Source organism: Cupressus sempervirens, chromosome 7 (assembly GCF_028749045.1).
Source record: "Cupressus sempervirens isolate cs-2001-9-10 chromosome 7, ASM2874904v1, whole genome shotgun sequence".
Lineage (NCBI taxonomy): Eukaryota > Viridiplantae > Streptophyta > Pinopsida > Cupressales > Cupressaceae > Cupressus > Cupressus sempervirens.
In genome coordinates this window covers 357,654,146-357,726,234 of record NC_143124.1, presented here as the reverse complement: position 1 = coordinate 357,726,234, position 72,089 = coordinate 357,654,146, and the positions used below count along the sequence as shown (strand labels likewise).

General features: G+C 36.1%; 1 protein-coding gene across 1 annotated transcript; it reads right to left on the bottom strand.

The window, feature by feature from the left end:
- Positions 1-26,093: 26,093 nt before the first annotated feature.
- Positions 26,094-58,971, bottom strand: ARFC1 (ADP-ribosylation factor C1). The gene is made up of 2 exons (XM_089791444.1): positions 58,569-58,971; positions 26,094-26,723 (listed from the first exon to the last, which is right to left on the bottom strand). Exons 1-2 carry the CDS (start codon positions 58,758-58,760, stop codon positions 26,370-26,372), a joined length of 546 nt encoding a protein of 181 aa, XP_089647570.1. The 5' UTR covers positions 58,761-58,971; the 3' UTR covers positions 26,094-26,369.
- Positions 58,972-72,089: the final 13,118 nt, after the last annotated feature.

Below are 72,089 nucleotides of genomic sequence, written 5' to 3'. Positions count from 1 at the left end.
GAGCCCAAAAAAAGAGACTACAGACAAAAGAAGAAATAGGTCCCCAATCAACAAAGGGGGACTAGGGCGGCCCTACAAATAACATAGTTCTTTTCTACCACCAATTACAACTCAAAAACAATTAAAACCTCCTACCCCCAAAAGAGTGAGATCTAAGAAGACAGTCTGAGGAATGTTGGGAATGTTTGTATTTTTTTCCTTTAACCTTTATCCAACCTTCCTCCACCCAATAAGCCTCCTTCTCCCAAACCAAAGCCTCACCACCTAACCCAACTAGAGAAGCAGGTAAGATCTCATCTGAACCATTGAGCAATGGAACTCGAACCACAAAGGTCAAAGGGGAGCTTGTTGCTAGCATATCCTCCAAAGAATCAAGATCTGGACCAACCAAAGGAGGGCAACTGTCTCCCTCAACACCCACAAATTGGGGGACATCCTTAAGAGCAACATCTTTAAGGATTGAGTAATGTTGAACCAAAGCCCCAGACCACCAAGAGGGTCTTTTCTTTGATTTCCTAACTTTCATAGGGTAGCACACAACAACATGACAAGTCCCAGAGAAAACCCTACAATAGAAAGGAATTCCTTCATAGTCTAGAGTCTAAATCCATAAACCATTAGGGACCTCAAGTTCGATCTTCTCAGGTAGTCCCTATGATGTATCCAACACCACAAGGATGCGAGCATAAGTAGAATGCTAGATATCAGAATATTTGGAGTCCACCAATGGTATCTCCCACAACTTCAAGAGCCAAATCCAGCCACAGGTGAAGGGGGAGATTAGGGAGTCTAATCCAGAGAGGCATATGAGCAAATGATTCTATTACAGGATTGAAACCCTCGTGCCAGGGTTTGGCCAATAGAAGGTAACGATCCTCCCAACTGAAGCGGCTACATAAAATAGCCCTCCTATCATTAGAAACATTGAATTTAATGATGAAGAAACCCCTGGCCGTAGGGAAAATCTAGACAAAGTCTGAAATTAGAGGTTTCGAGTGCTTGGAAATCGAAGCATGAAGAGCTTGAAGTGAAGGCCAAAATCCCCAAAATCTAAAGATAGAAGCTCTCTAAGAGAAGTCCACAGTCGTGTGAGATTTCATCAACAATTTCATCATCCATAACTAAATGAATCACATAGCTAACTGTGACAGGATTCACCACCAAGGGTAAGATCGGACGAACTGTTGTAGGAACCCCCAAACTATGGATGGTAGCCTCGAATGCAGCCACATCAGTAAAGGATTTCCCCTAGTAGGAAAAACACTAGAATTCAGTCGAAGAGGAACCCCTAAGGAGCTATCGAGAGGGGCCATGGCATGAGTGCAGAGTGTTGGGTAGGACAACAACATCGAGCGAGAACATAGGAATTTCAAAAAATACAAAGCTTCATGCAAGTTTATTATATCGTTGTTGGTGACTTTTTTGTTATCACTAGTTCGGAGGGAAAATGAGGTGGGTTAACTAGACTTGACTTCTCTTCACACTTGCTCAAAGATAATATTGACTACTTGAACCTGATTAATGTGAAACTAATTTATGGTGTCTTCACATGGAATAATAGAAGAAGTGGCATTGAGGCTATTTTAGAGAGACTTGACAAATTTTTGATTTCTTGTTAAGTGAGTGGCAGGTGATCTATCAACTCAAAAAATCTTGACTAGATGGGATCTGATCGTTGGCCTATCACATTCTCAACTATTTCATATAAAATGTCAAAAAATCCTCCTTCCAAATTTCAATTGATATAGTCATAGTATCAAGATCTAATGAGTGTCCAATTGTATGAAGGGAAGTTTGCTCTAGCATGCGAAATATAGACTCAAGAGGTAGATAAGGAATGCCTTAGTAATTTGCACTCTTAGAGGATGGCTGCAGAGTATAAGTTGGATAATGTTAAATGAAAGATTCAAGATCAAGGGATGAATCTTGATCTTAGTAGGACAAACTTGTTGGTCCTTTAAGAGTTAGAAGAGTGGGAGTTGTGGGAAGCTATTTCATAGAAGCAAAATTCTTGAGTTGGCTAGCTTCAAGAAGGATGTAGAAATACAACTTTTTTTTGTATTTGTGTTAAGACCTAGAGGTTTGGCAACTCTATTAATTATCTCACTTCTTCAAAAGGGGTTGAACTCTCTTTAAGGGTGGTATTTCTAAGGAACTTGTCAAGTATTTCTTAACATTTTTGGATTCAATTGTGTGATTTTATTCGGCATCTATTTTAAACTACTTGTGTTCTCTATCATTCATCATAATGATGGATTATAGAGTGTGATCCAAAACATAGATGCAAAAACTAGTGACACATTTGTATTCAAAGATTTTCTATGAATTGTGAAAATTTACTTTCTCTCATTTCTCAAAGTTGTTCAAAAATGACGGTCCCATTGTTAGGAAGGAAGAGGGGAACATTTTAAATTGCATCCTTCCACTAGTATCTATCAAGATGAATTATGCCTTCATGCAACCCATTATTCTATCAAAATTGGAGGAAGTGTTATATATGAAAAAAGGGTAAGGCTCTTGGCCCAAAATAGTTTCCAATTGATTTTTCCTAGGAATTTTGGGAGATCATGAAATTAGACCTTCTAAATGTGGTTTATGAGTCTTATAGGAACAAACAAATTCTTAAGTATATGAAGTCTTAGCTCTTATTATTAAGAATGATGTGACTAATATTTTGGATCATTTGAGGCCTATTGCTTTTTGTAATGTGATCTACAAGATTATTACTAAATTAATTATTGAAAGGTTAAATCCTCTTCTCAGTGTTTTGATTTCAAAGGAGCAGAGTGGTTTTTTTGGAAGGAGACAAATTTCGGATGGTGTTGTAATTGTGATGGAAAAAAATCATTTTATGGAAAATTTTGAGGAAAAGGCTACATTTATTAAACTTAATATGGATAAACCTTATGATCAGGTGAGCTAAGAATTCTTAAAGAAAATCATCTTGGTCTTTGGTTTTGGAGGAGTGGGTTAACTAGGTTCCTAGCCACATGACTTCTACTTATTTTTCTATTCTTATTAATGGGGAACCTTTAGAGTTGTCCACTACCTCTCAAAGGCTTTGGTAGGGAGATTCTTTATCTCCCTATTTATTGATCATCATGGTGGAGACTTAGTAGATTTAGCAAATCTCAAGTGCAAAGGGGCCTTATTCGAGGTTGGAGTTGGAACAATGATTTACCTTCTAATTTTTATCTCCACTTCATAAATGACACTAATTTGATCGTTAGGGAAAGAATTAATGAGGTTGTGAATTTTAGGAGAGCCCTCAATATCTTCTTGAAGGCCTCAAATTAAAGGATTAATGAACACAAAACTTCTATTTATTTCTTTAATAATCCTTATCCTACTAAGATAAGGATTGCTAGGATCAAAAACTTCATATTGGTTATCTTCCTGTTATAAACCTTGGGATTCCTTTGGTCGTTGGATATCAACGTAGAATTTTTTTGCAAAGGGATTTTGGACAGGTTTTGAAGTATGGTTGGTTGTTGGACTCTTAGATGGCTTTATTTTGTAGGGAGGGTGATTCTCTTAAAGATTGTGGTTCGATATTTCCTTATATATAACATTTTTGAGCAAGTTCCTTCCTTGAGTTTTGATAGGGAGTTTGATGCTCTTTCACAAGAATTTTAATGGTATGGTAATATTCTTTCTTCAATGTGGAGCTTCATCCAATGAGAATCCCTTCGTAAACTAAAGCATGGTAGGACCTTGATCTTTGGTCAATTAGTTTGGTTGGCAAAGCCTTTACGACCAACTTATATTGGAGAAGGTATACCTACCAAGACCAAAATTGGGCCAAGATTATTACAAATATATTCTTGGTGTTGATAGTCATGATGTGCCATGACTTTCTTTGGCATGAAAAGTATCTTATATTTGAGACACTCTTAAAAAAGAGTGCACAAGTTATTAAGGAAGGCCTATTATGGATTTTTAATAAGTTATAATAATATTTCCTAACAAGAGTCTTTGGATGTAATGTTTCAAATTTTCAATGGAGTGGAGGCGAGGAAAAGGGTTTATCAGGAAGGTTTTTCATGACAAAGTAATGGCAGTCGAGGGCATGAGAAAAGGGGTGGTTGGCTCCTTGGTCTTCACCACAAAGGGCTTAGAAGCCTCTAAAAATGGATAGGAAACACAATAGTGGAAGTCAAACGGATAAGAATTTGGAGAGTTCTAAGGGTGTGCAGTGGGGAGAAACAAGGGCTTTGAATGGTCGAAGATAGAATATGGAAAGAGGTAGCAGTCAGAAATGAATTTCTAAATAGTAGGAGAATCCAAAAGAAATGGTTGAATATGTGCCAAAGACAATAGATAAAAGGGTAGTGGACCTACAAATACAATCAAACACAAGGAGAGAAAATGTCAAAAAACTAAGGGAAATGACTTTCTTTTTTAAATAGGGAGGAGGATGGTCGTATTACCCTCATATTCACAACTAGGTCAATGAAAACTAGGTTGAGTACTTTATTCTCAAATCTCTAACAAATGGGTTATTCTTAGTTAAGGTGAGGGGAAAATGAGAAAATGATTGGATTATGTTTAATGGTCCCTTTATGATGGGAGGGATAGGATTCTATATCAGAGATTGGGTCCCAAAATTCAACCCAAAATAAGCTTCTATGGAAGAAAATCCAATCTAGGTGAGACTATATAACCTTCCACATGAATATTGGCATGAGGAGATCCTTGAGAAAATTAGGAATCATTTGGGTAAGTTCATTTGTGAAGATGAAGTGATTGGTCAACAAGACTTTAGTCTTCATGTGTGAATATGCATAGCATGAAATCCACATCTACCCCTTCCCATTCTATAGAATTTTGAACTTTGAAATAGAGGTGGAAGAGAAAGAAAAAAATGTGAGATCTACAAGAAATGGGATGGCAAGAAGGAGTGTTCTTAAAGGTAAAGGGAATGAAGAGGATTTAGGAGAAACCCTTATGGCTAGAGTAACTAGGGATATGATTTTATGGGGTGAAAATGGTGGAGGAGATAATGGAGTTCTTAGGGGTGGATGTGGTGCTTGAAGACAAGGCCCTGGAGACTAAAAAGTAAGGACATGATGTGGATTTTGCATTTCAGAAGTATCCCCTTTAGTTTTGTTCAGAATGTAAGAGATAGGCCAAGAAAATTTCATCCCAACAAGTAGAAAAAAATTTGACATGGTGAATTTAACTAGAGATGGAATGGATGTGTAGGGGTTTCAATGTACTGAGGAATCAGTGGAGCCTGGGCCAATGGAGGGTTTAGGTATAATGAGTCCTAAAATTGTTCCTCAAATAGATGAGACAAAGGACAAGGGAATCTTGTTTTGGAAATTTTTTCAAGTTTGGCAGTGAATTCAATGGTCAACATAGAAGATTTAAAATGGCAATTGGTGATATCTAACTTGGAGGAGTTTTTGGGCTCTGTCCAAGAAGATAGTATTATTAGGGATGTGGTATGTAAAGATATCCAAATTTCTCCTTCTACATGAGAGGTGGGGGTTGGAATCAACAATGAAGGTTGTGTGCCATCTACCAGAAGGGAAGTGGAGGATTTAAATGAGGAATCATAGATTGATCTATGGGATGAAGAAGTTGTTTTTTCTCTAAGATCACTCAAGAAAGAATTGATCGATGGAGGTAAAAGTACAAATGGAGGGAAGGAGAAGAGAGGTGAAAAATCTATCTAGAAATTGTTGGAAGAAGCTAGAATTATGGAAAACTAGACAAAATTGATATCAAGGAGGGACCTTTTCCTCCTAGAGAGCAATGAGGCTCCTTACATGGAATGTCAGGGGTTGTAATGCCCCTGAAAAATGTAGCTCAGTTCAGCATTGTTTTGATCAAACAAAACTAGACATGGTGTGTTTCCAAGAAACTAATTTTTCAAAGGAGATGGTAGCTAGATATTTAAGTGTTATGATAAGATGGTTAGGTTGTTTTTTGGATGCAACTAGGGCTTCAGAGGTTTGTAAATTTTATGGAATCCTAAGTCAATGAAGGAAAATTTGGTGGACCAAGGAAAGAACTGGATTATGACCGAGGTTTTGTTCTTGATGCAAGATGTTAATCTTTTTATAATCAACAACTATGGTCCTACTAAGATTGAAGATAAGAAGACCCTATGGAATAATCTCACTAAAATTATTGAGTCTTTATCGAAAGAGAGAATAGTCTTAACTAGAGATTTTAATGCCACACTGGGATTAGTTGACAAGTGGGGTGGAGTAGGAAGGATTTAAAGGGTTCAAAAAGATTTTTTGGATTTTATGACGAATGATAGCCTTTGGGAGATTAGTTTGAAGTGTGGAAAATATACTTGGACAAATTTGTGTGTAGGGTTCTTAGGCATAGCTGAAAAAATAGACCATTTTTTTTGTTGGGGGAGATTGGAAACATTTTTAGGCTTGTTTGAATCAAAGATTCTCCCCTTTCGGGCTTCAAACAATTTTCCCATTTGTATCAGAATCATTGGGGATTCTACTCCTCCAAGAAATCTGTTTAAATTTGAGTAGATGTGGTTTATGAAGGAAGGTTTCTATGACATGGTCAGGGAGTGGTGGATTAATGCCCTATAAGGTTATGGTAATAAAAAATGTAAATTCTTTAATAAATTGTAGCTTATTAAAAAGTTTCTTTAAAAAATGGAATAAGAACCATTTCAAAAATATTTTCAAGGAGAGGGAGATTTTAGAAGGCTAATTAGCAGTTCTAAATAGAAAATTTATAGAGGAGGGTATGGATGAGATAAGACTTTTAAATTTAGAAAGACCTCAAGTGTAAGTACGAGGAGATCTTAGCTAGGGAATAAATCTTTTGGAAGCAGAGATCCAGGGAATTGTGGCTTCGACCAAAGGAAAAGAACACTTAGTTTTTTCAATGCTCCATCAAAACAATGAGGTTTTTAAATAGAATTTTTAGGTTGCGTCTTCCAAATGGTAAAAAGGTATCAGTGGCTGATGAGATTAACTCTTAAGTGGTCAATATTTTTAGTCAACTTTGGAGTGCAAGAGATGCAGATAGTTTCCTAAATGGAAATCAGATTTTGGATGTGAACTAGTCATCTCTAGTAGAAGGGGATAATCAAATTCTAATGGTGCCTATTAGTATGAAAGAGTTGGAGGTGGTTGTTTTTAGGTTAGAGGGAGATGAATCTTCAGGCCCTGACAATTTTCAAGCATTTTTCTACCATAAATTATTGAAGTTTATTTGTTTGGAATTATTATGGGTGGTGGAAGAATCTAGTGCATGTGAGCTTGTGTTGTAGGAAGTTGATAATAATATGGTGGCTTTAATACCAAAGAAAGTGAAGGAAGAAATATTGGAGTATTTCAAGCCAATATCCCTGTGCAACACAATATACAAGATAATATTTAAGATTGCAGCCAGCCATTTGAAATTGATCTAAGCTAAGCTAATCCATCCTAAAAAAAGTGTCTTTACACCTGGGAGACATATTGTTGATGGTATCATAGTTGCTCATGATATGATTCACTCAATTTCTACAAGCAAGAGACATGGAATGTTGTTGAAATTGTACATAAGGAAGGTGTATGATAGGGTGGATAGGAACTTCTTGTATGAAGTCTTGGAGAGGTATGGATTCAATAGTAGATAGATAGACTAGATTAAAAGTATGACAGTAGATTATAAGGCTTCAATGTTAGTTAATAGAAGTACATAGGAATTTTTCCCAACTTCAATGGGTTTACATCAAGAGAACCCGATTCTTCCTTTTCTATTCATCTTGTAGGTAAAAGTGTTAGGGGGGTTTATTGCCAAGAAAAGACATCAAGGCTAATGGAAAGGTATCAGTACTGCAAAAGGATTGGTTCCTCCCACACACTTTTATTTTGTTGATGATATATTCTTAGTTGGAGAAACCACAATGAGGGAAGCTAGAGTTGTGAATAATGATTTGGACACCTATATAGATTTTTTGGGCTACGACATCAATTGGGCGAAGTCAAGAATTTAATTCTTAAATGTGGTACAAAATCTTCAAAGGGTCATTGCGAGATTTTTTAGTGTTCGCAAGGGTAAGATACTGAGTAAGTTTTTGGGTGTTCCTAATATGTTGTGGTTGTAGAGCAAACCTATGGAACCAATTACCTGATAAATGTTACAAGGTAATGGAAGGATGGAAGTCATGATGTTTGACATTGGTAGGTAGGATTACACTACTTAAATCAATGGTTTCTTCTCTCCTAATTTACTCTATATCATGTAACATATTGCCTCAGAAGGTCTTAAAAAAAATTGAGTAAAGAATAAGGAATTTCCTATGGACTAGAATAAATTATCAAGACAAAGTTTGGTTGTTGGCTTGGAACAAAATCTGCAAGCTAAAATCAAATGGAGCAGTGCGACTCGGGAATTTGAGGAAGATCAATGTAAGTGATGGTAACAAAATTGTGTGGGAAATGTATAACAAACCTATTCAATGCTGGGTTAAAATTATCAACAAGAAGTATTTAGGGGGAGGATGTCGAGAAAGTATTATGTAGAAGATCCACCAAGGGGCTCTACACTTTGGAACTTCATAGTAAGTTGTAGACCTATTATCACTAATCGTGTTTAATGTCTTATTGGGGATGGATGCAAGGTAGACTTCTAGGGAGACTTGTGGGATGCAAAGGACCTGATGGAATTATTGTTGAAGGAAGAGGCAATTATTAATACAGCTAAAGAGAGGTGGGGATGTAAGGTGAGAGATTACATGGAATTGGATGATAGAGTGGATAGAGAGATGGTGAGATGAAAAGGTTCGTGTTTGTTGGGTCTCAATGATAATTTGTCCCTTTGATTCAAGGTATTAGGTCAGAGGGATATTTCTTAGATGTAGGTAAAAGACAAGATTATCTGATGCTGCTCCAAGAGTGGCCACGAGTACACTCTGTTATAAAATGAGGAGTTAAGGAAGAAGTAAGCTTTGAGGATCTAGTGGCATCAGGATTGTCATCGTAAGGTTAGGGCCTTTACTTGGTTAGCAAGTAAGGGTTGAATTTTGGCAAGTGAAAGGTTATAGAGGCTAGGTTTTACTAGATCTTTCAAATGTTTCTTGTGTCATGAGGTAGAGGAGAACATTGATCATCTGCTCCTCAACTACAAGTTCTCAAGGAAATGTTGGGAATTTGTTTTGAACAAGTTGGAGTGGGTGGGTCCACTTCCATACAATATCAAAGATTGGCTTGTTTCATGACCAAGTATTAGAGCTAAATCTCTTTTTTATCTTTTTGTATGGTAATTCCTTCAATGGTGGTCTAGAAAATCTAGAAGGAAAGGAATAGAAGAATATTTTAGGAAAAGGAGGAGGATTATGGGAGGTTCTTGTACATATTAGAGAGAGCCATTTTAGAATTGATGAGTAATGCAGCTTCCCAAGTCAATGTTTCAAAAATTCTTTTTTCCAATAAATGTTTGAGTATACATGCTAAGTGGCCTTGATCTGATTTAGGCTCATTAATGGGCTTCTAAGGGCTAAACCTCTAGTTGTGATTCAAGAAAATGTTGAGAAAGAGCTTAAGGTGGACAATGGATGGTTTAGATAACTTTGATGGTGCATTAAAAGGCACTTTGGGTCGTACTGGCATGGGGTGTGTCATCTTAGATGCAGCAAACAACATTTTGGTTTTAGGTGCGTAGGCACTACCAGAGGGGTCAAATAATGTAGCTAAATATTTGGTAGTGAATTTTACTCTTTGATTGGATAACAAATGTGGTGGCAAGAAAATTGATATTCTTGGTGTTTCTCAAATTGTAATTAATGACATTATCAAGGGAAAGATGGAAATGTGGTTTATGGACAAGTGTATTAAAAGGATTTGCATGCTATTAGATAAGATAAGATAAGATAATGATATTAATGTCCAACAAAGCACCAAAAAAGGGTCCAAGGGACTGGAAGATACAATAGGGAAGAGAAGCAACCTAGCAGGAGCACCAAATAGTGTCCAAAAAAGAACGAGCAACATAACAAAGAAAGAAAACAAGAATGAACAAATGAGAAAAGGACTAGATATCATTTCTCAATACAATGAAATCCATCACTGAAGAATAAAACCAAGGGAGACCAGAAGCCCGATTCCAAATTCAAGTAGCATTGGGAGTAGAATGTTGATGAATGTGTGACATGGTCTAACAGATATGGTGTGTCCTGATGCGGGTGTATTTAGCGGTTGCTTCCTGCTCCTAGAGGGTGACAAGGGGGTGGGGGGCACGAAAGAAGGCAATGATGAGTTAATTCAAGGCCTGACTCTAAGGAAACATGAGTTTTAAAGTGTGTTCATAGAGTTGTGAAGTCTCACAGAGGTAGAGGGCTAAACACTGTTGGTTGGGCTAGCTAAAGAAGGCCAACATAGATCTACAATCCCTAAATAGGTAGTGAAACCTACCTCTGATCTCATAGTAGATGGGACATCTAAAGATGAAATGGATCTTGATCTCTATCTTGGATAGAGTACAAAGGCAGAAGATCCAATCATCTTTGACCAAGTGGTGATCTATCTGGCAATGCAACCTATGTGAACCCACTCTGAAGGACCCCAGGTAGATATGAAGGGTGTGGCTCTAGCATTGGCTCAAGTAGAAAGAACACACAATAGTCCCTCCATGGATCTCAAGAAAATGCTCCAAGTAGAAGGTCATTCATGGGCACAAACCCTTGTGTGGGTTAACCCAAGTCATGGTGGTATATTGTCTTTAAATGTCGAGTCTAACCTGCCCATTCAACTCACCCTGTAAGGGGAGCAAATGAGCAGGAGCATTCAGTGAGAAATGGTAAGGAGGGAGATGATCAATATTGATCCCAATCGAGCTAAGGTAGTGGCATGGGCATACCAGACATGAGTTTTGGGTCTCAAATTAGAGCTAGTGATATCCATGAAGGAGCAGTAAGTGAGGTAGGAATGTCTATGGCAGTCGTCCGTGGAGTTAACAAAGCCCCTCAAGCAATGGAGAAACCAGATCAAGTCAAAGATACCACTAAGCCTAAAGGGATGGGCCTTGAACTTAGCCAAAATAATATTGTGTGGGGTGTAATAATGACATCTAATGATCTAATAGAGGATAAGGATCTTGACCTACTTAATTGATGCCTAGTCAGAGTCCAAAAGCAAAGGTCCCCAAACCACTGAACTATAAACAACTCTTTGCTTGACCAAAGTCTAAAAGAAATAACTTGGACTCGGTATCCTGAAAGTGATATTGGAAGCATTGTCTCTCCAATAGGGAAAGGGAGCCCATCCCTTGGCAACCCTGGGTAGTCAAGCTAGTTGAACAGGGGACTAGAGAACTTAACCCCAAGGTAAGTGTATGGTGAGACAATCTCAATCTCCTGATCCTGAAAGGTAAAGTGAAGATGAGAGGTCTTCAAGAAATTGAAGACCATGACCTGAGTTTTTTCGTTGTTCACAATGAGCTTGTGACGGACACATAAATAGGCTAATCCATCAATAAGTCTCTCAAGCCCCTCAGGAGAAGAGGCAAGGTGAACCACATCGTCAGCAAAGAGGAGAACGGAGACAAAAACTTGGTGTAAGTAGAAACCATCTTTGGGGAGTGAGCTCTCCTTGAGAAAGATCTCAAGCTTATCAATGTATATATCGAATAAAGTGGTGGAGAGAGGGCAGCCCTACTTCACCCCAATGGTACTTTGAATCAGATCGGAGAAACCCTTGAGAGTCTAAAACCTACCCACCACTATCTCATATAATCTCGTGATCATTGTCAAAAGAATGTTTGAAATACCAATGTCTCTGAGCCTTTGGAAAAGTGCTCCACAGGGAACCAAATTAAAAGCCTTACGGAAGTCTACGAAACAGTAGTAGACTTTCGCAACACGATGTCGAGCCTCCTCAATGATAGCCTATAACGTCAAGATGTTATCCATAGTCTGATAACTGATACAAAACCAAACCTATCCTCTAGCATGATACTGCTTCTTGTTGAGGTATCCAAACAAGATAGTATTCAAAATTGTGCCATAGAGCTTGGAAAAGGTATGCCCAATCATGACGGCCTTGTAGTTGTTGGGGTCCAAAACCAACCCAGACTTATAGATGGGATAAACCACATGTCTTAACCAGGAATCAAGAAACCCAATGCAAATCACTCAATTGAAGAGTGTCAGAAGAAAAGAACAAAGGATCAGAGTACCGAGCTTGAAGAGCTCTTCCTGGAAAACTTCCTCATCAGCAACCCCAATGCATCTCATAAGCCTAATGGCCTCACCAACAGTGGAGGAAGTGAAAAGATGGTAGTCTAGGGGGATGGGAGGGTGAGTGGGTGATTGGCTAGGGATATCATAGCAAGTGGAGGAACAGGATATCAATGAGTTTCATTCGAGGGCAAAAGGAAAGGGAGGGTAGTAGGGCAACAAGGTACGCCAGAAAGTTTTCGGGTCGTCAACGAGTGTCACAAAGAGATCTTCACTATGAGGCCACAAAAACTCACTTCTTAAAGCAAAGAAGGTGATCATAAGAAGAATATAACTAAGTGTAGGAGGGGGAGGGTGCTATAAAGGAAGCACACAAGGAGTGGTGGAAAGATTTGCAGTCCTCATCGAACCACACATTCGTGGGGCAAGATTTTTGGTTAGTGGGGTTGTAGTGGGAGGAAGTGTGATGGGGAATGGAAAGGAGGGTGGACTCCCATAAAGTAGGGGAAATGAGGTCAAAAATAGAAGAAGCATGGGAGATAACCGACAAGTGGTCAAAGGGGAAAAGATGTCTAAGGTAGAGGGTGAAGAGGTAGAAGTCATAATTAAAGAAGAAGAAAGTGGTATGAGGCCTTGAGGATATGGATTGGGGGTGAAGCAGGGGGTGGCAAGGGGGTGAAGTAGACAAGGAGACTGAGGACAGCATGGTTTGCCAAAGGGAGGTGGGTGACAGTGAAGTTGTTGATCAAGGGGACCAGGGAAGCTAGCACAAGAGTGTAATCAACCACACTCGCACCCCCACAATGAGGCTAGCAGGTGTAGAGCTCAGAGTAGAGGAAGCCAGAGAGGTCATTCAGGATCAACAAATCGACCGACTCACAAAGCTAGAGGAGATGACAGTCATAGCATGAGAGAGGCCCAAGCGAGTCCTCAGAGTGTCTTTAAAGACCAATGGTTGGCTGGATCAATTTCCCGAGTATAAGTTGAGTCTGAGGAATGGTCATGGAGAGGGCTCTAAAGATCTCTAGTTCATGCGTTGAAGTCTCCTAGGATGAATATTTCTCCCAAGCTTGAAAACTTGGTGATAAACCCATCCAAATTAGAGAATGGGTCTTCATCAACCAAGTTGTGTATGGCATAAGGAGAGGTGGTTGGCGGGAAATAGAAAATTGCAATAAACATGTCTCTAAGACGGTGACCAATATGACCAGTATGGTTGATTTGGATCCACATAAACCTAGCTACAGTATTGAAATGGACCATTGTCGTGACGTTGGAAAGGTCATTTCTTATAGGACAAGCAACACCCCCAGAGCCCTAGACACCACCAAATGTATGAACCTCCTCTCTACAAGTAGATAGCCACTGGTAGCTCGAGAACTGAAGGAGAGGGCAGACCAAACTCTCATGAGTCTCCGTAACCACCAAAATATCTGCTAAACCAACTAATTCTAAGAGAGGGCCAGGTAATGACCAAAGAGTACCGTTACCATTCCAGTAGTTGACATGGAGAGAAGCAAGGGAAGGTTCTCTCCCATGTGACTGTTGGTGTGACTATCATTTAACTAGAGGAGCTTGTCTATGTTCCCATTCACTAGGGGGGAATCCTGAATGATAGCCCTGAAGTTTCAGATCACCACCCACTTCCCATCTCGTCTAGCCTCTGCAACTAACTCCATACAATTTCTTAGCTCTTCCATCTACGCTCTAGTAAGATCCTCATCCAAAAATATCTTCAAAGGGAGAGGGAAAAGCTTCCTTTTTTATCGAAGAGTCTTTAATCTCTGTGAGAGTGAGAGGAACACCAGACAAAGAGACCCATCTGGTCCCACCCAATAGTTGTCCAAGGTGATATCTACGATGCCTAACTGCTCCATGAGAAAAGATTGCCCAGTTGTTAACCGATTAGTGGTAAAACTAGAGATACCATGAACCTTGAGGTGTTCATGGGCCCGTCTCCTACACTCCTCGGTGAGCTACCCCCAGACAATTTTTTCCACCCTTGCAAGAGAGGTAGAATTGAGAGTGGTGCACACTAACACCCATGAGTTGGCCTTCTACTCAGTCTCGAATATAAGAGAAGTGTGTTTAGCCACTAGTTTTGTCCGATGTCCCCTGAAGGTGTCCAAGTCCCCAAGTTGTTCTATGACCGTGTCGAACTGAGTCTTGATGATAGAAGTGTCTGAAATGAGAGTAGCCAAGAAAGAGTCAACCTAGGTTTTCACTACAGCAATGGTTTTAGTGAGTGCGAGTATTGTGTCAATAAATTCCAGCTTAAACACTCGATCAATTAATTTTTTTGAAAGGTTGGATAAAGAGACAACTGTATCTTTAAGTGTTATATTATCCTTCTTCACTTTTTCTAAATGGTCAACAATCTGTTGAAATGTGACAGTATCAAGTGAGGGATTCATTATGTCAAACAGTTGATGTGTGAATCCCTGCTAGAACAATTTAATAGGAAACATCCAAAGTGGGAGAATTTAGAGTAGTCTCCATGCGTGCAGAAGGATGAGATTGATGCATAGTAGAATCTACCTCCTTTCTCTGTCAATGCCAGTAATATGTTGACCTATGCAATCTGAAGTTATACACAGTTATATGTCTATGAGGGACAATTGGAGAAGTGATGCCATGCTCCTTGGGGAAACCATGTTCACGCACCTATCCAGTGTTTTCCACCTGCCGACAACAATGTGGTATCCAGGCTAGAACCCTTGCATGATTTCACAATTAAAAATCCACGCTATTAAAAAAAACAATCCACGATTTGAAGCAATAAAACTTGGCACAATTTTTTTAGAAAGTGACGCTAACTTTGATGAAAGAGAGAGGTTTTGGAATAATGATTTTGAGTATTTGAAGCAAAACTTAGCACAAAAGGATTTGAATATTTTCATGTTAGTCATACTAGAAGGGATGGAAATGTGTTAGCGGATTAAATGGCTAATGTAGGTGTGAACTTGTTAGATCGAACTGAAATGGTAGCAAACTTTAGACATCTTAATCTTTTTCTTTAAGAAATGGCCCTTTGTCTGTAAAGTTTTTATATATAATTGGTGTAAATCTCAATTTCTATATATAATGAATTGAAAGACATTAGATTCCTAAGGTAGATATGATCATACAATAATATCTTAATATTAATAATTAAATTTTACAATTAATTAATATAAGAAAATTATATATATTAATATCTTATTTACGTATGTATTGAAAAATACACTATAGCTTATAAGCGATGGGAATATACTTGATTGCCTTTGTGATTGATTGTGTATATCCATCGCATTATATATACTTGATTGAGTATAACATTTGGTTGCAAAATGGCATTCTTGAAGATCTCAAACATGAAATACTCTTGCTCAGTTTGGAAGGTTTTTGAGACATGAACAAATCTGAAACTAAAATTGTTTTGAAGTTAGTTTCTTAAACAACATTCTAAAAGAAGTTTTTGAACAACCCTAACTGGTTCAGTTAGGTTCATGTAACTTATCAAATTCAAATTTTATCTTTATTTATAGAGATCATTTGTAGTCCTCGGATGGATATGTGTGTATAAAGCATAAAAAGACATATATATATATATATATATATATATATATATATATATATATATATATATATATATATATATATATATGAAGTGCAGCGGAAGAGGACATGTCCCTTAGTCGGGACTGTCCAATCGGCAAGTATAATGTGCTTACAACACTGATAGACCAGGATCAATAATGTCGATAACAAATCATTCGATAAAGGTGGTAAAGATAAATAACAAAGGGTTATTACAAAATGCTCAAATTATATTAGTAATATAAAATACATATATATGTATAAAATTATATATGTATGATATTTATATATATATATATATATATATATATATATATATATATATATATATATATATATATATATATATATATATATATACAATCAATGAGCAATAGATAATAATGTAATAATGTATAGATACACATGATAGATCTATAGACACAAATTAATTCCAATTTCTCACACGGCTAACATATTTAACACTCCCTCTTTAGCAAGAGGGAAATTGGAAGAAAATAAAAACAACTTACACAATAAAGTGTTATCATCATAGTGTTTGGTAAGGTTAAACCCAAGAATCAAAACACAACGGATTTTCATGGTGTCCGGCAAAATCCAGCCCGAAGAACCATGAAGGTTATGAATGTGTCTTACAAAATCTGGCTCGAAGAACAAGGATAACCCTAACTTCAAACATTTATGTTTGAAAAATAGATCAACTATAAATAAAGTCGTCACTTTATAATAGGATCAGAACACAAGAAAGGTCATCACCTTTCACAACACAAGCTTGCAAGAAAATTTTATATTCATGAATATGATAATTTAACAAATGCATTTACAACAATGTCATACCAAGTTTACCTCTAAAGTACACAATTTTCAACTTTGCAAGAGGCTTGGTAAAAATATTAGTGTTTTTCTCATTTGTACTGATATAACTTAATTTATTAACATCTCTATCAACCATATATGTTATATAGTGATAAGGAGTCTCGATATGCTTCGATTGATTGTGGAAAATTGGATTTGCAGAAAGCCTAATACAACTCTAATTGTCGCAATGAATCACTGTAGGATTTAGAGGTTTTTTGAATAACCCAAGTAATAGTTTCCTTAGCCAAATTGTTTCATGTGCTCCCATGGAGACAGCTACATACTCATCTTCAGTAGAACTTAAGGAAACAACTGGTTGTATTCTACTAAACCAAGATATCATTGTTGACCCAAGACTGAAACAATAACCTATTGTGCTTTTATGATTTGAGGAGAAACCTGCCCAATCTGAGTCAGTATACCCTTCAAGATTTATCTCAACATTTTTATACTTTAAACCAAAACCAATAGTTCCTTGTAAGTATCTCAAGATGTGTTTGGCAACCATTAAGTGAATCTTCTTATGTTTACACATGAAATGACTCAGGACATTGTTAGCATAGCATATGTCTGGTATGGTATTTACAAGATACATAAGTGATTCAATGATATGTCTAAAGAGAGTAGGATTGATGTCCTCAATTTTTATAGCTTCTTCTTTCAGTTTGTGTAAGTTTTTTTCCATCAGAGTAGATAATGGCGTACTATCCATCATTTTGAACCTAGTCAGAATATCTTGAGTATACTTTCCTTGTTGTAAGAAATTGCAGTCCTTATTCTGACTAACTTCTAGTCCCAAGTAGTGTAGTAACCCTAGATCTTTCATCTCAAATTCGGCTATTAGGTCTTGTTTTCATTTTTCAATCAATTTATCATCTCCTTTTATTGGTAAATCATCAACATATAGAACAAGTATTAACATCTATTCCTTTGAGGTTTTGAAGTATATGTTTGAGTCAGCTTCATTCTTTGAGTATCCAAGTTTGGATAAATAGTTGTCTATCCTTTCATACCAAGCTCGAGGGGCTTGTTTGAGACCATATAGTGCTTTCTTGAGTTTACATACATAAAACTTTTTATCTTTCACAGTAAACCCTTTAGGTTGTTCTATGTAGACTTCTTCACTAATGATCTCATTTAGGTAAGCAGTTTTTACATCCATCTGATGAATCTTCCATCCTTTGGATGTTGCAATTGCAACGATTGTTCTTATAGAAGTGTAACAGACTACTAGAGAAAAAGTTTCTTCGTAGTCAATGCCAGCTTTCTGAGAAAACCCTCGAGCAACAAATCTAGCATTGTGTTTTTCAATACTTCCATCTACGGCATATTTGATTTTATATAACCATTTTGAAGATACAATTGATTTTTCTTTAGGTCTAGGTACAATATCCTAGACATCATTTTGAAGTATGGAATTGTATTCTTCCATCATGGCATCTTTCCACTCTTGTGAATTTAGAGCTTCTTCAGTTGTTGAATGTTTGATTTTATTTAGTTCTGTTATCAAAGTAGTGTAACATGATTGATTTCAAGTTCTCTTGCTTTCTTTTGAGATCTCATCTGGTTCTACATTGTTTTCTTCAATCATCTTCCTTGCCTATAATGGTCTTTTCTTCCCATTAGTAATTTCCTCATTAGCTATATCTGATTCCTTTCCTTCAGATGTGTTCTCCCTCTAAGTCTCAGTTTGTCTAGATTCTTCAACATCTAAGTTTGATTCATCTTCTATGTCGGTTGAAAGTTTTAGAGCAGAGTGTTCTTCAAAAATTACATCTCTACTTATTTCAACCTATCTCTGTTTGGGAATGTAAATTCTATAACCCTTGGAATTTTCATTGTATCCTATGAATATACCTCTATTTCTAGAAGGTTCAAGTTTAGTCCTTTTTCTTTGGGTATGTGCATGTATACTAAACATCCAAATATTCTAAGATGACTTAAATCTAGTTTAGTCCCTGAGAAAACTTCTTCTGGTTTGGTATTTTTTAGAATTGAATGTGGACATCTATTTTGAATGTATACTGCAGTCTTAGAGGCTTCTGCCCAAAATGAAGCATGCATATTTTGATCATATAACATAGCTTTTGTGGCTTCAATAATGGTTCTATTTTTTCTTTCTGCGACTCCATTTTGTTGAGGATTATAAGGTATTGTATACTCCGTCTTAATCCCAACAGAATTGCAAAAACTTTTGAAGATTTCAAATGTATATTCACCTCCATTGTTTGATCTTAATGTTTTAATCCTTTTACCGGTCTAATTTTCCACTAAGGCTCTAAGGTTTTGAATTTTGATAGTACTTCATTTGACTCTTTGGCTTTCACAAAATAGATCCAAGTCTTCCTAGAGAAGTCATCAATGAAAGATACATAATAAAGGAATCCCCCAAGAGATGGTGTGGGCATGGGTCCACATAAGTCTAAGTGGATTAGTTCCAAGACTAATCTTGACTTGTGTTCACTAGAGGGAAATTGTCTTTTTATTATTTTCCCTAGAGCACACCCTTTGCAAGTTCCTATATGTGTTGAGTCTAGTTTAGGGGTTCCAGAAGTGATCTTTTCTAAATTTGGAAGTGAGTTGAACCCAATATGTCCAAGTCGTCTATGCCATAATTCATTAACATTTGATGTTTCATGACTAAGGGCTTGCTTTTGAATATTGCTTAATCTATATAATGTACCAAATCTGGACCCTATGATAATAGCTCTTTTTAGACTTGAGTTATTAGGCCGGTATAGTACTTCATCTTTATTGAAGGTGACTTGATATCAATCATCAATTAGACTTGAGATTGAAACTAGATTTCTCTTTATACCTAGTACAAATAAGACATCTTTGAGATTAATTGTAGCTCCATCTTTTAATTTGATGGAACATGCCCCAATACCTTTAATAGGATAGGTAGAGTTGTTTCCAATTGTGACTCCTTGAGTAATATAAGTTCCAAATGTATCAAACATATCTTTGAATCCAGAGATGTGACGAGATGCACCACTATCTATGATCCAAGCTTCCTTATTTGAATTTACTTCACTTGAAAGTGCAGAATAGTATAGTTGATTTTCATCTTCTTTTGTTTCAGCTAGGGAGGCTAATATTATTTTCTCTCTGTGGACAGTTTCTGAAGGTGTGTCCCATCTTCTCACACTTATAACACTTAACTTGGGAGTAATCCTTATTTCTAAAATTCTTTTTCTTATTATTGAATTTCCTTCTATTGAATTTTCTCTTTTGTTTGTTTGAGACAGTGTGGAGAGCTTGATTTTCTCCCTCTTGATTTGATGTGATTCCTCTGGAGAACCTTGATTCTTCTTATATGCATTCATTTTTTAGCTGGTCAAAAGTAGGAATTGAAGATCTACTTACCACTTGAATGAAAGTATCCCAAGACATTGGTAGTCCTCTAAGGGCTATTAATGAAAGTTCTTGATCTTCTATTTTGTTTCCAATAGACGATAAGTGTTTCTTCATTTCATAAATTTTCTTGAAATAAGATTGAATGGAATCTCCTTTTTCCATTTTAGTATTCAGTAGTTGAGTTTTTAAGGTGATCAATCTACTTGAGTTATTTATCTCAAATGTATTTTTTATGGTCTTAAATACCACATATGCAATTTTGATATCTGATATAGAAGGAAGAATGTGATCCTTTACTGAATCGATAATAATTTTCCTTGCTTTATTGTTTTGAATTTTCCAGGTGAGTCTTTCTAATTCATTTTGAGGCATTGGAATATCTTCTTCAATGAAGATTTCTAGTTCCAGTTCTTAAAGAATCGTAATAATACAAGTTTTCCAAGAGAAAAAAATTGATGCACCTTTAAGTCTATCTTCCACTCTGACAGTGTTTATCATTCAGTCTTCCCTTTTTAACTAAGATGAAATTTGAGATTTCTCTACCAATTTGGCTCTAATACCATGTAAAGTTTTTATATATAATTGGTGTATATATAATTGGTGTAAATTTCAATTTCTATATATAATGAATTGAAAGACTTTAGATTTCTAAGGTAGATATGATCATACAATAATATCTTAATATTAATAATTGAATTTTACAATTAATTAATATATGAAAATTATATATATTAATATCTTGTTTACGTATGTATTGAAAAATACAATATAGCTTTTATGCAATGGGAATATACTTGACTGCCTTGGTGATTGATCAAGTATATCCATCGCATTATATATATATGAAACACAGGGAAAGAGGACATGTCCCTTAGTCAAGACTGTCCAATCAGTAATTATAATGTGCTTACAGCACCAACAGACCAGGATCAATAATGTTGATAACAAATCATTCGATAAAGGTGGTAAAGATAAATGACAAAGGGTTATTACAAAATGCTTGACTTATATTAGTAATATAAAATACATTTATAAGGTATATATATATAACTTATAAGTTATAAGTTATATATATATATAATCAATGAGCAATCGATAATAATGTAATAATGTATAGATACACATGATAGATCTATAAACGCAAATTAATTCCAATTTCTCACACAGCTAACATATTTAACATTGTCGACATCATTTCTGACTATGACTAAGTAATGATGAGGCAATAAAACTTAGCACAATAAAAAACAATCCACAATTTTAAAGCAATAAAACTTAGTGCAATAGAAGGATTTGAATATTTTCATGTTAGTCACACTAGAAGGGGTGGGAATGTGTTAGCGGATAAAATGGCTAATGTAGGTGTGAACTTGTAAGATCAAATTGAACCGGTAGAAGACTTTAGACATCTTAATCTTTTTCTTTGAGAAATGATCCTTTGTCGACATCCTTTCTGAATGTGACTAAGTAATGATGAGGTGGAGTGATGGTTTAGTAGATGTAGGCGACGATATACATGAGCACATGATGGAGGTTTCGGATAGAGGGGTGTGATTGTAATGATGAGATGGTGTCAGTTCTTGTGATGCGAGAAACAAGAAAACTTTCTAGATTAAGGCAGAGTATATAGCTAGCTCATAGTGCTAAGGTTGTTGTCATTCAACAATGGGTGGTGTAAAAACTAAAGGAGTCACCAAGTGTGAGCTCCTAGTTGGTTGTGTTTTGATCGTCTATTTTATGTAGTAGGGCCTAATTTTCTCTGTCATGTTTGTGTGTTTGTATCAATGGTCGAAGGGGTAGTGTGTTGGTTTTTGGGTTGCAATGTATGGGTGGGTATTGAAAATCAAGGCATTTAGGCCTTCTCTTTTGAAAATGTAAAATTGTCTATGAATCAATAAATTTATCACTTATCAAACAAACAAAAAGACTCTTGGGATGGTTACTCTCCCATTCTTGCTAGTTTCCCTCAACTTATTCTCTTTGTAATATTTTTACTAATGTTTTTGAAAAAAGAAAGGGTGTAGAATTTTAAAACCATAAAGTGTCATGGTTACTCTGAGTTTGCTTATTAGTAAGAGCCATGTGAGTAGCCATTGGGAGGTTCAGTTGAAGATTGTATTGAAATGGCTAAAATCTTGGAGAGAAGATTATGGTGTTCCCTTGAAGAAAGAAATATTGATGCAAGAGCATCTTGGGTTTTCTCAGTGGCTACTTTGGAGTTCATGGGAGAAGGCTCGATAGTTGCTTTGGAGGGTGCTTGGACTGGTACTCTATTGAAGGAGAGGTGCTCAATAGAGGTTACTCAATCAGTTTTTGGGAATTCTTGGTTGAGAACTCAGTTGATGAATAGATCACAGATCCTAGAGGTGATCATTTGTCAAAGGAGCTCAGCATAGCTTGGGGCACTCGGTCGTCAAACGCACTCGACGATGCTTGCAGGAACTCGGCATGCACTAGGAGCACGATTTATATTGCCTAGTTTGATTGCTTTGTTGACCAAGTAGATCGGACAATGAAGGGGCTCGGTTATGTCTAGTGGAATGCTAACACTCGACGAGGATTTTTTTTGATGCTCGATTTGGTCTTGGTTTTGTGTTAACTAAGTTGTCTATGGGCCAATCATGGCATTTAATTTGGGTTGTGGGTAGTTAATGAGTGTTGCAGCCGATTGGTGGCTTATGCATATATTTAATGTAAGGGTTTATTTTAATGTGAAACGGGCTAGGACGACCTATGGCTTAGTTGGGTATAAGTAGGGGTGTTTTGTGGAGTCTTAAGTGATCATGATTATTATTCATCCAACTTGGAGAAGAGGATGTGGCAGAAGAGCGAATTTTGAGAAAGGCTAGTAGTTGAATCTTGGGAAACAAGGAGATTGCTTGGTGGGCTTGCAAGCACAAATTAAAATCTTTCTTAGAGGTTTCTACCATAGTGTGGATCTAGACTAGCTAGTGTTGGGATTGGATCTTGAGGGATCTTGCAGAACTATTTTTGTAATTGCTATTGTATTTGACCCTAACTCAAAAGGCCTTACAGTCAAGCATATTACATGTAAATAGGTATTTTAAGAATAAAGAGTTGAGAATTGGTATCAAATTGTGCATCTTGTGTTGTGTTTCCATTGTGTGATTATTTGCATGGATCCGGATTACCTCCAGTAGGGTAACCTAGAAGTCTCGTTGCATCAGATATTTTGCCCTAGTGTCCCAACCCAAAAAGAAAATTTACAGTTGTTGCAAGGTATACTTTGTTTGATGCACAAAGGCATGGTCTAGACAATGTGCAATGGTGGAAGAAGGTATGGAATAGCTTTCCTTGGCATAACTTTTTCTTATAGCTAGTTGTTCAAAGGAAATGCCTTACTTCAACGAATCTTCAGAGGCGCGGGTTTTGGTGTTTGCCTACTTATGTTCTTTGTAAGTGTAGTGTAGAATGCAACTCTCATTTATTTTTATAATGCCCTTTCTCGAGAGAGATATGGCATAGGCAATAGGGGTCATGGCGACATGCCTATATTCATGCCACCTCCTTAATTGAATTTTGGAAGTACAAGTAGACCTCCAACGAAGACATCTTTTCTACGAACAGTTTCAATTGTTGGGCCTACTCTCACTATCTAGAATCTTTGGTTGGAAACAAACCATAAGGTTTTATGTGATACCAAACTAGGGAGTCCCCTTTTGTAGCAAAAGATAGTTTGGCAAGCTCTTGGAGACTATTTATGCTAAGTGTGATATATCTAAAAATGTAGATCCCAATGTTTAAGCTATTGTGAGGAATTTGAGTATGGAAGATAGTAGACAAGGATACAATGTTGGCTAAACATATTGTCATGTTAAGTGAAAGGCCTCTTCCAAGTGTTGTCTTGAAGATTAATACAGATGTATTCTCTCATGGGAACCCAGAGCATGTTGGTATTGGTGGTAGAGATAATGATGAAGATGTTTTCTCCTCTCTATTTATGAAGTATGAGCCTCTTGCTATTACGAGTACAATTGAGAAAGGCATTTCTCTTGCATAGATAAAAACAATCTGAGTCAAACTCTTAGATTGTTGTGGATATGTTGAACAAATAGGATTTGTATAATGTTAGTTGACAATTAACCTCTATGATCCAACAAATTTTGAGCCTAACCACTCCTTAGAGTTTGTTTCCTTTTACCATATCCCCAAAGAGTGGAATAAAGTGGCTAATTGATTGGCCAAATAAGCTACGATGATGGTTTTGATACTAAAGGGAGGGATAGTTTACCCTCTTAATTATCTTTGAAACCTAGAGAGGTTAATGTGGGAGGATAGGATTATGTAGTATTGGGAATTGAAGATTCTTTTGGACCCCTTATCTGTTGTTTTTGTCTCAATTAGCCTCTGGCCTATGCTTTGTATAAGTGAGTTCATTTGAATAAATCTTTACAATTTGATTCGAAAGGGGAGAAAAAGCACATCTACTGAAACAGCCTTGCATAGTTTGGTTTTGTTAGGAATGTCATGAAATACAAAAGAAAAATTAATAGGTGTGTGCAGTTTTTAATTGTTATTTATTTTAACTTATTCTTAAAAGATATTTTCTATTCAAGGACAAATAATGATAGCTGTGCATTTATATATATACATAAGCGAAAAGGTTACGACAAATGGTTACGCAAAATTGCACAGTATTTTCTATTGCTAAATTCCTTGGGAATCGTAATGGTGTGCCTAAATGCCAAATCAAGTAAAAGAATAAGATTAATTCATTGAAAGTGAGTTGGCATTTTACGTATTGAATTTAAAATAAAAGTACATCCACCATGGGCACGGATATCCTTCAGTTCGATATGATCTTTCTTTTCCAATTATTATCTTTTTTAATTAAAATTGATAGACTAATTTTAGGTAAAACAAACTCTATAGAATTGGACCATATGAACACTTTCCGCTGCGTTATTCTGAAAAAGCCTCGTGTTCACGCAAAAAATTGCCATTACCATATGTTTTCATTATGCGTGTAGAATATATTTGAAAACATCAAACAAGTTAAGAAATTTTATTTAAGTAACGTGAAAGCTAAAAATCAATGATGAAATGCTTGATTTATAAATCTATCTTACTAAGAAAGTTTCTGATTAGGAAAGTAACAAATAGCAGGAAATTATACATCATTCAATTTAACTGCCTCACTGTGTATGGTAAACGCAACTCACGCTAGCCATTGTAGAATAGCTTATAGACGCTATTACAGAATGGCAAAACCACACTATTTTCCTGTTTTTCCAATTTGGAAGAAAAAAATTTAAAATCTACAATGTTCAGCTCATCCTTCTACGCACTTTCTCTTACTGCAGTATTTCCTGACTCGGATTTTAATCACCACGATTTGACTAATAGAGATTGACTGGAAGTAGCATTGATAGGACACTTTATAAGGATATCCTACTTTAAGCCAAGAGGTAATTATGTGGGGCTGAACTGGTTTCACTCTTCTTGTAGCTAGTAGAAGACTCTCTTCCCTCCCATGTAAAACAAGCTTCGATATCCCACCTTTCAAAGAGAGTTTGGTTATCATTTCACAGCTTTTAACACATTTATTTGCCTACACTAGCTTTCAAATATTGTTCTAAAACCGTACACTGAAATAGAGCACTCCACTCCAAAGGCTATTGTTAACTTAAACTGAAAGGGACTGGATATTATCATTGCAATATTTTGTCCAAACTTGGATTTTGGATCTTATGTTATAATTTGTTAATAAAATGCAACTCTTGCAAACAAGTTGATAGAAGAATATATGATGTACAGTAAGTATAAAAAATGTCATGTTCTATTAAAATTATGAAGTAATAATTATTGATGTTTCACATACACGTCACAATTACTACTGACGTGCAATGCATCTTATACATACTTTGGTTATGAAACCTGCAATACCTGGTCTGAGTGAAATATATCCTCACTGTATTATTTCAACTCAATCATCATCATTTAGCGACCAAAATGAATGATGTACATGCCTCCGGAGAATGCATAGATGAAGCAAGCGGGAGTTATCATAAAGGATGGTGTATTTGATCTGCAAGTCTAAAGAATATAGTACTTGTGCTGTATTTCAAACTTACAACTAATTGTGAATGGAACTAAGAGTGATTTGACTAATAATTGACAAGGGCAATTCAAATAAAAAAAATTAATCATAAATGTGAACTTTTGAACAGGGTAGTTGGCTGATGCAAGTGTGCATACCTATAAGAGGCAGCATGTTCTGCGGATAAATTGTTGCAACAAAGGAAACAAAATCCAAACCAATAATTTATTTATAAGAGCATTGCAAAGTGCAGCTCAAAAAACAGATTGCTTTTAGAAAACTACATATTCATTGCCTTCACAATTAAGGACCAAAAATTAAGAAAACATCTTACATGAAAATAGAAAATTTTAAGTCCGGAACTCAACTTGATCCAGTCACACGTTGTGCAATCCAGCCCAGCCCATCATATAGGCCTTCCCCTGTTAAAGCACAACAAGCTTGTATGTGCCAATCATGATTTTTTATAGTATGTAAGGATAGAGCATCACTAATCTCAGCAGGGGTCATTGCTTCTTTAAGGTCCTGCTTATTAGCGAAGACAAGTAAAACAGCATGTTCAAGATCTTCATGCTGCAAGAGTTTAAAAAGCTCATCTTTAATAATTGCAATCCTTGCTCTATCCGTACTGTCAACAACTACCACAACCGAATTTGTGCCTCGGTAGTATGTTGCCCATGATGCTCGAAGACGTTCTTGACCACCCAAGTCCCATACCTGATGGCACCTCATTGCAAAAGAACTCATTGTAAGTATATGCTTTCATTACAAACAGCGTTTAAGAGACTTCGGTAATGTTTTACAACACCAAATCAAATCATGCACTAGCCTGCCTTCAGCAAGACATAATTTTTCATAATCTTTGCTAATTAATGATGTTCAAATATAATGTTTGCTTCTTGACTACTGAAACAAAATTGAGATTGAAGATTATAAACGTACAAGCAAAATCAAGCTGGAAGAATTTAACAGACAGAAACTTCACCATTTATAAGCAAAATTTTAAAATACATTTTTTGCCACTGCCTGGGACATGTATTGGGTCAAAGAGGAGTAAGACATACCAAAATAGTAGATTTATCCTCAATATTTCCCAACTCAGCTGACAAAAAATGCAATTACAAAACAAAAATATGGGCTGCATCTTCATCAATGTATCTCATGTAGCAAAAAAAATATTTACTATCTTGATTGACAGTAGATCTCCTAATGACAATACAGCATACCGTAGATTAAAAAAATTTCAGGTAAGAACGTTTTATAGTATGTACTATGAATACACTTATATAAAGGAAGAAAAAAATTGCTCATCCAAATTGTAAGAACTATATTATTTCAATCCTATTTGAAATATGATGCATGCTTAAGCAGAACAGGGACACACATGAGGACAGGTACAGGCACGGAAATGTCATTTTCATATTATATTTAAATATGGTTGACAAGATACAGAACACTAAAAGCAATCTCCTGACAACTGTACAGCATAATATAGATATAAATAACATAGATATAAATATCTCAAGAATGTAAGCAAGTTTTATAGAACGAATACACTTACTAGGCTGTAACTGTTGATGCTTGGCAGTGAGCAAACAGCCACAGTTAAGGGAGCATATCAATGCCTCCTAGCAAGGAAAATAATACCAGTCCTAAGTCAAGAAAAGGGGGCCACCAACAATAGGAAAACAGCACCCAAAAATATGGAAGGCATACCCACCAAGAAAGAAGAGGGAAAAAAATAACTGGGAAGTTGGTATCTGCAAGGAAAGATGAAGAATCGCCCATAAAAAGGGGTATGCACAATAAAGTTGCTCAATCAAGGGAAAACGGTCGCTGTTAAAGAGATGAAAGGGCACCTCTCCGCTAGGAAATAGACTTATAGTTATTATCAAGGACAATGAATAGTTGTCTCAACTAGAGGGAACATGATAGACAGCCACACAAACTGCCCCCTAGACTTACTCTCTTTTGTTGCTTCAAAATCTGCTACCACCAAAAAATATCCACATGGCAGTTTATGTCTTTTATGCAGCTCTCAAATACTACCAAACTTGCTCAATTGTGTGCCCTAGTTGGTCAGCCACACCTACAGCATTAATGCAAGCAATAGAATCACTCCCAACAGGAATAATACAGGCTATTGAGCATTTCTGTTGGATAATTAGAGCAAAAATTGACAGAGCGCATTGTGGCAATTTGGAATACTACCACCTTTGTTACATGTAAAATTGCTGCACCACAAAGCATCACCAACATAGCTGCAGGTAACTAAAATCTTTATGGTTAACATTGCACTATCACTAAAACCCATTCTAATAATAATAAGTGACAGACTGATAGGTTAATTTGCTGCATTTTGAAACACTCTTAGCATCTGTATACAGTTGTATTAAGGCAAGATGAGCCTGTTAGAGTTGTTATAGGTGATAGGTAATTGCATGCAAATTGAGCTGGATAGAGGTGACAGAAGTTTCCTGGGCAGTCCTTGTCATTTATCAGATCAGCTCGAATCTAGTTAATATCAGCACCCAGAGAGTTCACCTCATTATTCTCATCTTGCCATATTATAGTTGTATGGGTGTCCATCTTGACATTTCTTAACAGGAGTAAAGTTGATTTCTCGAAACGGTAATTAAAATTCTGGAGATGCCACTCTTGTTTTCTGTCATGAAGCCATAGGTTTCATATCCATTTTAAACCTCTGGAGAGGGCATCAATATGAGTACCTGTTGAACCAAAAAGGGCTCATTTACCCTTGACGCCGTGACCTGAGATTCAGTTCAATTGTGATAAGCGATTGAGATGTTTCTGGCACATAGCTTGTAATTTTATTTTTTTAAATTGCATTGCAATAAACTAAAACTTTGGAAGTTCTACCAACTTATCGAAAAACTGCAAAATAAGATTCAAAAAAGTTTTGAATTAGATAATAAATCAAACATATACCTGATATCGAGCAAACAAAAAAGAACTCTAAAAACTTTTATACCAGATGGGATAAATGAAAAAAAGGAACACTCATTCAATGATGGGGGGCAGACAAAATTTTTGAGAGAGCTCCAAAGGAAACCTAAGCTGGCTGAAGGAGGAATTATCAAAGATGTCTGGATTCTAAAAATATGACCATTGCAAGTGCAATTCACATTAAAAAAGCTTCCAATAATAAAGCTAAAGCAATTTCTCCAGTGTCAAGATCAATATTTTGTCCCTGCTAAATATGACTGCAAGTTTTATTTTAAATCAGCTGCTCTGATATAATTTATGATGTCAAAATCAAATTTTAAAAAAGGAGCACCCATTCAATGGGAGGGCTAGTCACAACTTTTAAGAGACCTCCAAAGGAAACCTAAGTTGCCTGAAGAAGGAATTATCAAAGATGTCTGGATTCTGGAAATATGACCATTGCGACTGCAATTCGCATTGAAAAAGCTTCCAATAATAAAGCCAAAGCAATTGCTCTAGTGTCAAGATGGATATTTTGTCCCTACTAAATATGACAGCAAATTTTATTTTAAACCAGCTGCTCTGATATAATTTATAATGTCACACTCAATTTTAGGGTAAATAGTTGACATATATAATGGAATGAAGTCAGCATCGTACAAACCGTAAATGTGTATCAATGTCTACCCACAGAATTAACAACTCCGATGTAAAATCAAACCCCATAAACCCTGAAACACAACATTAAAAACAACTTTCACCTCCAAGTTGAGCTACACACTCAACAGCTTTGCTCTATGAGATTTTTTGTTTCTGGATTCAATTGTGTTTGTTTTTTAGCACCAACATTTCGGATCACAAACTGTGTTTTTCTAGCTTTTCTCTAATCCAACAAATCCAGATGAAATATACAAAACATGTATTGCAGGGGGATATCCAGAAAATATGCCTTGCATTCATGCAGATTGCATTCAAGCCCAATATGTATGTTGAGATCATCGTGAAAGGTAGATGTAGCTTCAAATATAATGAACCAAACTTAACAAACTAGATTTAAACATGGTTTTGCAATAACAATCACAGCCCAGAAGCAATTTTGCAATAACCAAGCTGAGGCCCTACTGCTCCTCTCTGGTCTACAATACGCTATCAGATTGGGAATTCCCCATATCCATATTGAAGGAGATTCATTATTAATTATGGAGGCACTCAAATCACAATCTTGCACCAACTGGAAGATTTATTACATAATGGTTCAAATTAGGACTCCATAGTCCAAATTTGCATCCTATCAGATCTCATACACATTCTGTTAAGGCAACCGGTTAGCAGATATGTTGGAAAACTACAGTTGCGATTATCAACAACTCAGCTTTAATGCCACTACCCCCCAGTTAGCTGGATTTATGGATTTTGTTTCAATTTTGAATTCTGAAAGGCTTTTTTGAGTTAACGGTCGACTCACCTCCCCATTCCATTTGCCTTAACTTGCCCCAAAGTTCCCATGCATGTTTTCCAATTCTTTTGAGTTCCCCTTTTCTTCTATGTGCCTGCACTTCCATTTACTCTCACTAACCAATTTTCCTGGCATCCAAATCTCTGCAACAGTAGTGCACCAATCCACGTGAATTTGGTGCAACTGATTCACATGTCACCATACTAATCAGCATGTCTGCCATATTGTCCAGTTTATTGGGATACTGCCATACCGCTTTTATCTCTCACTTCCTACCAAGAACATTGATTGTTGTTCTCCCACTTCCTACTTCCATTCGCCATTCCCCGTGATTTACTCGTGCTATTTCTGCTCTTGCCATGTCCATTTTGCAATTTTTCATTTCATGGGCACGATTCAAATGACTATTGTCATCGCGACAATGTGATTCATCCCATTCTTTTCGGGATTCTCTGCCACCAAATCATTTGGCACATCTGATCCATTGTTGTCGCAGACCAATACTTGTCAATCTTACACAATGGCTTTCAAATTCAAATTTACCCAAACCAGCCTGAATGCCATCTGTTGCAGCTTGACAACCTGTTTCCACAGTTTGCATGCCATGGCTTGCACTGCATAAGTCAATTCACATTATTGGTATTCAGTGCTTGTTACTACTTAATTCACATGCTCCTTCGTGAAAATTGTCACATGCCTCTTGGTATCCTGGGAATTCATGGCATCATCAGAATCGATCTTTGATAACAGCAAGAAAATTAGAGTTGATCTGCACTGTCAGATCTACAATATGGACTACAGCCCCTCCAATTATCAGGCAGTACTCTGACCTCTGTATGGTCAACATGCTCTCACAGTCCGAGTTTCAAACAGTGATCTCAATCTATTGTTTCATATGGACTGTGTCGACTGTGCAAGAAATGTTTGTTTGGTAATTGGTGAAGATGTCTTGGCCCCTTTAACTCGTAGATTAATTTATCTTCATCATATTATTTCCATTTTCCTTTCCAATGTGATCGATTTCCTTCAATCTGAAGATGATGTGATAAAGTTAGTGCATAAGGTTGTAAGGCTTGGTGTGGTTTCAGACAATGATTTATACATTACCATTCAAACCTATAATCTGTGATCCAGTGATGCACTTATTGAAGGGCTCCTCAACAATGAAAAACCGGTAACATGTTCACTACATGATTTGGTCTATGATGCCATCAAACACTCTATAGAGATGCAAGACTTTCAATATGCCACTCATACCCTTGCTCATCATAAGGACAACCAGGATTCAGGGTTTTCTGCTACAATCGGGACACGTGTCATTGCATTATTCACTCTCATTCAGCATATTACATGCCCCCAAGACTTTCGATATGTCACTCATACCCTTGCTCATCATAAGGACAAGCTGGATTCAGGGTTTTCTGCTACAGTCGGGACTCGTGTCGCTGCATTATTCACTCTCATTCAGCATACATATGCCCCCCTTTATCCAGTTGCTAAGGTTAAATCCCGTAGCAGAAAATGTTATGATCATTTCATGCATCTTCATGAGTGTATGGAAGATTAATTAGGAGCTTCTCTCTCTTTACCTTGTTTTCCTTTCTCACTGTGTACGACGTATTCTTTAGGCATTTAGATCTTTATGTTTCAGATACTTTAATTCCTTACATTGTTTCTTTATGCCTTTATGGCTTTTTTGTAATCACTTATTCCTATTTAATAATTTATTAATATATTTATAAGGGCTTCGGCCTTTTGGTTTAAACAAAAAGTCAATCACAGCATAAATTTTCTCCATGATATTATGTTGGAATAACATTCACCCAGATTGCGGATCAAACCCGTAATTGAAGATAAACTAGAGTGTGTTAATAATAAATAGGACCAAAATGCTATACAACTTGATATTACCACAGCAATCTCCAGGTGAAAAACAACAGCTATAATGAAAATAAGAAAGGCTAGCCAACCATAACAATAAACAGCAACTGGTCTACTTAGTCAGGAATAATGCTACAAGAACAGAACAAAGTAATCACTGCTCAGTCTGGGATCTAGAATAACTCGCTTCATATTGCATAAACAAGATGAAGATGTGATGCGCCACCATGAACACTAATTTCACTAGTCTATTCTCCTGCAACAACTATAAGTGTCATGCTGACTCAAATATCGCCAATATTGACCATCATTAACACTCAAAAGTGAATGAGATATGCTTTCTGGATTTGGTTGTGTAGAGTTTTTTTATCATCAACGTTTCGGATCATACTACATGATCCATCATCAGGATGCAAGAGAAGAACATAAAATGATAGATTGCAGATCTAGCACACCACAAAAATAACAAAGGGGGAGGGGGGCTGAGGAGAGAGAAAAGAAGGTACAAGGGTGACAAGACCAGACACCAACCTGAACAAGAAACCAATAAATACCAGCTTATAAATAAATTTAATAAAATAAAATAATAATATTAATAACAAATAATAAATAATTAAACAATAAAAATAATGGGACAATAAAACCATAAAAAGAAGAAGACCATAAAGAATTGAATGTCTACAAAAAATAAAAATAACACGAGTATATTAATGAAATCTAAAAATAGGATTTAGTAAATAACTCTTATCTACATAAGTTCCTATTTTTAGATTTCATTAATATACTCGTGTTATTTTTATTTTTTGTAGACATTCAATTCTTTATGGTCTTCTTCTTTTTATGGTTTTATTGTCCCATTATTTTTATTGTTTAATTATTTATTATTTGTTATTAATATTATTATTTTATTTTATTAAATTTGTTTATAAGCTGGTATTTATTGGTTTCTTGTTCAGGTTGGTGTCTGGTCTTGTCACCCTTGTACCTTCTTTTCTCTCTCCTCAGCCCCCCTTCCCCTTTGTTATTTTTGTGGTGTGCTAGATTTGCAATCTATCATTTTATGTTCTCCTGCATCCTGATGATGGATCATGTAGTATGATCCGAAACATTGATGATAAAAAAACTCTACACAATCAAATCCAGAAAGCGTATCTCATTCTCATGGATTGTGGAAATCTAATAGATCTTACTCAAAAGTGACCTCTAGATAAGAACTGCTCCTTCGGCCAAAAATGTTTTTGTCCTCAAATCTATTTTCTCAAACTCTGGGGTTATGAACGACTTCAGATTACAGGTTTTGGATATTTCATAATAATCCTTTTTTCGCTCTCAGTTCATTGAACACTAAAAAAGGACGTCAAAATCCATGATAAGTGCCAACTCAAGACAGAAATGTGTGAAGGACAACCCATGCTAATTGAGCATTGTGGTTTTCAAACTCTAAAAGTTATGAACTTTGAATTAGGGTTTTGGAAAATTACATAATAATCCTTTTGCTCCCCCCTTCAGTCCATTATACACTAAGAAAGGGCATCAAGATCAACAACCATGGCCACCACCTCAAGGCTAAAATATGTCGAGGACAACCCATAGTAATTGAGCACCGTTCCACCTTAAATTGCAGCTAAAAATATCTTCTTTCTGTGGAAATGGACTTAGAGAGGCATGGTAAAATGTCCTCTACACGCTACAATAATCCTTGAAAGTAATGGTAAGGGTCCCTTAGAGTTTGGAACCTTAACTCCCTTGTTAATGGCAGCCCTTGCTGTTCTCTTCATTTGCACACCTCTGTCCACATGAAACCACATCCTCAGTCTTATATTGTACTTTTCTGACCACAAAAACCTTCTGGAAGATTTTGCATCCACCAGAGCATTAATGGCTGCCTATTCGTGCAGGGAGGTGACTGGATGAACAATGCAAATAGGTGACAGTTTCAAAGCTTGCGGGACATAGATTGCTCATGACACACACCGCTAATCACAGATCAGAATCGGGGCAGGAAGAATTCTAGCAAGGCCAAGTCAAAAACTTCAATAAAACAAAGAAAAAGACAAGGGACCCATGAAAGGTATGCCTAGGCGAAGAAGTTAACAAGGACAGAAAAGAAAGTAGAAATGGGAGAAAAGGCAAGCCAAGAAGGAAGATTCCACAACTCGAACAGCTTACCTAGACTTAGAAATATAAAAATGCCTCCATACTTGGAACATACTTAGAAATGCCACAGACCTTACACAAATGCATGGTGGGTGAAGGGCAAAAACTCTTACAAAAATTTAGATCAACAGAGACCTTGGAGATGGAAAAACAACACTTTGGACTACAAGATAGATTATAGGGAAAGGTGACAATAGAGGCCAATATTTGGTCTTAGAATTCAATAATTGAATTAGGATGGAGACTCAATTCTTTATAAATAACATGAAGCCAAGAGGAGTCTAGAATTGGAAAACTAAATTGGGCCTTGAAGAAAGGAGATGACCTGCAAAATTAATTTAACATTTTATCTTTGCTTCAGAAAGTCAAATGATGGAGCAGATAGATTAGCTTCGATTAGAAAGAAGCCACAATGTTCAATGGTGGGGTAGTTGGATCCTTTGTTCCATAGGCACAGAGATAAACTAGAATAGGATATGTCATGAAACAATTACATAAATGCTAAAATAGATAGGCAATTGAATATATTTGACATCAAAGAAAAGAACGTGGAGGTCTGTTGAACATAATACTATTCCTGTTTCTCCCTATCATGCTCTCAAACTACTCAATCTCAAGAAAGTTGGAAAACTGAAATGTTTCTAAGGATAAAGTGATAGTTTTGGAGACTGCTCCTATGGTTGCAGGCCAATACATTGTTTCTGAGTATAATATACAGCGATTTTGTGGGTTTGTCAAATTGAGAGTGAAGAGCTTTCATGGTTCTTTCTGGAAGTTTTGTATTCTGAAATTGTGATTTTGATTGAGGAAAAGCAAGTTGATGCCAATATTACGATAATAGATTATCGTCTATTATTAGTTAATGGTAATCTATTTGTAATCTATTGTAAATATTAGAATGTTTCTAATATTTAGTTAGTTTTTATTAGCTGTAGCTTTTTTTAGCTTTCTTTCAGCTAAAATAGAATGTTTTTATTCTTTACGATCGTTTCCTAAGGAAACATCGTTCCATTCTTTTGTATAAAATGACCTCTCGGTCTCTGTTAATAACAAGCAAGTATTTTACCAATTACTTCGTAATATGGTATCAGAACCTATACTTCAAATTTTTTTGGAAAAATTATAATTCCTTTTGAAATTATTTGTTCAGATTTTTCACAACCATTTCGAAGGTGTTTTCTCCAAAATCTGCCTAGGGTTTTTGTTCAGTGAAAATTTCCTCTATGCAAATCGCGGGTCTTGGTCTCTGGTCAAGTTTGAAATTATTGCAGAGCTCATTTTTTCTAAATTGCATCACAAACACCTCCCAATAGCAGCTTGATCTTCTTGGAAGTGGTCACAACTTTCTCTGTAAATCACGTTTTTTGCAGATGACTCTTGTTGTGGCCATTCATCCAAAACGTGCAGTTGCACATGTTTATTTGAGCAATCATCTAATGATTCAGTGACATCTCTGCTAGAAACAACGCTTTTTTCATCTCTATGGAAAAATCAATTGTTTGCTACTTCAAATTGCCATTTTCTCTGCAACAAATGACCTCCATAGCTGCCGACGACCTTGGAAAATTTTGTTGGTTCCAAATTCTTGATGGGTTTTTCGAGAGCTCAACTGGGTTGTCTAATTTTTCTAGGTGCCTCAATTTTCAAGCCAACAGATCGAAAACCAACAACATATTCCTTTTGGATTTTTTGAGCTCTCTTCTGGGTCACTCACCAAATTCTCTAAGTCTTTCATTTTTTACCTCGAAGAACGTGTCATCGCAAACTTTCAATTTTTTTATTGCAAAATGTGCCATGCATCTCTGACAAACATTCTACTCGAGCACAACTCAAAATTCAATTGTCAAATTATGGCACTTGGAAGCAGTGGATCATCGCAATTTTTTAATATCAGAATACCAATCAACTTGTTATGGGTGTTACGAAGCGTCCGACTACTCCTAGTACTGCTCAGGATACATGGGATCTAAATAATAGAGAGGCAATGATGCTTCTCAAATTATCTATGGTTGATGATCAGCTCTCTTAGATTCCATCCGACAAGACAACTGCCGAGATATGGGCACATCTCAAAGGTCTTCGTGAGACTTCTGACAAAAGCAGAGTTTTCTTCTCGAAGAACATTGTTTTCTATTATCATGGATGAGTGAAACACACTCCAAGCACACCTAAATAGGATTCAAGAAATCCGTGATCAATTGCTTGACATTGGTCGCAAGATGGAGGAAGAGGAAATTGTGATTGTCACTCTCTAGAGTTTATCAAAATCCTATGAACATTTTATCAAGACTCTCAACATCACGTCTTTTGTGTTGATTTGAAATTCACTGATCTCTGCACACTTCTGCTTCAGTAAGATCAGTGGAAACAATGATTCGGGACCAGCTCCACCTCCACCTCCATAGAACAAGCCTTTGTTGCAAAATCCTTTCAAAAGGATAAAGGTAAGTTCCAGCAGTCATCTCAGCTGAAGTCTTCTGCTCCAGCATCAGATGGCTCCCGGAAGAAGAACATTCAATGCAACTATTGCCACAAGTTTGGTCACATGAAGGTTGAATATCGGAAATGATTAGCTGCACAATCTAAGCAATTGGGTTCGTAGAACAAAGCAAACAGTGCAGAGCATACTATGCAAACGGAATCTCCATTTTACGCCTTCATGGCTAAAAGACCTACAAATCATGTGAAGTCGTCTACCTCGTATATTGATTCAGGTGCCTCTCGTCATTTCACTCACCGCAGAGATTGGTTTACTAACTACCATCCTTATTCAAACTATTATTTTTTGTGGCGGAGAAAAGTACATTGTTGTCAGCAAAGGCAACATTCAGATTCAATCTGCTAGGAGGAATCTCATTTTCCTCAATGTGTACTATGTTCCACAGTTCCAAGGATGGAACTAAATCCACTCTCAGTCAGTCAGTTACTACGACATTCTCTCCACACTTGGATGTCACCTTCAATTCTCATCAATGTACCATCACTGATTGGGCGACTCAATCTATTGTTGCAGTGGGTCTTGAGGATCATGGTCTTTTTCGACTTACTAATTATGGTGATTCTCGGGACTTAGCTATGGCTGCTCAACAGTCTTCCGTTAGCACACTTTGGCATCAACGATATGAGCACTTAAATGTGCACTATCTCTCTCAGCTTGCTCGGGATGAGCTTGTCCTTGGATTGACAGAGATTCAAACTTAGCAACTTGGAGTTTGTGATGCATCACAGGCTAGGAAGCAACATCGTACACCCTTCACAAGTGGCGATTCATGGCGAACTTCTCAGGTCCTTCAACTTGTTCATGCCAATATTTGCAACCCTATGGCCACTCCTGTTCTTGGGTCTAGGTATTTTTGTAGTTTGTTGATGATTTCAATAGAAGAATGTGGGTGTATTTCCTTAAAAAGAAATCAAAAGCATTTCTTGTATTTCAAAAGTTTAAACCTTTAGTTGAAAAAGACTCTGGGAAATCTATTATTACTCTTAAAAAAGACAACGGGGGGGATTTTGTTCTAATGATTTCTCTAGCTTCTTGGATACTCATGGCATCAAACGTCAGTTAAAAACACCTCACACACCACAACAGAATCATGTAGTTGAACGTCGAAACAGAACAATCACCGAGATGGCTCGATCCATGCTTGAACACAAGCATGTTTGAAAGAAGTTTTGGGTAGAAGCAGTCAACACTACAGTTTATCTTTTGAACCAGTCACTCACAGTGGCGGTCAAAGGTAAAACTTCAGAAGAGGCCTGGTCAATTTGCAAGCCCAAATTCAGTCACTTGAAGGTTTTTGGTTCCCTTGCTTTTGTTTGGATCCCTGATGCGTCACGCACCAAGTTGGTTGCCAAGAGTCAAAAACTCATGCTCATTGGATACAGTATCTTCCCAAAGCCTACCCCCTGATCGATGTTGAGACATCTCATCTCATCTACAGTTGTGATGTAGTCTTTGATGAGCAGTGAGGACCATTCATGCTTGTTTCTCCTGTTCATGATCCAGTAGACCAGCCTATGAAGTCTCATGATTTGGGAGTTAGTCTTCATTAGGTCCACCTAATGGGAGGGCTCCAGTAGCTCCTGCAACTCCAATTATACCAATGATCCCTGTACAGACACCTCCAGCTTCTCCTGCAGGATCACCACAATTTGTAAATGCTTTACCTAGGTTTGATCCAGATTCTTTGAATGAGGAACCTGATCACCAGGCATCTCCTGATACTAATGTTGGTCGTTCTCCTCTCCGACCTAAGCGGTGGGCTAAAACACTTGCTGATCTTCGTGATAATGAGCTCATTAATGGAAGAACTCTTTGAAAAAAGAGGAAATGTAAAGAGTTTGTCAACTTTTCTCTGATGGCCAACATTCACGATGTGTTTGAACCTCAAACATACTTCGAGGCTAAAGGAAATCCAAGGTGGGAACAAGCCATGAAATCTGAACACCAAAGCCTGTTGAAGAATAACACCTGGGTCCTTTTTGATCTTCCATCAGGAAAGAAACCCATTGGTTGCAAATGGGTTTACAAAATCAAATACAAATCGGATGGTACTTTGGATAAGTACAAAGCTCATTTAGTTGCGAAGGGCTTTGCTCAGCATCAGGGCATTGATTATGAGAAAACCTTTGCTCCTACTACAAAGATGAGCACCATCAAATTAGTCCTAGCCATGGCAGCTCAGTTTGGCTAGAAGGTCCATAAAATGGACATCAAAAGTGCTTTCCTGAATGGTGATCTCCATTAAGAGGTCTACATGACGTAGCCTCCTAGTTTCAAGGTTACTAGTAAAGACCATCAAGTTCTCAGATTGGTAAAAGCTCTCTATGGCTTGTAGTGGGGCCCTTGGGTATGGTACATAAAAATTGATAAATACCTCAATGATCAAGGCTTCCAGAGGAGTTCTTCAAACTCAAATTTGTACATCAAGACCACTGACAATGACATCATCCTTCATTTATGTGGATGATTTGATCATCACTAGCAGTTTGGCATCTTTGATTCAAGAAATCAAACAAAATTTATGCCAGCCTTTGATATGACTGACCTTGGGCTCATGCATTATTGCCTAGGTAGTGAGGTTTGACAACAGTCTTCTAGTATATTCATCTCTCAGTCCAAATATGTCAGGGCTTTGTTAGACAAATTTCGTATGTAGGATTGCAATCCTACATCTACACCTATGGAGAAAGGTCTCAAATTATCCGCAAAGTCTGATTCTCCTTCTGTTGATGATACTACATACAAGCAACTAGTAGGCAGCCTCATCTACCTCTCTGCTACTAGGCCTGACATCAACTTTGCAGTTAGCTACATCTCACACTTTATGACAGCTCCTAAGGTTGATCATTGGATGGTCACAAAGTGTATGCTTCATTATGTGAAAGGCACTTCAGAATATGGACTTCTTTACTCTTGAAGTTCTAATCCTAGACAGAGTGGGTTCACAGATTCAGATTGGGCAGGCTCTATTGACGATAAAAAGTAAACTTTTGGATATGTGTTCAGTTTGAAATCCGGTGCAGTCACATGGACTAGTAAGAAGCAACAAGCAGTTTCTCTCTCCTCTACAGAGGCCGAATACAGAGGGAATGTTAAGGCAAGATCTGTGTTACAACCCAATTTTTGGCTCTATTCAAAATGTTCATATATAACCACTAAGGCATCATGTGAAGTCTATTGACAGGTAAAATTAGTTACAATCATGTGAAATGGTAAGATGGTTAATCATTATAATCTCATATGAAGTTGGCATGCTAGTTAATCATTATGATGATATTTTCAAGCTATTTTGGAAAGTTGGTTATTTATCATGAATTCATGGGAACTAAAAAGGCGGTTAGCCGTTATGATTGTTTATGATTAATAACTTGTTCTGGTAATATGATTTAATTGTGGAAAATTTCCTTGTAGGATGCATGCCAAAAGAGTGGAAGCATTGTCAGAAAAGAATTGAGCACAGGGGCACCACCATCATTGGGCAAGTAAGTATGAATCTTGAATCACCATGGCTAAGGGTAAAGGACTAGGCAAGCAAGAGTGTACATTGGGCAATACCATGAGCTACTTGGTCAAACACATATAAAAATATATAGCTATCATTATCAAATTTCATGTTTAGAACCATTACCTTTGTTGTTTGGTGATGTCATGTCCATTTTTCTTTTATCATCACCTATATATATATATATAGAATACTACTAGGATATTTATAGTTCGTACTTATTAATGTATGTATATATATACATGTGCATACATCAAGAGGATATGATGTTATAATAAACAATATTCTCCAAACTACGCATGTATATAGTTACACGCATTTTTAATGAATGCAACTTTAGATACAATAATAGCATGATGGAATCATTTAAGAATAATATATATGTGTGTGTGTGTATGTATATATATAAATGTTTTTCAATGTTGCTCTTTAATATTTCAAACTTATAACTCTCTATGAGAGGCGACATGTACACTTGGCGCCCCCTTCTTTTCAAATTGGCGAACTCAAGAAAACCGAGGATCTTGTTTTTAAAACTGCCACCTTGGGCCGCGGCATTATATTAAAAACTTCTCACATTGCCGAGGACAACATTCACCTTTTCTTCCCTCTTGGCTTTCTTTACATTGAAAGGTCAAGCTTCATTTACCTCACAAGATTTAACATGCCATATTTCTAACATTTTCCCTACAGTTCAAATGGCTTGAGCCGCTCAGTCAAGACTTCCTGAGTCTCACTGATCAACGACCAGGTTATGTTTACTTTCATTCTTCGTATTCAGAAATCAATGCCAGTAATTATCTTGATAAATGTAAACCTGCCATGGTTCCTCGATCATTTTATGTTTAAATGTTACAAGTATAAGTACTCAGCTCATGTCTGCCAACCTTTCTTGTTCTTTCTTCATGATTAAATGCCAATTGTTTAGCTTCAAAAATGAGCTGGAATGCACAAGCGTGACTCTCATAATGAACAATTCTACGTACGTCTGTGAAACATCTTATTTCATAATTTCTGAATCACAAGAACGGCCTAATGCTAGAGTTGTTTTATCTCATGTTTTCAGCTAAGAGTTAGCAATATACTGCTAATGGAGGAATTTCATGCTCAGCAGCATGATCGATCACCAAGGATTCACCCTGGTCGGAAGGACGAATGAAAGAGGGTGAAGAGGTGGAGGAGATCCCTACAAAAAAAAAAAAAAAGAAATCAAAACTATCAAACATGATAAAATATATAATTAAACTCTAAAAACGTCCAAGTAAGCTCATGTTTGTCCAATTCATATACCCTATTGTCAAGTTGAGTGGTGGAATTAAGTACTAGGATGCTCAGTGGCTGAACATGGTGTTCTCTGTCTATTTCGGGTATGGAGGGCCTTTCTCAAATGAGATTATGTGAGGATATTTTAAGGGTCCACAATTGGGAGGTTAAGCCCCTGACAATGTTTCCCCTCTACACAAGATGTCAAGACATGCACTAGACAAAGATAAGTTATGCATTCAAACATTTGTTGGTAACAGGTATTTTACTTTTATGATGTTTATACAAGTAAAAGATATGATGGATTGATTTATATCATTGATTAAGTTATTTCCTTTGATGAAAGCAACTTTTCTCATCAATGTAATTGGTAACCAGTTCGATCGATTGATCTTTCAACTAAACATGGAATATATCTATATACAAGAGATAGGTTTATCTGATGGACTGTTATTTCACTCTTTCATTTATGTGAATAATGAATATGAGCATATCTTCTAGCTGTATGTTATTACCATAGTTAACAATAGGGAGAAAAAGAATGATACAGTGGTATTTGATGCCCTAAATGATACAGTGGTATTTGATGCCCTAGATGATACAGTGGTACTTGAAGGTATTTGTCATTAGGATAAAGTAGTATAGCTATTTGTTCCTTAAGCGGTATTTATGGAATAACCTGGGTTTTGCAAAAGCATTCGTAGATGGATTTCAGTTTTGAATTCTACGTTATGTAAATTTTAAATTCCTTGTTAAATTCATTGATGGTGTCTTCAATTGTTACTTATGAAATTTTCGTTTAACTGATTGTAACCATTAATCTCATTCACATGAAAGTATCTGTTATAACTATCTTCCCATGAATATGAAGTGTTAACCATATTTCCTGGATATGATATGATGTTAGTTGAGACCCAGGAAAAGTAGTTGTTACAATGTAAAGTTGTTTAGCTTCGTTAGATGCTTGGGGATATGCAGATGTCACCAACAGGACCAACTACTCTGTTTGTTGATAACGAAGGCATTATCAAGCTAGCCCGAAGTCTAGTCTTCCATGAACGAACCAAGCATGTGGATGTTCACTGTCACTACATATGCCAGTTGGTTGAAGATCAGACAATAGATTTGTAGTATGTTCCTACCACAAATTAGACAGCAGACATTCTCACCAAGCCTCTTGGTCATGATAAGTTTGTCAAATTCAAAAGATAGCTTGGTGTTGTAGATAGATTAACCATTAAGAGAGGTATTACGACTATAGATAATCATCTATTATTAGTTGATGGTAATCAATTTGTAATCTATTGTAAATATTAGAATATTTTTAATATTTAGTTAGCTTCCGTTAGTTGTAGCTTTTGTAGCTATCTTTCAGCTAGAATAAAATGTTTCTATTCTTTACGATCATTTCCTAAGGGAACGTCATTCCATTCTTTTGTATAAAATGACCTCTCGATCTCTGTTAATAACAAGCATGTATTTTACCAATTACTTCGTAACAGCCAAGTAGAGGGTGATCAAGGACAGTAAAAGTCTCCAGCTTTCACCACCTGCAAAAGTTATGGTAGTGTTGTTTTTCTCTATAAACAAAGAGCAATTAAATAGTCATGATTGGCATGTATCTTAACATACAAGTTGTCATAGGCTATTTTGGACCTTCAGATTTTGAGCTACTTGGAGCATCCTGCCTACCATTTCTGTCTTCCTAGTATTAGAAATTTCTAACAAGTCAAAGATCTCTATGATCAAGAATAAATGCTTATGGCTCTTCATGTCAAGGAAGCAACAATTGTGGCTGATATCTCTAGTTGTGCTTTGAGGTAGGAAGTGCAATAAGCATCCAGTAACTCCCTTCTCTACCAATATTAATGACAATTCAGAGGAATGGGCAATTATCCTTACCGTTGTTTCTGTAGATTCTTCTTCCCATTAAGTAAAGTGTGTGACATATACTTGTGCTTTCATGCTTTGAGGTTGAGGTTATCTACCTTTGTTGATTTAAGGAGTGCAAGGCAACAGATCTTTTGAATAATGCAAGCATCAACCAGCTGCTAGCTCTACCAACTATTAGGCGATGAATCAGAGGAATAGGAGTTCCTCCCTACCTTTCTTTAAGTGCATTCTTCTACCCATTAAGTTAAGTATGTGCCAAAATTTATTCCCTTTCCCTCTAAGAGAGTTTAGAATTAATTTTTGGCACTGAGTTTTGAAGCATTTTGCCCAGTCTCAGGTGATCCTCCCTTGACCAAAAAGCTGCACCATTAATTCCAAAGAAAATTTGCCCCATATGTGGCACTGGCATCTTTACAATAGGCAGACAATGGCCAGCATAAGGAATATGTATCCTCCAAATTTTTGTGTGTGCAAACAGTTATGTTTGGCAAAAGGAATAAGGATAGCTTCCTCATTGTGTTTGGCATCCATTTGCTATGTCTGTACACTTTTTGTTTTGCAGGATCTTGCGGCTTGTTTTCTAGTTTTCTCAAAGAGCAGCAGCAGGATGACTTTCTTCAGGGTTCCTCATTAGAGTTCTTACATTGAGTTGCTCACTAGAATTCTCACAGTGATGTCACATCTGTCTAGAGCAAGATCAGCATGACACACCACTACATTTAGTGGGCAAAAAACTCTAAGAAGGTTGTCGATGTTTTACCCAGAATAATGATAAACGGCAATAAGGAAGAACAAAATAGATACAAAAGACGCAAAACATTTATCATGGGAAAACCCTTCCACTTGAAGGGAAAAACACAGCAATGCCAGAAAAGTCATTTTTATTGACAATAAAAATGATTGTGTACAACGGTTTCCAGTGAATACAATTTATATAAAAAAATGAAAGACTCTTCATCTCACAACTGAAGGTCTCTTCAATTTCCAAGAAATAAGTCTCTTCATATTTCCGAACACATGCCTCTTTGCATGACACGTCTCTTCATACAATAATTTCTCAAATATCATCATTAATATATTCTCCAGCTGTAAACAAAATATAGAGGTATTATCTCTTTTTCAAAATATAGCAAAGTCGGAGATAAAGATCTCTATCACAGCTACAATCTTCGACAAAGGTAAGAGATAGAGAGTAAAGTACAAAGTGTGTAAGAAGTCATTATACTGGAGAATGTAAAATTGATTGAGAAACATATCGAAAGAGAAAAAGAGTTAGATGTCAATGCACGTACCCCTTTTTCTGTTTAAATCTTAGTTTTTTACTTCCTCTTTAAGTTTAGCCTTAACCAGATTTCAACATTCTAAAAGCTCAGTATCCTTTATTATTTTTAATGCAACTACAGTTTCAAGGCCAATAATTCAGTGACATCTTCCACCGTGGACTAAAGATACGTATTCAGCCAGATTTGGGGCCATGTAAATGGTCTAAAGTTTCTACTTTCCTTTACTAATCAAGCTTACAAATCAAAGACATCGTCAACCCTAGACAGAAAAGACATTCAGGCAGCTTTGAGTTCATATAATTTGACCTGAAATTTCTGTCTAACTCATTAGTTGATCTAGCAAGATACATTTGAGGCAACGATGACCTAAAACTACAAGGTTTTTAAGGTCCCCCCGATCATAATGACAAGAATCAGTTAAAGCAATTGTTTGTAATATATATGTTGCCCTCTTCCTTCTCTAGTATTTTTTATCCCAGATCAGTTGAGCAAGCACCCATCCTTAGCATCTTCTACGAATTCTCAAATCAATCCAAACGTCAGAAATTCTAGCCAGTATCTAAACTAGTCTTCTTTCTTCATCCTCTAGAGCTATGGCTTGAGAGGAATCACTCCATCTTCAAACACATTTTGAGTATTAGTTATAGAACAAGATTTGGAGAGATGGTGATGAGACAACACAATCACATTAGCAGCATGATATGAAGAATTTACAGATGGGGATTCGGTCCACTAAACAACTCGGGAAAAATGAAATACAGGTTAATTAATGCCCCCTTCCTGCATAATCTCTGCCAAATCCTTTCTCTCGGGCTTGATTTTGACACAGACTCCAAAATGAAATGCCTCATGTTGAAATTAAAGCCATTATCAAAGGTAATCAAGTGATACACAAAAAAACATACGAATCAAGCATTGATGATGCAACCAATAAGAATGTTGAAACTGAATTGACATTGGTATTGGACATATGAGATGAAATGTCCTACTACCAAAGTACTCTAAAGCATGATGACTCTATAATCATAAAATACCAAAGGTGGCAAACTGTAAAGGACTGATTAATTCAGATAATACCAGACAGGACATTCTCCCTTTTACCAGTCTTCCGCAGTCTGCTTTAACCCTGTACAATGATAAGCAGATCTATTGCCAGCTTCCTAACCAACAGCACCATACAGAACACATTCAGTACAGCTGCAACTGGCTGCATGGGAATTGGTGCTAAGGACAAGCTACCCAGGCCAGTAATGACCAAGTGCAACTTGCTAACGAAGCAGCTGGTGCAGGATGTGGCATATTCTTGCTACAGGTTCCTTGATAGTCAAGGCACATTTTCCTCATGTTTTAACTTCCAAGTTCCTTTTCTTTCCAAATCATTCTGCTTGATTGTGATATCTTAGTAATAGACTTTAACGATATGTTTTCATCTAAATTTATCATTTCACCCAACATGGTAGTGTATTCTGCAAAAGGCTAAAGCTTAATGATACTCATCTGCGGAATATGCAATGTCAGTCTTTAAAAAATATTAAATTTACTAATTGTTGCAATCAATGGAAAAATTTAACAGTGATTTACTGAAAGCTGCACATAAAACCATAGACATTTTCATTAAAATAAATGAAAATTTAACATTTACCTATACTATAACAAAGCACTATGTGGTGTTCTATATCTTAAAATACAACTTCCAAGAATTCATATATAAAGATAAGATAAATAACAAACAAGAATAACAGTCCTGTGATGCCAAAAAAAGAGACAACAAACAAAGATTCCAAAATTTGAGGAATTAAGAAAGTTATTATGACAAGATTTATTCAATTTTAACTATCATAATTCAAACTCCCATTAAATATCAAGATTAGTCAATATGGATAGGAAGAGAGTAACTTGTAAGATGGTTCCACCCATCTCAGCCCTGATAGAAGCTGAGTTTTGATGGGGTCTAGGAATGATGCATCATTCAAGATGCATAAGGAATGTTGGTTATGACTCTTTGTTGCTTATCATGTGAAAAAAAATAAAGCAGAAATCTAGATGTTGCCGGAAGGTTTGTGGCTTGCTATTGAATTTCTCATTCCTCTGCTGGAAAGGAGACTCCCAACTGGTTGTTTCCACAATGAATAGGTATCTACCTCATGTCAGAAATTACATAGCAGAATACTTGGAGAAAAGGAGATGGTCGTGAATATTCTGAGCCTGATAGTATTAGAATATTCTAATGTTTCTTTCATGGTCATCTTAGTATTTAGTTTATTATGTAGTTTCTATTTTCATTTTTTGTTCATGATTGTTTCTTTTAGAAACACATTTTTGTAAATCTATTTAAGGAACTTTCAGCTCCTTTGTTTAATACATCATCAATTTACAATAATTGTTAATGGTTGTAGCTGCGATACAGATCTTTATCTCTGGGAATATGAACATTTTTACCATTATTGTCACCTTCAGCTGAAAAGGACACTTATATTTAAATTGTAATATTAAATGTAAACACACGTCATTCAACATGCGTTGAGGCATGGAAATTCGAAAAGTTATATTTGAAATTATAATAGACACATGTTGGGAAATTGGAGACCTTCAATTGGTATATGAAGAGTCTCTCCTTAAGTTATTTATATCACATCAAGTGATGGGCATTGTACACTTTATGATCAATATAAAGATATTTGTGTTGTGTGGCTGGATTTTTCCCTTCATTCTAGAAGGGTTTTCCCAAGATATCTTTTGGTGTTGTTAGTATCATAGTTGATAAACTCGGTTTCGGAAATATCTCGACTAGCTCAAAAATTTTGGAAAACTCGGCAAAAAAATCGGCACTTTTATCGAACATTTGAAAATATATAATTTTTATAGATATATATTAATAAATAATTATGAAGACTATAAATAAATATATTTGTTCTCTATGATAAATTATTTATTTATAAACACTATAAACAATTGTATACTAGCATTAAAAATAAATATACAATATTATAATTTATTAGATATACAGTTATTAATTTATACTAATTTCAAATTTCCAAAAATGTTTTCTATAACCTGTTGAAGAGCAAAACCATTATGTGTCTACATCTTTGAGGCATATTATCAAAATAATTCATGTGTTTGAATTTGTGCTTCTACGTTTTCTCAGCAATTTGAATCTGTGTACCTCAATAGTCCTTAGTAATCGCACCTTTCCTCAGCAGCCATCGCAGCCCTTTTGTTAGCCGTCACAGCCTACGGGAAAATGAAAAGCTCTAAACATTTTTTTAAAAACTTTATTGTTTTCCAAGTTGACTTAATCAGCAGTTTTTTGACCCAAAAATCATAAAAACCGTGATTTTTTCATCCCAAATGCAGTGCAATTTTTTCAAAATATCATCGGCGATTTATTTGGTGATTATATCGGCTGGCAGTTTTGCTCACAATATCTCACGATATTAGCGATATATTGCAGTTTTTTAAACTATTGCATCTCTTTTATTATTTCTTTATTGTTGTTTTTCATCTGATTCCTAGGCTAAAACTTAACATGGTATCAAAGCCCAGTTTTGATTATAGCAATAAAGGAATTTGTATAAACCTTATATTGGCTTGATAGCTGTGTGTGAATTTCATTCTTTTCTGTAATTATCATAAGGTTGGGAGATGCTCAAGGTTGAGTACCTTCACTCAACAACATTGTGTATGTCTTTTCAATGTTCTATATTCTTTATATTTGGCGTGGCTACTTATGTCATTCTTTTTAAAGATCATTTGAGTATATCCAAACCTGTCCCTGTCTATATGGTGCTGGCAGAGTTAAATGATTCGCACTGACTGAACTCCAAGTATACATGTGTATTGAGTTGGCATCATGGTGTTTCACTTATTTGTGTCTTGTTTGATCCCTAAACTTTATTCATAGCAGCATATTTTCATTAAATCTGGAATCGTGAGTCGTCTCTCTCGTTACCGTGAATTCAAATTTATTTCTTATCCTTGTGCTTTGGCATGAAGTTTGCATCCTTGTTGTTTGAATCGGCTCGAATAATCTTTTTTTTAGGCCCGACTAATGGATTTCCATTTTCATATGTGTGATTTGCTGTGGTCGATATTCTTGTTTCTAGGCTCGAATTCTCCTCTAAAGAGGAAGTAAATCGTTGGCTTATACATTTGGCATCAATCGGTTGAACTCTCTTTTATCGGGTCTTTTGTTTGGGTTCATATCAAGATTAAAATTCTTGGCAAGATCTTTCCTCTGCCATGTTATCTTCTTTAGAGTTTGCCATCTATTTATGTGCCTTAGTGTTGCTCATGATTCTTTTCCCAACAAATTTAACTCTGCGAGCACATTGCTTAATCATGCTCAAACTCTTAATTCTATCTTTGGTTGATCGCGTGTATATTTGTGTTTAAATGACAGCATCAACTTTATGAAGAAACTTGTGATTATAGCGTTAATCCATCACTATAGCTGAAATAGTTAGAAAAAAAAAAAAGATAAACACGTTATAAGGTAGTATGTTTTCACAGATAGACCTTCCTTTCTCAGTCGCTTCAAACCTAAGGAGATTTTGCATGAGACAATCATGAATAATAGAGCAGAAAACAGCCATTGCAGACTATGAGGAACTTCTTTACAGATGTAGTTGTAACATTACTGGTTGTATTTTATTTATGATGGTTTGCAGTTTTTTTTAATCTAATCTTGTACATTTGTAACTGACGGCTCTTTGATTGAGCAATTCAAACTCTCACAGGAACGGCAAGGGAGTGAATTAGAAATATTGTGGCCAAATAAAATGTTGCATCTTCTGTTTTGGTAACTGTAGTCATATGAAATGACACTTAATGGTCACCGCCAATATTAACATGAGCATGGTCGTCGGCTAGTGCAGAATCTATACCAGGAAGGAAAGAAAGTGAATAAAGAACATGGAAGAAGAAACTTGATATTGCAGTTATTTGCTCGAGATTATCATTATTTTTTTGGAGCTTGAGGGATGTCTACACTTCCTGCAAACAGTCTCGACACCAACAATTTTGGCTTTGGGTTTTCTGTGTTTGTGTTAAAATTGATCAAAGTTGTTGAAGTTGTTTCCATAAAGCTACCTGCGGAGTTCTCAGATTGATCTGGAGTTCCATTATTATGAGGATTTCATGACTGTGTAAGATTATCTGAATCTGTGTGTGCAGGAAAGAGTTCTGTGCTAAAGGGTAAGATCATCTTTTGGGATTCTATAAGACTCTGGGGTAAATTCGCCAAAGGATCTCAAAAGATTGTCAGATAAGTGTGTTTTTTTGTTGATATTGCTCTGTTTCCTTTTTTTAAGTACTAGTTATTTGGTAGGAGATGTTGAAACTCCTGTTTGCTCTTAGGATTGCAAATGAATTTTAAATTGTATATAACGATGCATATTGGACAAGGCCCGATAACAAGGGATATTGCCCAAATACGAGTCATGAAAAACAAAAATGAATATTAAAGACACACAGGTCAACGGAGGTTATCGGGATCAAAAAAGGTAATTTACTTTGATGAACAATCTTCTAAAGCCCACTAAAAATAATATTTAAACCAATATTGGTGTTGCAGGTATGTTTATGAAAATACAAACCGATAAACTATGAGTTTGTAAAAAGGTTTCAATTTGTTTCAAAAAGATGTGACTTTGAGTGCTAAGTAAAAGATTTAAGGAATTGAATAAAAGTTATGACTTTTGAAGTTGAAAAGTCACACTCATAGGATGAATGTAAATAAAGAACAATTAACAAGTGAATTGAATAAAAGGTGTGTGCAGTGAATGAGAACAAGGTAGAGTAAATAGGCATTTAAGAGTCATAATTACAGAGCAAGTCAATTCAGTAGGGAACATAATGTAGAAGATTGTATTAAGATTGAAAAATCGTGATCAGTGGCTCATTAGTGTTGAGTTCCTGGGCTTCATAAGAATTCTATAATTATTTATGTATATTTCTAGTATGCTCCTAGCATTAATATTTATGATGGATTGATTTTTATTACTCTCCCTTGGTTGCGGGATGCAAAAAGATATAGATTATAGCGCCAGAGGGCGATGTTGAGCTTTAGAGGGAGATTTAAGCTTCAGAGGGAGGCTTCATAGTTAAGAGGGAGTACTTATGGAATCCCCATCATACTCAAATATGCTTGTAATGTTTGTAAAATTTGAGACTTAAATGGAACTAAGTCTTATTGTGTTAATGCCTATTTTATTCTTGTGTGAATAAATGAGATTGTAAGATCAGCTATGATAACTCTTTCACTATGCGATAGTGAACATCATGTTGAGAGAGTCCATGATGTCATCATGTTAAGAGATTCCATGATGGGAGTTGGATGTCATGTTGAGAGATGCCATGACAGTTCATGTTGAGAGAGTCTGTGATTGAAGGCTTAGCTGTGAGTCTTACAAATCTGTCATGTTGAGTGATTCCGTGATTATTAACAATGAGTAATTGTTCCAAGTTTTCATGTTGGGTGATTCCATGAATATGAGCAACTGTTATAGGTTTTTCTCTGCCTGTTCTGTGATTATAAGGGTAGATAGATTGCCTTTGGAAGGAGTGGGGTGGATTAAAAGGGAGAAGATCATATCATAAACAAATGAGAGATGGAAGAAAATTCTACAGGTTGGCAGTGGAGAGCAGGGTTGTGGTGTCCGTTGAACTAGACAGATTAGGAAATTGAGCTATCTTGTATGTTGAATAAGATTCCTTGGGCAATCATAGATAGTGTAAAAGTACTATTATAGGGAGTCCAAAAAGACTCATTGTAGTTCTGCTTTCTTGTTCGTTGTTTCTCTGTGTATGGGTAGAGAGGGCATTGAGCATCACTAAGTATATTCTGAGGTGTGAAGAAATACCAACTTCGATGGAACCACAATAGCCCAGACCATGTGTCACTCGAGAATGTTATAAATACATTCCCAACATTATTCCTCTATAGAGCCGATTTTATGCATTCTATACTACATATCATTGTGAGGAATGAGTGTTTATTTAAAAGACCTCTGTTTGTAAAACTTAACTCCCAATCATAGATTCTTATCGTTTTTGTCTCAGTAATTTCTGCATTTCTGTTATCAGTAAGGTAGTCATCCCAGTAGTACCCAAGCATAAATTTATGGCTACCATATGAGTTCTTTCTGCACTTTGAGTTTTTGCCGCCTTGAGGGCAGAGATTTTAATTTTTTTGTTTGGGAGTATGTGTTGCCATCAACTGGTATCAGAGCCTATGTTCCTGAGTGCGCTGATGAATTGCCAAGCGTGAGGCAGTCAAGCACCAAGATCAGTGGGTGAATCACTGAATAGAGAATAAAGCAGTTGGTTAAGAAGAGCTCAAAAGGATAGTTATGGGTAAGAGAGAGAATCCACAGCAATTGAGAGCTAGGGCCAAAAAGATCGATTGTGATTGTGAGTATAGAGGGTTACCTGAAAAGAAAGGATGGGAATTAGTGTAAGAAAGTTCATAAGAATTCAGGCTTGGGATGAGAATTGGAATGGAGTGGAGAAAAATAAACTCTAGGGAGATGTTGGACATAATTGCAAGAAGAGTGGATGCATTGGAAAAGAATTGTTTTCCTAATCCAATTGTGGCTGCAGACAATAGAAGAGAAGAAGTAGATAGTGCAGCAGCAGAGGAAATTGTAGACGCTAAAAATGAAGAGGATAGAGAAGATTATCAAGTGCACGAAAATGTTGAAATTTCTAATTCCCTGCAGTTGAAAGCATTTATTTCATCTTTCTTGTTCTTCTACTCTCTTGCATCTTGATGATGGATCATGGAGTTTGATCCGCAATGTTGATGATAAAAGTTCTCACACAATTGAATCCAGAAACAAGAGCATTATTAACTTCAGACTTTGGTCACTTCAAAGATTGGCTAAAAATATGTTGTTCATAAAAATTCAGAGCCCAATAGGTTTGTGCAGGCTTTTATTCCAGAAGATGATAACTCTAATGAAGATAAAGGTGAATTAGTGTTTGTGAAGAAAAATGTGCAAATAGAGGCACTGTTAAGTTTGAAAGAACGTCTTGAAGAAAGGAGTATAGACTTGGTGAAGGAGGTTGTAGCAGAGATGAAAGGTACAGACTCAAACATGAAGAGTGCAGCTACAAATTTATTTTTGTTGGACAACAAGATAAGTGGATGAATGATGATGAGGCAGAATTATAGAAGTTTGAAATTGACAAAGGAATCCGAAGGCAAGGTTATCAAAAGCAAGTGGAGCTTGAACGACTGCAGATGGAGAAACTCTAAAAGAGCAAAAGAAAGCATCAAGCACATCTGGATGGAGCAAAATAAGGGTTGCAAAGACAAGCCAACTGGAAGAAGTTAAAAATGAAAGTGAAGGATGATAATGTTACCTTCATGAGCAGGAGCTGAAGGAGCTCGTGATTCTTTCCTGCCTAGGGAGTTTGATGAAGGGGCATCGTGCCTGCTCTTAATTTTGGTTTGTTAATCTTCAGAAAGTAGAACTTCTTGACAATACGAAGACGTCAACCAGACTGTTGCTAGTTGAAACAACCGCTGACAATGGGATCTTGGCAGTTCAACAGATTCATCTGCCTATTTGACGGTTATAAGGGACGACAAATCACCTTTGGAAGGAATGGGGTGGATTCAAAGGAAGAAGGTCATATTGTGCTCAAAGGAGAGATGGAAGGAAATTCTGCAGGTCAGCAGTGGAGAGCAGGGTTGTGGATTCTGTTGAAGTTGGACAGATTTGGAAATTGAAATATCTTGTGTGGTGAATCTGATTCCTTAACAAATCGTATATAGTGTAAAAGCCCCGCTACAGGGAGTTTGAGAAGGCAACAAGCATTACTAAATCTGTTCGGTGGTGTGAGGAAAGACCAATTCCAATGGGGCTGTAATAGCCCAGATCATGTGTCATTAGAGAATGGTATAAATAGATTCTGACATTATTCCTCTATCTTGCCAATTCTATGCATTCTGTTCAGATCACAGTAAGAATGAATGTTTATTGAAAAGGCCTCTGTTTGTAAAACTAAACTCCCAATCATGACTTCTTATCGTTTTATCTCTCAGTAAAGTAGTACCAGAGCATATATTTATGGCTGCTTTATAAGTTCTTTATGTAGTTTGACTTTCTGTCACCTTTTAGGGGAAGAGGTTTTGTTTTTTATTTGGGACTATGGGGCACATTGCTACCAGATTGGATCTTTGATAATTTGTATGCGGCTTCCAAATTATTTCATGAAGGGTATCTATTTCCCTCATGCAGCCAAGTTGAAGCTTTTGCGGGAGTTAAGGACGAAGTGTCTTCTACTGGATATGGCTTTGCAGAGCAGTCACAGGGGAATTAATGGCTCTCAACCTAGAAAGAGTGTCTCTCTGAGTCATAAGTTGTTCATCCTTGAGCTAAGCTCTAAAGCATTGAAGAGCCATTACACTAAATTTCTGAAGTTCATTAATGGCGGAATGATTGTAATTTGTGATCAGGGATGGAGCAAAACTGGTCTTCTAACTACTCATACTTTTCCCTCCCTAGCTTCTATTTCCCAACCTGTTGCTCCTACACAAAGCCCAACAGCTATGTATGGCTCACCTGATGGGGTTCGTGTTGGTGTGCATTCTAGTTATGCAAAGAGGACTTCTGGCCCAGTTTCTGAGGAGTTCCTGCTGCAAGGGCAACCTAGATTTGAGAATAATTTGATCGTTATGCATGTGGAAGAGGACCTTGCAAGGTCGATAGCCCACATGTTGGAAGTGGGATGAAATATGATCAAATAAAAGAAATGAAATCTTCGAGCTCTACACTAAGTCTGTCACTTGTAAGTTTGTAACCTCCTGTTGTCCCTGATGGAGGTGGTGTAGGAAGCAAAAGGTAACATAATGGTTACAGGCAAAATACAGATAACCAATTTCGTGCCAATGGTCAAGCAAGACAAGCTGATGATGGGGCTGCTGGCACATCTCTGCTGCAGCTCTCAAAAGATACAGTTTCCACCTACCTTGTGTATGCACTTTTTGTGTTATAAGGCTCTTGATCCTTCTTTCAATTTAGTAATCTTGATATGCATTCATTAGCACATATGTCCAAGCATTATACCTAAGTTACCAGTTCGAATTTGGTTCCAAGTTCAGGTACAAAGGACTGGTTTGCTGGTATGGCAAAATTTGGAGAAGTGGTTTGGGTTTGTTAGTACAAAAACATGTGAAAATTAATTTTCTGCGTGTGTGTGTGTTGTAGGTAAGTATAAAAGCATGTATGCAGCCTAGAAGCATGAATTAAGATTAGAATGTCAAATAGTATCATAAAAACAACAAAAACACCATAAACTTGTAATCATAGCATCATATCAACATCAAAATATCAAAATAATAATATTGAGTTCAAGTATCATTGTTTTGACTTTCAACAATTGGAACTTTATATTAAGTTTCAATTGTCTAATGGATTATCTAAATCTTCTTCTTTTTCATCATCAAAGGCATTAGTTGATTCAGAAACAATGTCAGTGCCAAAGGGATCAGCTGCATCAATAACATTCATGCATTCCAAGACCTCAAACAGAGATCTTGTTTGTTTGTAAAGTAGCTTGCAAAATGTTTTAAAATTAGCTTGCAACTCCCTTCACCTATTGAAGATATCGTTTAATGTTTGAACTTCAAAACATGATTTATCACTGTAGGGAGCTTCCAATTAATCAGACATGATCATTATCGGCAATTAGATATATAAATTTCATCACAAGAAATCTTGAGGGCTAGTTTAATTTGATGTAATAAAATCTGAACTTCAGCAAATTTTGTTTTATAATATTAAAGATCTTATTCAAATTCTGTAGTAATTTTTTTCCGCACTAAATTATAAAATGTTTCTCAGTGCAAAATTACCTGCTTCGCACTTGGTCTGCCCTGGTTCAACCCTGATTTGACATAGGTTCAGCTCGGATGAACCAGCCTGCCTGAGTTCGAACCCTGGGTGAACCCACAGGCAAACTGGACCAGACCTAATTACCAGTTCGAACCCAACACTAGTCTGGCCCTAATACAAGTGACCTGAGTGACCAAGTATATAACTTACAGCTACATGATGAAGTTAAATTCTTCAGAAGATTCTGCTGTTACCAAGTCCAGGGCTCCCTGGACTTTTAAAATGTCAATGACCAAGAGTAGCTAGAAAAAAAGAGAAGATTGCCTCCTTCTTCAGAATGGGTTGCAACAGGACAGTAAAGCCTGCCACTCACCTTCCCAAAATCTGCAAAAATGCTGACCACAAATCATTCAAAAAAACATCCAACCTAATGTTGGATAAACAAAGCTGCCCTTCTCCATAAATAGAGACAAACTGAGAACAACTACCAAACCCTCTAAACTATTGCAGATGAGCAAGATGCCCAAAAACCGTCTGCAAAATACTATGCTTTGAATAGTACAAAGCATTGTTTTTTCAAAAAATGGTAAAAACCCTAAAACAGAAATCCCTGAAATAACATCCCACACAAACTTCGTAAATTACAGATACCGGAAATGATTTTTGAGGCGGAAAATCGATCAAAATCAAACACCATTTTTTAAGTAAAAAATTGATCAAAATCAAACATGATTTTTGAATTGAAAAATTAATCAAAAGTGGAGATACAAATCAGAGAATACGAAATTCCATTTTTTTGAGGATTTTTTTTAAGGGAAAATTTATGAAAACCTGCCAAATAAATTTTGAGGAAAAAATTATTAAAACCCTCCCATTAGGGAATCATACCCAAACTAGCTCTCGCTTTGATACCATGAAATTGTTAAAATATTAAAAGGCAGATGTGGCTAAAAGTTGCAACACAAAAAAAAGTGGACAAAGTACTAAAAAAAATTGAATCTAAATAAAGAACCTAAGATAACCATTATAGTAAATATAACATTATTTAAATAGAATATCCATCATTTATCAAATTAATACCATCTAGCATCATACAAAAACAAATCAGTCAAATTTATAGTACAAAGATGTATTACAGTTAGAATTGATTATTGGGTCTCAAAATAATAAGTAATCTAGACCTCACAACAATCTTGATCCCTACATGTGTTCTTTTTCATCTTAAGTTGTCGTTCAGCTACAGTATAAAACAACCAGCAGAAAAACAATAGAAAACTCGTTTCACACACTGACAGGAAAAGGTTAACCAAAGAAAAGCCCAGTCAATGGAGAGCTATAAGATCAAAAGCAGAATTTATAGCGTCTAGCTGATAAAAAGGTTGTTGAAAAATGAAAAGAATAAGATTGTAATGTTTGAAACATTTCTCCTTTTTCTGGCACAATGCCAAACAATGGAATTTTTTTGCGAAGTAGTCTTTTAAACAAAACAGTGCTTGGTCATTCTGTTTGTGATAGCATGGCAATAGTCCATACCAATAGTCCATAAGGTATAAAACCAATTCTCAAGCCTATGAGCTCAGTGTTTAAATATGATCTTGTTTACTCTCACCTGCAATTTAAATAGGATGTTTCATCTTCTAGATAGCAAGAGCATGAATACAGCCACGCAGAACTAAATTTTCCCCAATAGCAACTTAGATCCCTCCTACTCAAGCCCCTTCAGAAGAATGAAACCATTGCTCCAGAGATGCACCAAATTCAATCAAAAATTGTACTGAACCGTACTCCCAAGTAATATCAAACAAACCTACGGACTTCATGCAGTCTGCAGAGGAACAGGTGTTGAATAATATGACCTTGAGATTAATCATCTGGTATTCTGTAGCAGTCATTGATTCAACGGGTGTTAAAGATGTTCAATGTTAAAATTAGGTCAAGCATCACAATTCCAAGGACAAGACCACGTAAAAGTCCTGGATCGCTGAAGCAATGACCCATAGACATGTTGTCTAAATCAAAGCTATCATCCAAAAAAAATATACCGATAGATAAATGTGAAAACACCCTCAAACACCCAATTACACCAGAAGAGAATAAGATACATATTTTCCTGGATATAACAACCAAATCCTTGACCAATAAAAGCTTGCAATTTCCATTGGATGCTGCAATGGACTGCAAACGCAATAATTTCGAGTCAACCTACACATTCAACACCAAAGTTCAACTGTGTACATCGGTGATATCGTACCAAACTCCCTCGATCAAATAGCCAGGAGACATGTAGATATGAAATATTACTTGTAGTTGTGCACCTATGTGCAAGAGAGAAAATTCCAAGGGATAAAAATTATTTTCCAAATTTAAAATGGCAAGCCAAAAGAATGATAAATACATATATTGCAGACGAATTATCATACAACGATATAATTTATTACCTGCACACTCATATTTCGCGATTTTAACAATTCATGTACATTCAACACGACCATATTGAGAATGACTTTTCAAAAAGTTTCTGGAGCGCAAATATATATTTTATACAATTTTGCCAAAAAAACACATTTGGCGAAAAATAGACCATAAAGTAACCAGGGAAATCTCAGGTGCAGGACCCCCCATAGTGGAACATAAGGCAAAACTTATTCCACAAAGTAGATTTTCCAAATTAAAAATGAGCGCAGTACGATGCATATGAGGTCAAGGTTATCGCGCAAGGAGGAACCCTAAAATATGTTTTCCATTAAACCCTAACTTGATTATATCTTTATGGACACCTAGCATAGGGGTTTTAATCTAAATTCTAAACATGGACAAAGGGTTTGTTCATCACTCACCTCAAACCTTATATTTTTATACACGAGTTCCTCAACGTTACTCCCCACGGTCGGATGTGTAACCACCACTTCCCCGAGGTGCAGCTTATACAGAGTGGTTGTCTTCCCCGCGTTGTCTAAACCCACCACGACAATTTTGTATTCCTTGGACGGGAAAAGCATGAACCATAGCCTGGAAATCACAGCCCCCATTTGTGTTTAAACTTAATCAGGTGACCACTGACCTCGATTGAAGTTGCAAGCTCCCAAATCCTAAATAAATAACTCAATCAGATCTTCAGGTCACGAACAACTTTTGATGTAATTTTCACAAAAAGAAATCCAATTGTTTTCTTTGTTTGAAAGTATTTGCCGGTTTAACTTCGAGCTACAATTTGGTGCTCTGAAACAATCAAAGTGTTTCAAAAAAAAACTGAAATTTTGAGATGATAATTAGAATTTGTAAAGGCGTGGCGATTTCAGAAATACGTCAGCGTGTATTCGTCGATCCTGCACTTTAAAATTTAGCGTGCCTCTGCAGGACTGTTTGAGTTGAAAAAGACAGGCTTATTATTATTTTTATTTAAAAGACAGGGCAGTAGGAGCGATTCGATCGTTGGACCACTTCCGTCTATGGATTTGGCAGTCAGCTAAATCTCTCTTTTAAGAGATCTAGTTACGAGTTAATGACGAAGGCATCAAATGATACGGCGATTGCTTCTGCTATTTTCCTAATTCGAATTATTTTATGCGAATCTCAACTTGTTTCTATATCCCCGTGTTTTTCAGTTTTTATTAAGATTCTTCTTGTGCAAATGGCAAAAACAAATTAAGCAGTTTTAGGAATAATATTTTTGAGTCACGGAAAAGGAATATGACGGTAGGTTAATTTTGCACATCTATAGTTTCTAATTTGAATATCAAAATTTGGTGAGTGATCTGAAAGTGTCATTTTAAAACATTCACTCAATACTCACAACTAGAACTTCCACTATAGTACTTTTTCTATAAATGGACCAATAAGCAACCAATAAAACTAAAAAATGATCAACTATTAGTACATATGTGATCCGCTATTAGTACATGTAGGTCATTTTGAGTAATTAGAGTTTGGACATGAATGCAATGCATATATATTTAAGGAAAAACCTTTAACATAATTTTGTACTTAATATTAGACAAGAAGGGTGGAATCTACTCGATTAAACAAATATATGATAATAATTAACCAAAATACATAATAATTGATCTTGGCTCCGACCTCATATCAATTTAAAAAAACTTGTACTTAATATAATATATCTATTGACTTAGATATTATTAGTCCTTGTTGTAAGGCAAGAGACTATAGTTTTGGTAGCTCTTTCTAGTATTAGTTGGATCTTGGAAAAATGTGCAAACATCAAATTGTTTCCCTTACTCTATAGTTTGAGAAATATCCTTCATTAAACTAAAATTTAGAAATTGTATTTATGTTTTTTTATTGGCTATTAGCTTTTTTTGAGGCAAACTTTTATTTTACTCTTCGCAAAATTCTGAAAAAAAAGGCCCAAAGGGAGCCTTGCAGGGAGGGTGGACATGGCAGTCTGAGTGGACAGCACTTCTTTGAATGCTCCACGAATTTGCACCCTTCAATGTGGCATTCTGAGAATAGTTCACATGTCCTGCGGATGCTTCCTCATTTTGTATGGAAGCATTGAAATTGAAGTCATTCAGTAGCTCCAAATTAGGAGGTGCCCCGACCACTTTTCTTCTTCTCAAATTTTCTTTTAGGGATTTTACATTAATTCTTTGAGCTTATTCCAAGGTACATTTCCCTTCTCTTTCAAGATTCTAATTAGATTATAGAAAATTAGTGCTCCCCTTCCAAAACAAAACCCAATTCTTATAATTAAAGGAAGATATATTATATGTATGTTTTCTCTAGTTGATGAAGTAAGAAAAAGCAATAGAAGAACTTGTTGACCACGATGACTATTTTAAAAAGGTGGCAAATTGTGTTGGCAAAATACGTTAACACCAAGGTGGCAAAAACAAAGATATGATAATAACGACAGATGCATTGAATGTTGGGAATAAGGCAAAACTAAATAAAGTCAATTTTTGTTTTGGCGGTACTTTCGTAACATTGTTGTTGTAACATGGCACTTGCATGGTAAATACTGAACTGGCTGTACGCAAGCATTTATGGAAGGTCTGCAGAGATTTCGCCAGAGGTCCATATTGTATGGCGGACTTGAAATGTCTATCAAACTCATTTTTCTTTGTGGGTGATTTGTCACTGATGGAAAATACATTTGTTTGAAAAGTTTTCTTTGTCTCTCTGTGTGAACTAAAACTTACTTGGTCTTCAAATATATCTTCTCTGCAAAATTCGATGTGTCTTTGAAAGAATTTTGATCTGTTTTGATGTGGAGTTTGGGTTTCTTCTTCAAAGCCATAAGTATACTTCATGAAGATTGTTCTTGAAGGTTTTCTGTCAACATAGGTGTAAGTTTCATAGAAAAGGTTTTCTAGGTAATGATTTTTTCATATACTCATTTGATTTTACTCACATGCATGAGGAACTAGAGGCAAAAGAGGAAGATAAATTGAGAAACAAAATAGAGATTCAGTCTGAAGTTCGAAATAAAAGGGAATCACAGGTATTCTTTAAAACACAGGTATGTCATTGTTTTGAGACTACAAAATAAAAGAAGAAAGAATAGTTTTGTTCAGTTCTACGACAGAGCAAAGGTGAAGTTTTTATTTGTTTTGAATCTGGAAATGAACGCAGTCATTTTTGAAAGAGACAATTTTTTTTGGAAAGAGATTTCTTCAAAAATGCATATGCAGTTCAATTTTAAAAGGATTTTTTTTACTATCAAAACGTCTTTAAAAACAATCACAGTCAAGCAATTTTTTTTTTTTAAAGAAAGGGTTTCAAAATACTTCTTAAATAAGAAGATCTCAGCTTTAGTTTTTGAGAAAATGATTGTGAAAAAGAAAGAAAAATATTCCAATCAAAGTTCTCGAAAGGATTTTTTTGGTTTATTCAAATCAAAATAATGACAATCTTTTAAAGGGCAAACATCTTTCTCTCTGGTCGTTGCTCTCAATTCTTTGCTAAAGATTCAAATGGAAAATCAGTTGGTGCATTTTTTTTTTAAACCCTAAATGATTTCATAAAAAAAGACAGGGATTGTTGGCTGAAAAGAAGAAAAGAAAATGACAAACAAAGCAAATATGGAAAACTTTCTTCATCGTAACAAGTTCTAAAATGAAGTTTTTTTTCTTAAGGGAAATATGCATGAACAATCTATAGCGTTTCTCGTGAAGGTTGAATAAATTTTTGTGGATATTAAACCCAAAATACTATATGCACTATTTTTGTTCAAAACAAAGGAAAAGATGGTAGGCAATTTCAGTTGTATAACATTTGGTTGCAAAATGGCATTCTTGAAGATCTCAAACATGAAATACTCTTGCTCAATTTGGAAGGTTTTTGAGGAATGAACAAATCTGAAACTAAAACTATTTTGAAGTTAGTTTCTTAAACAACATTTTAAAAGAAGTTTTTGAACAACCCTAACTGGTTCAGTTAGGTTCATGTAACTTATCAAATTCAAATTTTATCTCTATTTATAGAGATCATTTGTAGTCCTCAGATGGATATGTGTGTATAAAGCATTATATATATATATATATATATATATATATATATATATATATATATATATATTTTTTTTTTTTTTTTTTTTTTTTTTTTTTTTTTGAGGAGATATGAAAAAAGGTTGAAAGTTTTATTATAAGCTTATGTACATGTATAGATGTCATATACACATTTGTATATGTATATGAGGTTGTAATCACAACATTGATAAAGGGTTAAACACCCTAAGCAGTAGAAGTTGCTGATTGTAAAAGAATTGGAACTCAATAAAGGATATAGGTTCATGGAGTGGCTTTTCTCCCTATAATGAAACCATGAGGATTTTCGAAGGTTTTCCACTTGGCACAAAATTGGTGTCTCTTCATTTTGTGAGTTGGCATTATTCTGTTTATAATGAATGTTTACATTTCAGTGTGATTTGATTACTTTGTTGTTGTAAATTGTGAATTGAATTTAATGAAATCAGATTTTGGGATAATTTAATAGTGTTCTGATTCACCCCCCCTCCCCTCTCAGAACCCTGATACTTCCAACAAGTGGTATCAAAGCATAGGATTCCTTTTGAAATTATTCTAGGGATATTAATTGGAAGTCATGGCACAATTTGAAGGAGCTTCTCTTAATAGGGCTCCACTATTTGATGGAAATGATTATGTTTTCTGGAGTTATGATGGAAGCCTTCATACATTCCTTAGATGTAAGGATGTGAGATGTTGTAATAACAAAATATATTGTCCCAACAACAATCCCTACTAATGTAGATGAAAAACTAAAATTTGAGTTGGATAAGAAGGCAAGATATACCCTTCTTTGTGGTCTCTCTAGAGATGTTTTTGCTAAAGTTGTTTATTGCAAGTCGGCTAATGATATATGGGTCAAACTTGAAACAATATATCAAGGAGATGAAAAAGTAAAAGAGTCTAAACTGATAACTCTTAAAATATAGTTCGACAATCTGAAAATGAATGAAGATGAAACCATTATTGCATACTTCTTAAGAGCTGATGAAGTAGTGAATGCTAGAAAGGGTCTAGGTGAAGAGATAGAAGAACATGATGTAGTTTCAAAAGTTATTAGGTCAGTATTACCTAAATTTGAAACTAAAATATCTACATTAGAAGAAAAGAAAAGCTTCTCAAAAATGACCCTGCATCAACTTCAAGGAATGCTAACTGCATACAAAATGAGGATTGGCAATTAAGCTAGTTCCTCATCAAAAGAATCAGCCTTTAAGATTGTGATAAGAAAATTGAGAAGTTTTCTAAAAAGAAGCCTTGGAATCAGAATAAAAGATTCAAGGATTACAAGAAGAAAAGTCTTCTTTCTAAAGAAGATTCAAATGAAGATTCCAACAATGTAGATGAAGAAGGGGAAAGACTATTCATGGCTAAAATAGTTCACACCCCTAAACATGAACCTGGTGAATCAGAATCCTCATCTGATTCAAATGTAGAAGTAGATCTAGAAGAGGAACTTCTGAAATACTTGCAAGAACTTAAAAGACTAAAGAAGTTGATTTCTAATCAAGAAATTGAAAATCAAAAACTTCAAGAAGAGTAAAGGAAGCAAATTTGATTATAGAAAATAAAAAACTCTTGATTGAGGAAAAGGATAAAAAATTAAAAGTCTTGCAGAGTTCATCTAAAGAATCCACTAGCCAGAAAACAAAGGTCTTTTTCAATGGTTATTGTTTTAATTGCAATATTTTTGGGCACAAGGCTATCTTTTGTGAAAATAGCATTAATCAAGGAAATAGAAAAGTTGTTAGGTGCTTTAAATGCTTTCACTATGGTCATTATGCAAATCAATGTAAATTGAATATGAGACTAAAACAAATCTAGAAGCAAGTAAGGACAACAAAAAAGTCCTCAATTGTTGAAACAACCCTATTCACTCAAAAACTTGCAACGTCGGTATTAGATAGCAGTTGTTCACATCATATGACTAGATGCAAAAGCAAATTTAAAACCCTAGAAAATTTTGATGGAGGATTTGTTTGATTTGGTGATAACTCTGGAGCCTATATAACTAGAAAAGGCTCAATAATTCTGAATAAAGACACACCATTCATGATGTGTACTTGGTTGAAGGTCTAAAAAATAACTTACTAAGTGTAAGTCAGATTTGTGACAGTGGATATTCTATTTCCTTTAATGCAAAAGGATGTTATATTAAAAATGGAAAGGATAAAGTCATTGCTAATGGGTTGAGAACAAGTGGTAATCTTTATAACCTAATAGATTCAATTGTCCAAGAAACTTCATTAGTTAATACTTGTCTAAAGAGTCAAGTAGAAGAAAATTGGCTATGGCATAAAAGACTGGGACATTTAAATTTTGATAATCTTGCTAGAATCAACAAGAACAAAAAGGTTAGAGGACTACCTCAGATAACCAAACCAACAAATATTTGTGAAGAGTGTGTTAAGGGCAAACAAACAAGAGTTTCTTTTAAAATGAAAGAATACTTGTCAAATAGACCACTTGAATTAGTGCATACTGATTTGTGTGGTCCTACTAAAACTGCTTCACTAAATGGTGAAAAATATTTCATGCTATTTATAGATGATTATTCAAGAATGGTTTGTGTAACTTTTTTAAAACATAAATCGAAAGTTGTTGAATGCTTCAAAATTTTAAGGAAAATGGTAGAAAGAGAAACTGATTTAAAACTGAAATGTTCGAGATCAGATAGGGGAAGAGAATTCACCTCTCAACAATTCATTGAGTATTGTGAGAAGCATGGACTAAAAAGACAATACTCTACTGCTAGGACACCATAGCAAAATGGTGTTGTTGAAAGAAAGAACAGAACAGTAAAAGAAATGGTTAGAACCATGTTAAATGAAGCTAAACTGCCTGATAAATTCTAGAAAGAAGCTATTCATATAGCTGTTTACATTCTTAACAGAGCACAAATCAGAGTTAGAACTACTTACACTCCATATGAATTATGAAATGGTAAAACAACAAATGTCAAGAATTTTAAGATTTTTGGCTACAAATGCTTTATCAAAAAGAATGATGATTCTTTAAAAAAATTTAACTCAAGGTCTGATGAAGGGATCTTTCTTGGGTATTCCACGCACAACAAAGCCTATAAATGCTATAATAAAAGGCTAAATAAAGTTGTAGAAGCAATAAATGTCATATTTGATGAAAATTCCATGTGTTGTAATGGTCAAGAAGATCATGAAGATTCATCTTTTCAGAGATCAGAAACTGTACATGATGAACATACTGAAAATGATAAACATGAACTTACTAATGAAAATGAACTAGCTGATGAAATTGAGCTAGAAAATTGCTCAAGTCCTAAAATAACTAGTACTGGTTCAAAAATAAAAACCTCTTCTAGAATAATAGCTAAGAGACATCTTGAGTCTCAAGTTATTGGAGACGTAGAGAAAGGAATTCTAACTAGAAGAAAAGCCAAAATAGGAGAACAAGCAAATATTGTTGAACATTACTGCTTGATAACTGATTTTGAACCAAAGAATGTTCTTGAAGCCTTATTAGACTCCTGTTGGCAAAATGCTATGTAGGAAGAAATAGATCAAATAGAGAAAAATAAGACTTGGGAACTTGTTCCCAAACCTAGTGACAAAAATGTCATAGGTGGAAAGTGGATATTTAATAAACTGAATGAAGAAGGTAAAGTGGTTAGAAATAAAGCTAGATTTGTTTGTAAAGGCTATGCTTAGCAAGAAGGGATTGATTTTAGTGAAACCTTTGCACCAGTTACAAGAATGGAATCAATTAGAATTTTTCTTGCTTATGCCAGTCATAAGAAATTCACTATTTACTAGATGGATGTTAAAACTACCTTCTTAAATGGGTATCTTGAAGAGGAGGTATATATGGAACAGCCTGAAGGTTTTGAATCTTTTGACAAACTTGATTGTGTTTACCGACTAAAAAAGGCTTTGTATGGCTTAAAACATGCTCCTAGGGTTTGGTACTCTAGGTTGGATAAACATTTAATTTCAAATGGTTTTTCTTGTGGAAAGGCAGACAACACTTTGTATATCAAAGTTATAAATGATGACATTTTGGCTGTAGAAATCTATGTGGATGACATCATTTTTGGGTCTACTAATGATGATTCAGCAAAACATTTTTCAAAAATCATGGAATTAGAATTTGAGATGTCAATGTTAGGTGTGCTTACATTTTTTCTTGGTTTGCAAGTTTCACTGCTTGAACATGGATTATTTCTATCTCAAACTAAATATGCCAAATAAATGTTGAGAAAATTTAATATGGCTGAATGCAAACCTGTCAGCACTCCTATGGAAACTGGTTGTAAACTAATGAAGAATGATTATTCACCTTCCGTTAATCAAACTCTTTACTGATATATGATTGGAAGTTTGCTATATCTAATTGCATCTAGACCTGATATAATGCAAGTTGTATGTATGGTGTTAAGATTTCAATCTGATCCAAAGCAATCACATCTTAATGCAGTGCATAGAATACTGAAATACATTCAAGGCACTCTTGATTATGGTTTATGGTATCCTCACAGCAATGATTTTACTCTTATTGGTTATACTGATGTAGATTGGGGTGGATTTTATGATAAATAGAGCACCAGTGGTGCAACTTTCTTTCTTGGTGAGTGTTTAGTTGCTTGGCATAGTAAGAAACATGATTGTGTAACTTTATCCACTTGTGAATCTGAATATGTTGTAGCTACAACATGTTGTACTCAATTAATTTGGATGGATTATCAATTATCTGATTTGGGCATTCAAGTTTCAAAACCTATTTCAATAATGTGTGATAACATATTCAATTAAGCAAAAACCTCGTTATGCACTCACGTACAAAACACGTAGCCATCAAACTTCATTTCTTGAGAGATAAAGTTCAAAATAATGAATTCAAATTAGTTTATGTGCCTACTCAAGGATAGGTGGCTGATATTTTTACAAAGGCACTACCAAGAGAACTATTTGAACAGTTAAGAACACGATTGGGAGTTTTCTCTCAATCAATACTTACATAAAAACTCTTCCTAATAACTATTTTGTGATAGGTTTTTGCTCCTTTCACAGAAAGAATTCATGAAAAGTAGATGGTCAAATTTTTTGACCCAAAATTTTTGGGGGAGTAATTAGTATTTCACACAGGTCTAATATGGTTTGATCACACAGGTCTGATATGGTTTGATCAACATTTCACATAGGTTGGTTCAGATTTTGTCTGATGATATGGATCAACATTTCATGGTAAATCAACATTGTATTTCTATGCATTATCTTATATATATAAGTTAATTTTTTTTTAAAAGTCACCTTGTATATATGAGATGATATTATCTTGTATGTATAAGTTGATTTTTTCTCTCACCTTGTATGTATGAGATGGTGAAAATTTTTGCATCAAAAATGGGGGAGATTGTTTACCACGATGACGGTTTTAAAAAAGTGGCAAATTGTGTTGGCAAAATACGTTAACACCAAGGTGGAAAAAACAAATATATAATAATAACCGACAGATGCATTGAATGTTGGGAATAAGGAAAAATTAAATAAAGTCAGTTTTTGTTTTGGCAGCACTTTCGTAACATTGTTGTTGTAACGTGGCACTTGCATGGTAAATACTGAACTGGCTATACGCAGGCATTTATGGAAGGTCTGCAGAGATTTCGCCATATGTCCATATTGCAGACTTGAAATGTCTATCAAACTCATTTTTCTTTGTGGGCGATTTGTCACTGATGGAAAATACATTTCTTTGAAAAGTTTTCTTTGTCTCTCTGTGCGAACTGAAACTTACTTGGTCTTCAAATATATCTTCTCTGCAAAATTTGATGGGTCTTTGAAAGAATTTTGATCTATTTTGATGTGGAGTTTGGGTTTCTTCTTCAAAGCCGTAAGTATACTTTATGTAATGACCCTCTCTATAAAGGCCACAGAAACCCTCAAACTGAACTTAGGAATTTTGTCAAACACTTGGCGTGTAACAGTAACAATATTCAGAATATGGTAATTTCAGATTTGATACTTTCAGAATATAATCACAGAATTACAATATATATAAAGCCATTGAACTATATTTCAATTACAATGCAATAAATTCTGAAATTATTTTATTACCAATTTTGGACTGATTATTACAATGACTGTATGACAGCAAATTTACCCAAAAATTGACATATATTTCAGAATGCAAGAACCTGGTTTGAAGAACTATGGAAGAACACCACGTTTTGCTGCAGATCGTCGATGAAGACCTCCAACCGCACCCCCAAACTGTCCTTAATTTGCTGCTGCTGCCCAAACTAGCAGGGTCGTACCAGGCCGTACCTGTATGGCTGCTGAAATAAAATAATATTAGGGTTTTGGGACCCCCAAATGCAAGGAAAATGGGCGCCTAGGGTTAGGTAGTAACCCTATAAAACCATAAAAAATAACTCCAAGGGGTTGAGGAGATATGAGCAATTATGTGGTTCCGAACCCTGCTTTGCCAATTCTGAAAATGCACTTATTCTGTCTTCAAACTCTTGTCAAATGCTTCTCCAATGATAGGGCAAATCTGAAATCCTTATTCCAACCAAAAACAAACCCTAACAACAAATTCTCAATAAGCTCCAATGAGATGGTTGAATACCAACTCCAATTATGCAACAATTCAGGTGATATTTCACACCCTCAAAGTCGCCAATCCAAGGGAGTGATTCATTCCCAAAGATCGAATAATTTGCAGATCCAAAGTCCACAAATGTCTTCACAATGAAGAAGTAGAAGAGTTCTCCAATCCAAGCATGTCCAAATGAGAGGCCCAGCCCTCTATTTATTCACTTTTCTAAGAAGTTGCTAGAACTTCTAGAAACATCCTTTATAATTTCTCATTATAATGCACTTTTTTATAATAAAGTAATTTTATAAAATAAAAAGTGCAACTCAAATTAAAATTATAACATGTGGGCCCCAATATGATAAAATATAACCTCTTAACACTTCTTCAAGAGCAAGATATGACTATCTGATTCGCAGAATTGACTCTCTTTCCACACCATTTGCCTACGAGAGTCTGGAATAGGCAAATCCATGATCAATGCCATGTCGAACTAAAGAGGGTACATTACAGTCCACCCCTCCTGAAATTGCTTGGCCTCAAGCAATCTCAACGCCGGGTGCTGCAAAATAGCCTCCCCCTCCCAAGTAGCATCCTCAACAGGTAAATCTTTCCACTTAACCAAGTATTCTCTGATCACCCTTCTACGAAGCTGCTTTTCTCTGCTCTCCAGGATGGATTCTGGTACTAAAATCAATTTTCCCTCATCGTCTAAAGGAGGTAATACTGCAGAAGGCACCACATTCTGACCCAACGCCTTCTTGAGGCGTGATACATGAAACACATTGTGCACTCTACTGTCTGCGGGAAGCTCCAACTCATAAGCCACTTTACCAACTCGCCTGATAATCCTGAATGGTCCATAATAGCGTGGCTTAAGTTTCTCTGCCCCACTCTTCTTAAGAGTAGATTGCCTGTATGGCTGCAACATGAGGTAAACCATATCATCTACCTCAAAACTACGCTAAGTTCTCTTCTGGTCTGCATACTGCTTCTGCTGGTTCTGAGCTCTTGCAATATTGTCTTTGAGGGTAGCAACTATATCCTTACTCTCCTGTAATAATTCACCTGCACTGGGTACCCGGCTGTCGCTCAACAACAAATCCAAGAAACTAGGTGCTTCATAACCGTAAAGTGCCATGAAGGGTGTCATCTGTATAGTCATATGATATGTAGTATTGTAACAATATTCGCAGAGATATATCCATCTGACCCAAGCTCGCTGCTGAGCTGCCACATAATTCCTTAAATACCCTTCCACCCATTTGTTCACAAATTCTGTCTGACCATCGGTTTGTGGGTGATAGCTAGTGCTGGGTGTAAGCTTCGTGCCACATAACCGGAATACCTCCTGCCAAAAGTGACTCATGAAACGGCTATCCCTATCACTCACAATGTTCTGAGGCAAGCCGTGCAATCTGAAAACCTCCCGAAAGAAAACCTCTGCCACCTGAGCTGCTGAATGTGTAGTGGTGATAGGAAAGAAATGAGCATATTTCGTTAATCTATCTACCACCACATAAATACAATCTCGTCCTTGTACCTTGGGCAAACCTGTGATAAAGTCCATGGAGATGCATTCCCACTTTCTGTCGGGAATCGGAAGTGGCTGTAGGAGCCCTGCCGGATAGCTGTGTTCTTGTTTGTTTTGCTGGCAAACAAGACACTCTCGAACATACTGCAAAACATCAGCTTTCAGCCCTTTCCAAGTGAACCGCTCTTGAACTGACTTGTAAGTCTTGAAGTACCCGGGATGGCCTGCTGTCGGTGAGTCGTGAAGTGCTCTCATAATCAGTTGCTTAACCTTCGATCCTGGGACTAGGTAAATCATGTTCTTGTAAATGATAAAATCATCCACAAGTGTGTATCTGGTATCAATCACTGTTCCCTCTACTATATCGGAGGCCCATGTATCCCTGGCATACTCTGCTATAATCAAGTGTCGCCAATCCTCTGATATCTGAACCATAACAGTGAGGTGTGGCCTTCGAGATAGAGCATTTGCAACAACATTCTGAGTTCCCTTGACATATGAGATGTCAAAATCATATGCCTGCAACTTACTTACCCACTTTTGTTGGCGATCATTCAGGTCCTGCTGTCCCAAGAAATGCCTCAGACTGTTATGATCAGTTTTAATACAAAACTTGCTACCCACAATATATTGTCTGAATTTGGCCAAAGCATGCATGATGGCCAACATCTCCTTATCATATATACTGAATGAACGCTCAGGGCCTCTGAGCTTCCTGCTCTCATAAACTATGGGGTGCTTATTCTGCATAAGTACAACACCTACTCCCTCTCCAGATGCATCACATTGAAGCTCAAATGGCTTCGTGAAATCAGGTAATGCTAGAACTGGGCACGTAGTCATTATCTCCTTAAATCTCATAAAACAGTCCTGTGCCTTCTGAGTCCACACAAATTCCCTTTTTTCAGTAAATCTGTCATGGGAGCTGCATGTCGTGAGTAGCCACTGACAAACCTGCGATAAAAACCACATAAACCAAGGAACCCCCTTAACTGTGTAAGGTTCTCTGGTGGAGGCCAATCAACAATAGCGCAAATCTTTTCAGGATCCATCCACACTCCCTCTGCACTAATGATGTGTCCTAAATATAATAGCTCGGTCATCCCTAAGTCACATTTGGACTCCTTTGCATACAAGGACTCCTTCTGTAGAATGCTCAACACCGTCTCCAAATGCTCTAGATGCTACTGCCATGATCGGCTATAGATCAAAATGTCATCAAAAAACACCAGCACGAATTTCCTCAACTGATGGTGGAAAAATCTGTTCATAGTGGACTGGAAAGTGGCAGGTGCATTGGTCAGGCCGAAAGGCATGACTACAAACTCAAAGTGCCCACAATGACATCTGAAAGCAGTTTTCTCAATATCCTGTTCACGGACTCTGATCTGGTGATATCCTGATCTCAAATCAATTTTCGTGAAATAACAGGCCCCATGCAATTCATCTATCAACTCATCAATGCGAGGAATAGGATACCTGTTCTTAATCATTCTCTTATTTAATGCCTTGTAATCAATACACATTCGAAGCGTTCCATCCTTCTTTTTTACCAAAACAACAGAAGATGCAAAAGGTGACTTACTAGGTCGGATGTGCCCCATAGCTAGCAACTCCTCAATGGTCCTTTCAATCTCATCCTTGAGTCGCTTTGGATGTCGATATGGTGTGATCATGATAGGTTTAGCACCTTCTTCCAGTTCAATAATATGCTCAATACCTCTGTCCGGTGGCCTGCCTGGTGGAATCTCACTGAATACCTTTTCGTA

Coding starts and splice junctions, on each gene's coding strand:
- ARFC1 (XM_089791444.1), bottom strand. CDS start 58,760: ATGGGGGCTGTGATTTCCAGGCTATGGTTCATGCTTTTCCCGTCCAAG. Junction 26,724..58,568: donor ATAAAAATATAAGGTTTGAG/GTGAGTGATGAA, acceptor AGGTGCCATCAG/GTATGGGACTTGGGTGGTCA.